Below are 72,089 nucleotides of genomic sequence, written 5' to 3'. Positions count from 1 at the left end.
TCTAACTTGAAAGTTTTGACTCAAACCATAGCTCTGATACCACTAAATGTAACCCCCACAGACCGATAAGGGTAACCAGATCCGATCCGGGGTGTCACATTTGGGCCACCGGAGTGACCCACTGTAAAAATAGCAGAAAATTTAAATTTTTTTATCAGAACATGTAAACTAATAAAATCAGTTGTCACTATTTAAAAATAAAACAGATTTCCAGACTCGTATATAAATCAAAATACAATTACATGCCCCCTAATCATATGTACCATACTCTACAACAACGCCAGAAGAACTCCCTTACTGAAGTCGATAGATGCATTTGTACAATTCTTTTAACCTGAAAATGTGAGTAATAGAGTGAGCTTTGGAAAGCTCAGTAATACAGAACTACCAGATGATGCTGATGAACGTGCAGATACATATAAACATATATTTCCTTATTATTTCCGAACATTTATAGATTTTTATACTGAGCAGAGATCCTACTGATATTTCAGGTGGTAACGGACAATGAGCTTTCAGTTTAGAGAAATATTTTGGATGACTGAGTTCAGGATATCAGAATAGGTTATCTAGTGTGTTCCCATAAAACCAGCAAAAAGATACAGATCTTTTAAAACATATATATATATATATATATATACCCCCATCCGTCACGTACAAAATATGTAGGTTCCCCAGAACCATACAAACCCGTCACGTCCAGTAAGGTCCTGAGCACACAGCCGAGGAACCGGTAAGTAAGGCCCTGAGCACACAGTCGAGGAGCCTCCAGGTATTCTTCCTCCAACATTACCCCCAAATAAAACATGTTCCGTCCGTAAACAGATATATCAAAAAATCAAATCATAATTCACGTCAAGTATCATATCAAACTCCAGGTCAAGTATCAGATTATAATCCATGTCAGATATCAAGTCAGAAACCATGTCAAGTATCAGATCAGAAATCAAATCGAAAATCAGGTAAAATATTCATATGAGTAGGGAACACACCAAAATTTACATATAGTATTCAAAGATATTGGATAATCTTAACAAGTAGAGGAACACGGATCTTCAGTATACCGATAGAATATCGGAATTCAGAATCACTATTGGAAGAGTTCAATAACTGACGGAATCATCAGTTATTCCGAATATGACTTAAGCTGGTAAGGAAGAAATGAAGATTCAAGACAATTTACAGTCTATGTCGATTATTCGGATTATCTAACAACTCCAGATAAATAGCCCCCAGAACTAATGCTTGTCAACTTGTCATTTCATTAACTTTCCACGGTATTTACTCTTTAATACCAAATATTATTATCTATAGATCATCTTCTGAGTTATCACTGAACAGATCTTAAGGAGACTAACAGATATTCCAATGCTCTTAATTTCATGTTCACGCTTTCACTATATCATGAACTGCTGACGTGTTTGATTTGTAGTTCATTACAAATAAGAACATTACGTCATATATGTTTATTAATGTTTCTCGACTCATCCACAAATCACTTTCTTAATCCTTAGTCCTTGTGGTTAATTAATTCAATTAGCAGTCAAGTCCATTCCAGTGATTTCGGGTTTTTCTAGGGTAATCCAGACGTTTCTAAAATTCGTATACATACTGTACTTCCGTTCAATTCAATTTGGTCTTCGTGGTTTATTTGTCTAATGAATATATATTTCTTAGTACCGCAGGCGATATAGAGTTGGGCTTAGTACTTCCAAAATTATCATCGAACCAAACTTGAGAAGGCGAACAAACATTCAAGTAATACTTATCTTATTCAGGAAATGATATAGCGCTAGCTTTGGTTGACCAACTTAACCTGCATTCCATAACTTTTAAGAGCAGTACGATATCTATGTTTATTTGGATTTCTTAATTAATCCAATACATTTACTTATTCTAGGCCATAAGGGTATTTTGGTCATTTTGATGCTCAGTTTTATTCCATTCATTTTAGAGCTCGAGGATATCCAATCATTTCTGAGCTTGGTGATATTCTTGGGTTATTTCCATTATAGGGGTATTATGGTCATTCTACAGATCCGATGTATTTCAATTATTTCCTTCTATCCTATCTTATTATTTAATTCCAATTTATCATCTATTTCAGTCCCTTTGAACAATTCTGATAAAAGAGCACCCTGATAAATTGTTCTTCAGGTATTTACTCGTAACTCAAATATTTTCGGGTTAAGTGCCTTCTCAGATTTTTACCAACGGAATATCAAGAATTTTCTGCTCTAAGTCAGGATCTTAAAAATCAAATTCGTACTTAATCGAGTTAAGTATAAATCCTCAAAGTATATTCTCATTCAGGGTCAACTTGGACTATTTTACATCTCAGGGGCATTTTCATAATTTCCTAGTCAGATAATTTTGATATTAGCTCTTAACGAAAATAATTATAATTTAAAGATCCTATGGTCAATTGCTTTGCCGAACATTCTCTGATCTTGAAATTAATCCTTAACAAACTTCTAGCATCTTACGTAAACCCTTTTTGGCATTAAAAACCAGTTATCCAAATTTTCCAAGCAAAACTAGCATTTCTTATGCACATCAGTAGTTTCATCATATCAATATATCTTTAAAAACCTCTTATCCAAATTACATAGTCAAATCTTATCTTTTTATAACATAAGGGTATTTTCGTAATTTTACCCTACCAGAATATTCTCATAATTTCTCATCCAAATACCTTTAACATTTAACCTTTGATGAAATAAACTATAAGTTACAGATCCAGATTGATTTCTTTATCACTAAGTACAAAACTTGTAATTTAATTCTAACAATCACTCAATTTCTTATAAAAGTCATCTGAACCATAATCAATTACTAAACCCTTTTACCGTATTCAGATCGAGTGTAGAAACTAATTAACTACACAAATGAGACCAACATTATCTTAATCATGCATTTACCAATATTCACATGTTCCATAAAGCATAAAGAAGTAGTAAAGTATTACCTTGATTTCAGTGCAATACTAATCGATCAATAAAATTCTATTCGAACGCCCTCGATCTTGAAATCATCTTCCAATATTTCCTCGGATCCATATCAACAGAAATTACATAAAAAACGAAGCTTAATTGAGATAAACGGATCGAATTGGATGATAAATCAGTGAAAAATAGCTTACCGGGTTCTAATTTGGTGAAATCGAATTTTGATTCGGATTCAGGACGTCGAAAGCATAAAATATGACTTTTCAGAAAATTGGAAATTTTGGTCAAAATCTAAGTCAATGGGTTTGACTGGAAATTTCGAGGCCTTCTGGTCTAAATTTCGAAAAACGGACTGCGGAATCAGACTTGAAACGTCGAAAAATGTCAGGATAGGTATACTCGATCAAAGTCAAATGTCGTTTAATGCCCGGTCAAATCCCGTCAAAGTTTTGGTCAACAATGGTCAATGCCGGTCAACGGTCAATGAGTCGGGTCAACAGGTCGGGTCGGGTTGTAACCGGTCAAGCCGGTCAAATATGCTCCAAAACTGGTCAAACCGGTCATTTGGACCATCCCCACTCGTAGTGGCAGCGCGTGGGGCCCCTTCCATCTGCCTAAAAATACGGAAAAATTCTTAAAAATTATTTTTGAGCGATTCCGAGATACTTACAAAGCTCGGTTCACAATTTTGAACGGCGGAGAGCACGATTTCAACAAATCGGAAACTTTGACCGCTTTACCTCCTTACGCGCCGCCGTCAACGGAGACCAAGGATGACACCTGCAGACTCGTAATGATGCAAGGAACACGATGGTGCGGGAGGTGTCGTAAACAGAACATCGGATCATCGTGAATAGACGAAAAACCAATTGAAATTGAGTTATTACCGACGATACTTCCGACTAAAATTAACGAAGAACGACGACGATTCACGACGAAAGGTTTGAGGGGTTTTGTTCCTCGTTCGACAACGAACACGATGGCGGTTTCAGCTCGTCGATCGGAGGTTGGACGACGAGTAGATCGGAGTTGAAAGTTGTTGATCGGGAGATGATTTATGAGTGTATTTTCTGCAGAAATACACGGGGAAATAGGGGTTTATATTAACTCCTAAAGAAAAATGGTAAAATCATGAGTTTAGCCACTGAACTTCCTGCACTTCTTAAAACGGTCTGCCAACTTTGAAATTTTACAATTTAATCCACTATTTCTTTCAAAATACCAATTAAATCCACCACTTTATAATTTCTTAAATTTAGCCCCTAAATTGGGCTGTTACAATTCTCTCCTCCTTAAAAGAATTTCGTCCTCGAAATTCATTCATGTCACATAATTGCAGAAATAAAACTTCCATCAGTTCTTTCATATCTTTCATGTAGCTCTTATAGAAATACAGATCCTCCACTAATCCTTAACCAGTTGAGTATACATTCTTAGCAGAACTCTCTCTCATTTTAATAAAAGAATCTGAACGAAAATTCCCTTGAGTAATCAATTCAGTCTTGGTCGTGAGAATAGGCTCATAAAGCAGCATATCCCAATTTCATTTCTGGAGTCGAGTTAGCATTTCTCGGATAATTAACTCTCAGATGGCTCGGGGGTACTTTACAACATTTAGACAGATGTTACTGGTATTTCTTTTTGTAATAGTATAGCCTTAACAGATAGAAACTTCGATTTACTCGTTACAGATAGGGACTCAGCACTGGAGTTCTGGCTCAGAAAGGTACGATTGCAGTCTAAGGGCATGTACTGATCAGACATATTTTGACATTCGACCGGCCGATCTAACTTGAAAATTTTGACTCAAACCATAGCTCTGATACCACTAAATGTAACCCCCACAGACCGATAAGGGTAACCAGATCCGATCCGGGGTATCACATTTGGGCCACCGGAGCCACCCACTGTAAAAATAGTAGAAAATTTAAATTTTTTTATCAGAACATGTAAACTAATAAAATCAGTTGTCACTATTTAAAAATAAAACAGATTTCAAGACTCGTATATAAATCAAAATACAATTACATGCCCCCTAATCACATGTACATACTCTGCAACAACGCCGGAAGAACTCCCTTACTGAAGTCGATAGATGCACTGGTACAATTCTTTTAACCTGAAAAGGTGAGTAATAGAGTGAGCTTTGAAAAGCTCAGTAATACAGAACTACCAGATGATGCTGATGAACGTGCAGATACAGATAAACATATATTTCCTTATTGTTTCCGAATATTTATAGATTTTTATGATGAGCAGAGATCCTACTGATATTTCAGGTGGTAACGGACAATGAGCTTTCAGTTTAGAGAAATATTTTGGATGACTGAGTTCAGGAGATCAGAATAGGTTATCTAGTGTGTTCCCATAAAACCAGCAAAAAGATACAGATCTTTTAAAACATATATATATATATATATATACCCCCATCCGTCACGTACAAAATATGTAGGTTCCCTAGAACCATACAAACCCGTCATTTCCAGTAAGGTCATGAGCACACAACCGAGGAACCGGTAAGTAAGGCCCTGAGCACACAGCCGAGAAGCCTCCGGGTATTTTTCCTCCAACATTACCCCCAAATAAAACATGTTCCGTCCGTAAACGGATATATCAAAAAATCAAACCATAATTCACGTCAAGTATCATATCAAAATCCAGGTCAAGTATCAGATTATAATCCATGTCAGATATCAAACCAGAATCCATGTCAAGTATCAGATCAGAAATCAAATCGAAAATCAGGTAAAATATTCATGTGAGTAGGGAACACACCAAAATTTACATATAGTATTCAAAGATATTGGATAATCTTAACAAGTAGAGGAACACGGATCTTCAGTATACCGATAGAATATCGGAATTCAGAATCACTATTGGAAGAGTTCAATAATTGACGGAATCATCAGTTATTCTGAATATGACTTAAGCTGGTAAGGAAGAAATGAAGATTCAAGACATTTACAGTCTATGTCGATTAATCGGATTATCTAACAACTCCAGATAAATAGCCCCCAGAACTAATACTTGTCAACTTGTCAATTCATTAACTTTCCAGGGTATTTACTATTTAATACCAAATATTATTATCCATAGATCATCTTCTGAGTTATCACTGAACAGATCTTAAGGAGACTAACAGATATTCCAATGCTCTTAATTTCATGTTCACGCTTTCACTATATCATGAACTGCTGACGTGTTTGATTTGTAGTTCATTACACATAAGAACATTACATCATGTATGTTCATTAACGTTTCTCAACTCATCCAAATCACTTACTTAATCCTTAGTCCTTGAGGTTACTTAATTCAATTAGCAGTCAAGTTCATTCCAGTGATTTTGGGGTTTTCTAGGGTAATCCAAACGTTTCTGAAATTCGTATACATACTGTACTTCCGTTCAATTCAATTTGGTCTTCGTGGTTTATTTGTCTAATGAATATATATTTCTTAGTATCGAATGCGATATAGAGTTGGGTTGGGTTGAGTATTTCAAAAATTATCATCGAACCAAACTTGAGAAGGCGAACAAACATTCAAGTAATACTTATCTTATTCAGGAAATGATATAGCGCTAGCTTTGGTTGACCAACTTAAGCTGCATTCCATAACTTTTAAGAGCAGTACGACATTCATGTTTATTTGGATTTCTTAATTAATCCAAGACATTTACTTATTCTAGGCCATAAGGGTATTTTGGTCATTTTGATGCTTAGTTTTATTCCATTCATTTTAGAGCTCGAGGATATCCAATCATTTCTGAGCTTGGTGATATTGTTGGGTTATTTCTATTACAGGGGTATTCTGGTCATTCTATAGATATGATGTATTTCAATCATTTCCTTCCATCCTATCTTATTATTTAATTCCAATTTATCATATATTTTAGTCCCTTTGAACAATTCTGATAAAAGAGCACCCTGATAAATTGTTCTTCAGGTATTTACTCGTAACTCATATATTTTCGGGTCAAGTGCATTCTTAGATTTTTACCAACGGAATATCAAGAATTTTTTGCACTAAGTCAGGATCTTAACAATCAAATTCGTACTTAATCGAGTTAAGTACAAATTCTCAAAGTATATTCTCGTTCAGGGTTAACTTGGACTATTTTACCTCTTAGGGGCATTTTCATAATTTCCTAGTCAGATAATTTCTATATTAGCTCTTAACAAAAATAATTATAATTTAAAGATCCTATGGTCAATTGCTTTTCCGAACATTATCTGATCTTGAAATTATTCCTTAACAAACTTCTAGCATCTTGCGTAAACCCTTTTTGGCATTAAAAACCAGTTATCCAAATTTTCCAAGCAAAACTAGGATTTCTTATGCACATCAGTAGTTTCATCATATCAATATGTCTTTAAAAACCTCTTATCCAACTTCCATAGTCAAATCTTGTTTTTTTATAACATAAGGGTATTTTCGTAATTTTACCCTACCGGAGTATTCTCATAATTTCTCATCCAAATACCTTTAACATTTAACCTTTGATGAAATAAACTATAAGTTACAGATCCAAGTTGATTTCTTTATCACTAAGTGTAGAACTTGTAATTTAATTCTAACAATCACTCAATTTTTTATAAAAGTCATCTGAACCATAATCAATTAATAAACCCTTTTACCGTATTCAGATCGAGTGTAGAAACTAATTAACTACACAAATGAGACCAACATTATCTTAATCATGCATTTACCAATAGTCACATGTTCCATAAAGCATAAAGAGGTAATAAAGTATTTCTTCGATTTCTGTGTAATACTGATCGACCATTAAAATTCTATTCGAACGCCCTCGATCTTGAAATCATCTTCCATTATTTCCTCGGATCCATACCAACAGAAATTACATAAAAAACGGAGTTTAATTGAGATAAACGGATCGAATCGGATGATAAATCAGTGAAAAACAGCTTACCGGGTTCGAATTTGGCGAAACGGAATTTGGATTCGGATTCAGGACGTCGAAAGCATAAAATATGACTTTTCGGAAATTTGGAATTTTCGGTCAAAATCTAAGTCAACGGGTTTGACTGGCAATTTCGAGGCCTTCGGGTCTGAATTTCGAAAAATGGATTTTGGAATCAGATTTGGAACGTCGAAAAATGTCAGGATAGGTATACTCGGTCAAAGTCAAAGGTCGTTTAATGCCCGATCAAAGCCCGTCAAAGTTTTTGTCAACAGTGGTCAACGCCGGTCAGCGGTACGAGTCGGGTCAACGGGTCGAGCACGATTGTAACCGGTCAAACCGGTCAAATCTGCTCCAAAACCGGTCAAACCGGTCATTTAGACCATCCCCAAGCGAAGTGGCTGCGCGTAAGGGCGCGTGGGGCCCCTTCCATCTGCCTAAAAATCACGAAAAAATTCTTAAAAATTATTTTGAGCAATTATGAGATACTTACAAAGATCGGTTCACAATTTTGAACGGCGGAGAGCTCGATTTCAACAAATCGGAAACTTTGACCGCTTCACCTCCTCAAGCGTCGCCGTCGACGGAGACCAATGATGACACCAGCAGACTCGGAACGATGCAAGGAACACGATGGTGCGGGAGGTGTCGTAAACAGATCATCGGATCGTCGTGAATCGACGAAAAACCAATTGAAATTGAGTTATTATCGACGATACTTCCGACTGAAATTAACGACGAACGACGATGATTCATGACGAAAGGTTTGAGGGTTTTTGTTCCTCGCTCGATAACGAACACGATGGTGGTTTCGGCTCGTCGATCAGAGGTCGGACGACGAGTAGATCGGAGTTGAAAGTTGTTGACCGGGAGAGGAATTATGAGTGTATTTCTACAGAAATACACAGAAAATGAGGTTTATATTAACTCCTATAAAAATGGTAAAATCATGAGTTTAGTCACTGAACTTCCTACACTTCTTAAAACAGTCTGTTAACTTTGAAATTTTACAATTTAATCCACTATTTCTTTCAAAATACCAATTAAATACACCACTTTATAATTTCTTAAATTTAGCCCATAAATTGGGGTGTTACAACAAGTCCTTTATTTTTAGTTACTTTATTAATTCGGATCCAAATTTAATTAAATGTTAATATGATCCCTAAATTTAATCCTCAGAATAAATTTTAAGAAAATTTTAGGCCCTAATTTAAGATGTGACACTCTTCTTTAGTAAATATAATAATAAAATTTCTTATATGTACAGATTTGTGTATGCATTGGAATATGTTAAAACTGAGAAGGAATATGCCAAGCATACTTTTGATGACTTCTCTTGTGCTATTACTACCAAAATTGTGGTCTATAGATAATTGTGTATAATCCAAGTACTGGATTTGGGCACCTGCTTTTACTCGCATACAATTCAAAATTACTTCCAACAAGTATACCATCTCATGTGAAATAAGTTCTAATCTTTGCATTTAACAACTTTTTTTTTAATTTGGTCATTATTTTTTTTCTATATTAATGTCAAAATTTTTACATTCCATTAGACATTTTAGTTTGTTATTAAAATGTGAAGACAACTCTGGGATAGTTCAAAGTTATTTCCTGAATTTAAATATATATATATATATTTAAAAATATTAAAAATCAATAAAAATTTAAAATATAAATAATAGAAGTTTTATATACATATTTTATAATTTGTAAGTAATATTATGACATAATACGTGTCACGTTACTCAAAATATTGATACGATATGTTTCATTTCATTCAAAGTGATAATATAACATATATCGCCTCATCTAAAATGATGATGTGATATGTGGAATGTCGCCAATTAGTTACACGTCAAAATATAATGTCATCAACATGCGTTAACAATTTTCATGAAAATGATTATTTTGATTAAAAAAAGTGAAAAATTAAAATGCTCCAAAAAAAATAAAATCATTTGAACAAATATTAGGGACTAATTTTATGGTTATGCCAAATGAATTTATACTGCTGATTTCCCTTTCAAAGTAAGGGTCAAGTCAAAGAGTACGGAGAAAAGAAGTCGCATGGTCCAGTGGGTGGAAAAAGAAAGCAACTGGGAAGGAGGCTGATGGGGGATGTATGAATCATAGTGGGGGAATTAAACCCGGTCCCATTGCGATCGACCCCGACAAAAAAACAGGTGAAGTGAGACACAGGACAAGCAACGATATTTTGAATGCTGCCAACAGCACCATTATTATTCGTTAACTTCACTTTAACTTGTTGTTAGTGCAATAATTATGTGTTTGGATCAACTATCAATCGACTAATGCTGGCAATAAAACCAAATCCTATATACCTAGCTGACACGTTAAAAAATTGACCCGTAAATCAACAGCATCCAATTGAATAAACCAAATGCGCCTTTGGATGTCATTTTCTAGGATTAACAAGTCCTTTTCCCATAACAATTTAGTCAAGGATTCCCCTCTTCACGCTTCAAAATCTTCAACAAATTGTATCAAACACTTGACAACTTGTTAAAGAATGTTCTACGTTTGAATCAATTGTGAACGTGTTATTCCACCCTTTTCTTTTTAATTACGTCGGCAGCATAAATTTGTTAGAGATATTTACTCAATAATTTATTTTAATATCCATATATTTTTGCGTCTATATTATCAGAAACGGATTTAAGATTAAAATACGAGAGTGATCGAATTATTTAATTTTAAGACTAGACGAGAATTAATAGATATTAAACTAATGAACAGGAACTAAAATTATCATATTTTAATCGTTTTTTTTAGAATTATGTGGCGTTTAAGAATGTGTGAAACCCACAGGGGGTGGGTTAGGTTGAAGTCCAATATGGGGGAAAAGGAGGACCATGAATGTGAAGCGTACAAGTGCGTGGTGGTTAGAGACATCTTCGCTTTCATGGAAGGAGATAGTGAAGTTTGGAGCTTTACAAATGTCCATATTCAATCATAACATGTATAATGCGTGCCCTATTACACTGAACCAATCTAATATTCCAAAGCTCCCCCCCCCCCCATTTTTGACTTCATTCTCCTCGCTCTTAAAGCTTGTTTGCCATATTGTTTCTTAATTTGTCCAAAATTGTTTTTATTTCTTTTGGGTGGTACACCCGGCAATTCATTTACCTATATGGTACAACTAAATCGGTATGAAAAATCATTACCATATCTGTCTTTATCAATATCTATACACAAAAGTGAAGTATTTTCTGCTTAGGGGATGACCTTCACAAGGGCAAAAGTGAGATCATCAGATTTTTTAAATGTCATTATTCTAAGGAGATTTGGAGGTCTATCATGAAATGTTGTTCATTAATGAGAGATCATGTTGTTTGAAAAGGCAAATATTTATTTTTTGTGCTGCTAATGCATTTGCATATTGAATATGGAGGGGGAGACAGAAACTGCGGGTAGTTTCTTGGTCAAGAAAGACTACTATCTCAAATATTGAATTTGGTATAAGAGTACGTATAGTTTAAACTTCCTACTTTTTTGCATAAGAAAACATGATGATGTAAATAAACAGATATGTTTTAAAAATATATGTTTCTCAAGACATTTTACAGTTGTTTATGTTTAAAATTTTAATAAATAAAAATATTAAATTATTACATTAAAAAAACATAAATCCTTTTTAAATTTTTTTTATAAAAAAGTAATCATGCCTAATATATTTGGATTAATCATTTATGAGGCGAATTTAAGAAAATTTTGGTATACGTATTTCGAATCAAATTAATCTTAATTAAGTATGTGTTTGTTATGTGTTCGATTGGAAAGAGAAGAATTCGGGGGCGTAAGAAGAGAAGAGAATTGAGATTTTAAAAAAGAAACTTCATTTAACCTTTTCTTACATTTGGTACCAGTTTTATTTGTTTACACAGTACAACAAATCTAATAAAATAGCCAGTTGGACGTCCTTAGCTAACTAATTTTATCTTCTGATGCACGTGGCTTGGGCTATTCTTCTTGGGCCTGTGCATTCTCCATATTTTGATGAATAAAGTATAGTAATGGTCACTGAGCTTTTTTAAGGCTTTCATTTAGGTCTCTCAACTTTTAAAACTTATAATATAGTCCTCTAACATTTAGTCTGTTTGCAATATGATCCCCGACTTAACCGACCGTTTGACGCCGTTACACTGTCGTTAGAAGAAGATGACTTGGCAGTCCTCCAACATTTAGTCTGTTTGCAATATGGTCACTGAACTTTTCAGGCACTTGCATTTAGGTCCTCCAATTTTTAAAACTTGTAACATAATCCTCAATTTCATTCTAAACTCCAGATTCTAAAATAATTCAATTACATTTTAAACCCTAAATTCTAAAATACTTTAAATTAAGGTTTAGAATGTAATTAAAGTATTTTGGAATTTGGGGTTTAGAGTGTAATTAAAGTGTTTTGGAATTTTGAACATGAATTTGCTATTTGACAGTGTTTACTCCAATATATATTTGAGGTTTATTGCATGTACATCCAACGGTTGCCGCACTTTGAACATGAAAAGTGCACCTATCACGTTTATTGCATAAACCGTTGAAGTAAAAGTAACAAGGTCAATTTGTGTTGTTCGTAGCTGTCGCACTTTGGTATGGCAATCCAATAGGTTTGGATGGAACTTGAGCATACACATCCAACGGGTGCGAAAATAGTCTAGAGTTTTAGTTCATAGGACTACAACATACAACCAAGCAATAACTAAATTTAACCAAGAATTTCAATTAATAACTCATTCAAAAGTATGATTTAATAAATAAAGGGAAAGAGGTTCGGTCATAGTCACTCCAAAAGCTAAGGCGTCAATGGTTGTTAAGATAGATATTAGATGCCAAATACAACATTAACAGTTGCAAATGCATTAATGGCCTACCCTTTTAACATATAAATGCTTCTAAAGCTCCATGTTTAATGTTCCTCAATAGCCAAACATGATGAAAATCTAAAACAAATAGCAAAACTAAAATCATAGGACCCCATAATTCTTGTAAATTCATGGCATGTCAGCAATAAAAAACATTGTGAAACATAGAGGACACTGCAACAAACATATATATGCCAGAAATGAAGGTGCAAATGTGCAATGACCGGGCAACATATCAAGTAGCTAATCCAAATATATTACCCTGTCATGATGCCTTTCGAGTTGCATGCATGCATAATTGTCTTCTAAAGCTATAATTCAATATATATTCAACTGTAAAAATTTCAAAACATGTAAAAAAATCCAATTCATTCACGATATATTAGTTCCATAATCAACATGAACTTATTAAAAATAATATGAGTTCACAGGACGCCGAAAACCACAAGTCAAATTAATACAATTCCTAGTAAACTAATACCAGCAGTCTCTCGGATTGAGCCTGACGATTTCACTATGTCGATACTCACAACCAATTCCCTAGTTTAAAGAAAAACCAAACAAGAAGATAAAAAAATTAGCCTATGACCCTCTTTCACTTCTATTCTGATGGACTGAATATTTTTCATAAGGAGTACAAAAAGTTTTGATTAATAAGAAAGAAAGAAAATTAGATGGTTTTGGTTCAAAACTAACACTGAATATTCAGATCCTTGACATGCAGTTCCAGAAACATAAAAATTTCAACATAAAATGCGAGCTAAAAATGGGAAAGTGTGAAAGAGGAAAAGCTTACTTCCGGATAACCCAAAAGAGAAAATAAATACCTTTTTGCAAGCAAGGGGACAAGCTAAGAAATAAACGCAATCGGTGTTGCTTCCAACAATTCTTCCTCTATTTTTTCTTTGTAAATAAAAAGCTGAAAGACAGAGCACTTGTTGGGTTTACAATTTTACATGGCGGAAAACTGAAGAACAAAAACCAAACGAGAGTGCATGTGAGCAAAAAAGACTGAGAGGTGAAAGTGTTGTTTGAGATTTCATTATATTTGATCATCTGTTGGAAAATCTTTAACCACAAGGATTAAATGAAGAAATTATTATATGACATTTATACAAAATAATTTCAGCTTTGTTGGTGACTTTCAACAATGATAATTAGTTCATCTTAGTAGTATTTGTCAACTCTGCACTTCTAACCCCATTTTTTCTCACAAGCATTTCATCAAACATATATGCTTCACCTTAGATGGCATGTATATAACATTACACCTTGAATCGTTGATGGTCCCGATAGTCCCTTGGTCGGGTCTTCTCTCAATGGACCCTTATTCAAGTCAACACCTCTATAGAATTCAAAGTTAGACTAGTATTTCCCATGCATCCCCGATTGAAAAGTTACGCTGGAAATGAGAAGAGAGAAATGAAAAAGAAAATTCGAGATCTAAAAGGAATTTGGGGTTTAGAATGAAATTGAAGACTATGTTGCAAGTTTTAAAAGTTAGGGGACCTAAATGTAAGTGCCTAAAAAGTTCAATAACCATATTGCAAACGTACTAACAACAGTGTAACAACGTCAACGGTCGGTTACATCGGGGACCATATTGCAAACAGACTAAATATTGGAGGACTGTATTACAAGTTTTAAAAGTTGGGTGACCTAAACGCAAGCTTCAAAAAAGTTCAGTGACCATTAGTATACTTTACCCTATTTTGATTTGAAGTGAATGATTTAACTCCCCGTGCTCTCCAAGTGACTGCAAATTAAAATTTATCAATTCCCTCGATTCAATCCCTAACCCTTGCTCTGGAATCTCCAATTTCCACTCGTCTAATCACCATTCCTCTTCTCAACCTTGATTAGGAACTGGTAAGAGTTGACGCAACCTTGATTTTGCCACATGTTCCACCTTAATCTATTAGCAAATATCACATTTCTAAACATAAGCAGTCACCAAAGCTTTAAGTTTTTAGCTAGTATAAATGAGACTTAATTTGGTGATAGGTAGCTTGAATTCCTGAATGTTCTTCTTGTGGTGAATTATAGAGGCTTTGTAATACCTGCAACCTAAGATTGCATGTTTTCCCAATATAAACTCTACCATTGTACCTCAGCATGCCCTTAGTGTATTTCCACTTATCATTAGTAGTAGGATTCATTGTCAGCATTAAAATCTAGTCAGATGCCAGTTCATCTTGTTTATTATTCCACTTATCATTAGTAGTAGAATTCATTGTCAGCATTAAAATCTAGTCAGATGCCAGTTCATCTTGTTTATTATTGTTCTTTACTTCTTAGACCCAATTAGGGATTAAAGTTGTAACCCCATTATTTAACCCTCTTCTTGATCCTCATACTATTTAGAAAGGGCATATGCAACCAAATTATTTTCTCATTATCTATACTAAATAGTGTAGTCCAATCCCAAAAGTTTGGTCAAACTCTTCTTTTGTATGATTGTTGTGAATTTATGTTATAGGAGAAATTTTAAAGGCTCATGGTTTGTTTTTGTGACAAAAGGTCCTCATTCTAAGTAGTGTCTTCATTTAGAGATTTTCATTAGAATAGTGAGATATTTTCTTTTATACATAGACAATTCATAATGCCTAGGTAATAAGGCTTTACTAAGGAATGCAATTGGTCTTTCTCCTTGTGATAGAACGACACCTACCCTTTTTGAGCTAGCATCTGTCTCCAAGTAGAAATTCTTAGAGAACTTTGGTAAGGCCAATACTAGTGCAACACACATAGCCCCCTTTAATGTTTCAAAAGCTACTAACCCTTCAAGAGACCATTTAAAAGAATCATTCTTCAATATATGTGTTAAGGGTCCACTGATGGTGCTATAATCCTTAATGAACCTTCTACAATATTCAGTGAATTCCAAAAATCCTCTAATAGATTTAAGACTCTTAGGTAAGGGCCAATTTTTCATAGCAATCACCTTGTCAGGATTAGTAGATACCCTTGCAGTAGAAATGATATGACCAAGATATTTCACATGCTTTTGTCCAAAGAAACATTTGGACAGCTTGGCAAATAATTGATTTTTCTCTAAAATCTCCAAAATCAAACTGTAAATGCTTAACATGATATTCCATAGTAACATTATAGATCAAAATATCATAAAATTTAGGACAAATTTTCTCAGATAAGACTGAAATAAATCATTCATAAGTGCTTGAAATGTAGCAGGGGCATTAGTAATGCCAAAAGGAATTATCTTAAATTCAGAATGGCCTTGATGTGTTCTGAAGACAGTATTATAGATGTCATCTCCATAAAGTTCATCCTACATATCCTTCACCACTGGTAGAGATAATTTGTTCTTCACTGTCATGTTGCTCAATTTTTTATAATCCACATAAAACCTCAAAGTTCCACCCTTCTTTTTAATAAGTAAGCATGGTGATGTAAATGGACTTTTACTAAGTTGAATGATTGATGAAGACTGCATAGTAGCAATCTGCCTTTCCACTTCAACTTACTGGCGGTAAGCAAATTTGTAGGATCTTAAATTGATTGGTGTAGATCCTGGTTTCAATGTGATGGAGTGGTCATGATTTCTACTGGAAGGTAGTCCTTTAGGCTCCTAAAATATGCCATTGTAAATGGTTAATAGTGGTTGAATCTTTAAGGTAATAGGTGAGTGAAGAGTTTATATGCTCATCATGAAATGTGACCAATTAAGTCAGGGTCTTGCATTGTCATCTTCTGTAAAGTAGCTCCTGAAACTTGCTGAAGTGCTTTAAAATTCTATTGACCGTGAACAACAATTTATTCTCCTTATCTTTGGAAAGTCACTGTCAAGTTGTTGAAGTTCAATAGAATATGATTGAAGAGCTTCATCCAATCCACACCTAGAACCATATCACTGCTTCTCAAATTAAGTACCCTAAAATCATGTACAAAAGAATGATACTGCAATTTCCACTGCACCTTATTGTATTTGGCTGATCTAAAGAGTTTTTTTAACTTTAGTCACATCAATAGCTAAAGGATAAGTGCTTACTAGGCTTGTTGCTTTTTCAACCCACTTAGGAGTTAGGAAACTATATGTACTACCACTATCAATCAAAATGCTTAATGGTTTGTTTTTAATGTTACCCTAAATTCTGAATGTATTATGGCCAACACAGCCTATAATGATATTAATAGATATCTCTAGATTTTCCTCCTTATTATCCTCTTCCTGAACTCTTAATTCTGATATAGGTGCTTCCAAAGGATCTCCACTGTCATTTTCCAATATCATGTGCTTGCAATGATGTCCTAGAACAAACTTATATCCACATTTAAAGCATAATTTGTTCTGTCTCATATAGTTCAGTATGTTTTGCTTTGTTTGATTGTTGAGTTGGGGCTTTGAAATGATTGAGTTGGTGTTTGGTTTTGGGAAGTTGTTAGGGTTACGTAGGGTGGGTTTTTGAAACTTATTCTATGCCCTTTAGCCTCGAATTAAACTGAAAGTTTTATATAATTTGATTTGTCTACTAGCTCCTGCTACATATTTAAGATCCATAACTTTAACTCTATATTTCAGTTCTTCCTTGAGTCCACTAATGAACATAGAGACAAAGAATTCTTCTCATAATGTAGGATTCTACATCAGCATATAGGGTTTTAGTTCTTCAAATCTATTCTAGTACTCATCCACTGTACTCTTTTGTATCTGTTTGATGAACTTCTCAATAATATAAGGGAATGACCTATCATTAAATCTGTGGCATAAATCTTCCCCGAACTCATGCCAATACACCTTTAGATTTTGCTTAATATACCCGTTAAACCAGGTTTCAGTTCAACCTATTAAGTACATTGTTGTGATTTCAACTCTCTACTTATCAGACACTCCACAAAAGTAAAAATGCTTGTGACACTTTTGGACCCAACCCCTCGGGTTGACCTCATTCAAAGAAAAGTAAATATAAAAATAAATTAGCTGACCCTTATTCCCATATGTAATGGGGTAAAGGGGAGGTAGGATAGTAGGCTGCCCCCAACGCCAGGTTGAGAGCAGCTTCCGTAGGAGACCTCCGAATTATGAATTGCCCTCCGTGGGACTCGATCCCATGACCCCAAGGTTAAGAACCTTGTGCTCTACCAACTGAGCTGGATGGTCAAAGAAAAGTAGCTCTGTTAATTATGTAACATAGAACCTGAGCTGTTAAAGGATCCTCCTAACCATTTTCTATTATCATCTGATCCTCATAGGTTCTAATTCAAACCACTATTCTCTCTCGTTTTGTTATCTACCCTCAAGTTTGATTGTGCGGTTTGATATTCATCATGTTTGGATTTTAGAATCTCAGGCTCATCAGTTTTATATGAAAAACATGACTTATCATTTATATAACTGTTACCATAGCAAGTTTCTTTCCCATTGCTTTCGAGTTTGAAGGGGTTTGTACCTGATCACCTTCAGAGGCATATTCCTCCCAGCTAGAATCCTTAATTTGTCTTTCACTTACCCTTGATTAGTGTTCATTCGATTTTTTAGACTAGTGATGCGATCATCTTGTGTTGCCCCCCACTTAGGAGAGTTTGAATCATTTTTGGCTTGTTTCACTAGTGTGGCCAAATCTTCGATTTGCTTTTGAATAGCAAACAAATCAGAAGACTCGGTCATTAGCAATTGTTATGTGCTCAATTGGAAAGAGAAGAATTTGAGGGCATAAGAAGAGAAGCGAATTGATATTTTAGAAAAGAAACTTCATTTACAATATGCATCCCTTTCCCTACATTTGGTACCGATTTTATTTGTTTACATAGTACATCAAATATGCTAAAATAACCAGCTGGCTGTCCCTGGCTAACCAACTTAATTTTCTGTTGCAGGTGATTGGGCTCTTCTTTTCGGGCATACACATTCTCCATATTTGATCTGAAGTGGATGATTTAACTCCCCCGTGTTCTCCACGTGACTATCAGGTAAAAATTTCCAATTCTCTCTATTCAATCCCTAACCCTTGCTCTGGAATCCCTAATTCCTTTCGTCTAATCGCCCTTCTTCTTCTCCTATCATAACAGAGTTGTGGTAATACTTTGTTTTAAGTTGATCAAACCTAGCTGACCCATTAATATCCCTAAATACATCTCAAATTAACCTCAAGGAAGGGACAACAAGCTTGATGCAATTGAGTAAAACTAAACAAAGAAATCGAAAAAAATAAAAAAAAAATGATTTAAATAATGATATTCGATTCAGTTTCAATTTAATTATTAGTTAACAGCATTTGATTGACAACTTTAGGAGATACAATTATCCGAATAAAGGCAACTTATATTATTTGTAATATTTTCTTATAATACAAAGAATAACATTTTATGTATCAAATTAGTAAAGTTACTTAAATTACAACAATGCGGGGTCTTTTACTTTATATTTCTTTTAATAATATTGGGTAGAATTTTGTAAATTACAACAATGACCAAGGCATAATTTTATGATCACCGTTCAATTCTAGCAAGCTGAAATATACTATATATATTACTGTAAATGACATGATTCTATATCATTCAAAGAGAACACTACTAAATTGAATTACGACATATTTGCGCGGCCAATTCTTGCTTCGAACATTCAATTGCAGAGCAGAAATCGGTAGCACTATACTATACACAACAAGATAGTGCATACCGGCTCTTTCACTTGTTTTGTGACTCCATGTGTTCGAAGCAAAAGAAATGAAAAACAGTCCGAATAGGAGATCATTAAGAAGCACACAGATCAGCCATGCCATCATTGCTTCAATGTCATCATTGTCCATGCAGGGGGCGACAATGGCGGAACAGCTGCTTCCTCATGAGCTGCACTAGCTTCAATTCCCAGCATCTTCCTAACAGATGGTTGATGCTGTCTGTTTCTCCCAATCTTTCTTGAAGTGTGAGAGGTCGGGGAAATGACTCTAGATGTGTTACTACTCTCAATGGACGCTAAAAACTTGTCCTTTGAAATAGTACTAGGGGCATTTGCAATAACGGAGCTGAATATGCCGGGGGCATTTGCAATAACGGAGCTGAATATGCCGGACTCTCTTAAACCTTGTATTATAGCCTGAGACAGCACAACAGCATTAACAGGAAGAGGTGATGAGAAGAGCTTGTAAAGAGAAATTTGAACACTTAATTGAAGCATAAAAACAAATCGAAAAATGTACATTCAAGTGTAAAGAGAATCTAAAGATCCAAAATGTTCATGTATTTCCTAATCTCACTGCATATATCTATCCAAAATTTTCATGTGCATTCTAGTTTCCACTAATGTCAAGTAACTGTCCTTACCGTTGGAGTGTATATGCGAGTTAAAATACCCTTTCTCAGGAGTTTAAGCCTTAGGTCTTTGTCACCCCACACAACATGTTCACGATACCTACAATAACCAGAACCAATATAGTTTAACATCAGCACATCCCCACAATACTAAAAGGAACAAATTATTAGAAAAAATATAAAAAAGGACCCTGCATTCAATCATGTACCAGTTAAGCATCTCTTCATCTTTTGCAGTTGAAGCAATTATAAATGCCTGCAAAAAGTAATCATTTACGTAGATAATCAAACAACAGTTGGAAGGAAATGATATCCATAACAAGCAATAATATGATGTGCAATTATACATAAGAGAGCAACCCAACTATATAACACATAAACCACAATTTAACCCCAAAAAATCTTGGTCCATGCGTAAAGAACAAGGGAAAATGGAACCAACTGGACAACTCAAGATTCCATTAAATCAAAATTCAAAATGTTCATTTGCGACGTAATACAAACTTGGCTGCCTGCTGACTACCTCAGAGGAATATTAATCATAAAGCAGATGCATCATAATATTGCTTTAGGAAATGCTTGGGACCCTATCAAACATCACTCCTAATATTGCTCCCAATCTTATGAGTGTCAATTATTGAAATGATCTTCAATGCTTCTAGAAACCTATTAACATGTCCTTAAGTTAATAGTCTTCCCTTTAATTTAGGCTCTCCAGATTTCTCAAGTATAGATAACATGAGTACACGACCCAAAGTCTTTATTTCACAGTGGTAAATAGCTAGTTCATATCTCTTAATGTTTAACTGTCTTTTCAGTTTTCCTTGATAGCTTGTTGTGTTTCCCATATTCAAATACTTACTACAACTCATAAGCAGTAAATATGTATATGAACCAAAAATAACACGAGGTGTTAAACTTACAGCTCTATCAAATTCCAACATGAAGCATCTTTTGACATCTTCCTTGGTAGGCTTGCAGCCACACCGGTCACGTCTAGATGTTAGATCTGATAATTTGGCATAAGTGTAGTGTAGAACAGCAGCCTCCTCCAATTTGATTTCACTTTAAAAAGAAAAGAAATGTAAATAAGTGTCACTTGTATGTACATAGAAAATGATATGAACATTAAGCAGCTCCATTCTCCAAAATCACATTTTCAATTAAGATGTGCTTATTCAAGATATGATGTCAACATAAAACATGCTCTCATTATCAATGATCAAGCTGCCCTCAACCCTTGAAGATATATGCAAGAATGCATGTCAAACCACATAAGGATTTATGATGTAGGAGCATTGGATTAGGTTATCTCATCATGATTTTCTATAAGTGCACAGAGTCACCATACTTTGGTGTTTTCATATAATTGTGCCATCTGTGAGCACCATTAGGACGAAGATGATCCTGAATACGGGCAGCTGCTTTTCCATTCCCATAAGTCAAGAAATAATTTGGATTACCACGAGTTGATTCTTTATACATTCCAAAGTAGGTCTCCTTTGGTAAATGATCATAGTTCTTCTTGAACATTGACACCTGTTTGTATGGATAGAAAGGTAAGCCACTTGAGAAATTCCAAATTGTAACTTCAGCCACTCCATTTACTTAACTAATGAAAAGCAAGGAAAAAGAAAGTGATGATTTACCTCGGTAAAAGGATCCTTGATATCATCCCGTTCAACACTGCTCTCCTAAACAAAAAGGAACAAAAATTCTACTATCAAACATCACAGGCCAGTCCAAATGAATTAAAAGATATCCAATCATAACCGCCAGTTCGAAGCTCCCTTTTGATAACTTTTCTCATTAATTTATATAATGTCACTCACATAGTTGGGAAATATGACCATATCGACGTTGTTAGGTACATCAAGTAGCAACTGCCTCAAAGAATATTCACGTGCACCAGCTGGGTGTATTAGCTCATCAGTATCAAGATGAAGTATCCAGTCCATTCCAGCATCCTTACATTTCAAATTCAAAAAGGAAAAAAAAATAAGCATAAGATTACTATGCTAACAATTACAAATAACAAGTATTTTAATTCATGAAAATATAGTCATTCATGGAGCGTACCCTTGCCATGACAATGGCCATTTCCATATTAAGAGATTGCTTTACAAATAGCTCATAATTGCAAGGTTTGTAAAAGAAACTTGACAACCATGTTTCATTCCAGATCCGGCTGAAACCCACATAAAAATATCACAAGTTACAAAACAGAATGCCATTTTGACCAAAAATAAAAAGGGACTTGTTTCTAGAGAACCAGAAAAGAAAATATAATGAAAGCAAGCAGAAAATAAATGCAAAATATAGACAGTTTCTCACCAGTATCCTCCACATTCTAGTTGAACAAAAAACCGGAAGAAATATAGAAAAACTAAGAGATGCATTTTAATCATAAAAGGGGAAAAGTTAATTGACCTTTTAGCCTGCCGCTCTTCAAGCTCTCTTGTTCTGTATATAACTTTCACTCCCTGAAGAGTAAAAACATAAAACTTATGCTATAAGCAATTCGAACAAACAACAATCACAGGTAAATCAGGTGGAACAATTCAACTTATAAATGAAAAACATAGAAAACTATATCAGAGGTATCTAAAGGCATTGGAAACTCACCGAAATAGATTCCAAAACTTTAGAAACGTTTGGAGATGCCGCGTGCCCTTCCACAAAGAGGAAAAAGGTAGCGACTCCAATAACCTTATGATAAAACATCCATGGTAAAATCTGTTCCAACCCAGCTGATGTACTTGTTGTAACCCAGCTGAGTGTTATAAACAACCTCTCTAATTGCCTCCACGCTCTAAAGGAAAACTCAACTACAAGAAACAAGGAAGCTATAAACTTGAATTAGAACTTCCACACATAATGAATGTACATACTAACTATAATATTGATTTGATGAGGAAGAAAATCAATTGACAAAAGAACTTTATACGCAAAATTTTGAAATAAATTCAAACAAGAGGTCAAGTGTGAGGAAGACAAACACTAGAAAGTTAGAATTCATAATAAGATTCTCGACCGAAAGTAAAGAAAATGGAAAGGATCTAAGCCAATGTTGGAGATTTTAAATAGGATCACAAGCTGAAACTACAACAGTTAAGTAATATCCACCAAATTACAGCCAGCAAAATAAATCACCCAAAAGCAAGTTTCAGATCACCCACCTTGGGCCTTAAATTAGCTTCAAAACCAAATTTCCAGTCTCCGTAGTAAGGGAGAGAAGGAGAAGAGCCACGACCAAGATTGATGCAATCAGAAGAAGAATGCGATTTGGTGGAGAGCGATGAGAAAGTCTCCATGCCAGGGAAGACCTCGTGGTGGGATCCCCGTGGTGCCCATCGGGAATAGGCGCCAGATGTGGCGATGGTGGGATCGGATTCACCCCCTCCGCGCCACTGTAGAACGAAGGCAAACGCAGCTAAAGACAGAGAGATGAGTGTTAGGAGAAGCAGAAGTTTAGAGAGGAATGACTGAGAGGAAGAGGAGGCGGCTGACGTGGCGGAGGATAGCAGCGGAGTTGAGCGATGGTGGTGGCTGGGCATTGTGATGGTTGGAGCAATAACAAACGAAAAGGAAATTCAAACCAATGCACTTCTCAATTGTTAAATTAAAATAGTAAAAGAAAAAAAAGCGCTTATTTATTATACTTAATTTTTGGTATGTAAAGAATTTTGTTTAGAAATAAGTCTATGATATTTTATCAGTCACATTTTTAAGTGTTTATTATTAAAATATTATTAAGTAATACGTGTTGTTTTTATTTTTTTTAAAAATATTTTTAAATAACATTTTATTTTTTAAATAAAAAATATAAACGTAAAATATGTCACTGAAGATTTTTTTAACAATAAACACAAAAAAATATAACGGAGAAAACGTTAATAATTTATATTTAACCAAAATCTTTTAGTCTTTAGATACCAAAAGTTACCTTTACGAATAATTTAAACACTTATTCTTATATTAAACTTTAAAAAATAAGTAAAATAAAATAATATTATGAATATTTGTTATCTATTATTATTAGAGTTTTACGTATCTGATATAATATTTTTATTTTTATTGAGAAATATAAAGTTTGAAGAAAATGAAATATATTTTATATTAAAAAATAGTGGAGAATTATTTTTATTTTTTATATGAATAAGAATTCTTTTTAGAGAATTTTTGTTAGAAATTAAATTTCATCCTTCATCTGATTTAAGATAACTCTAAATATATATTTATTAAACAAATATTTATATTATTGATATAATATATAATTATTTGAGATAAAAACCCTAATCAACAATCAAATAAAATAAAGACTCTCTAATTAAAGAAGCAAGAAATAGAGATGAAAATTCCATTTAAAAGTTTGGCAGCACTAGTGGTAATTCTTATCTACTGCGGGAGTTATTTAAAGAAGCACGGCAGTCTTGACAAAAGCTTCCCATGGTCATTTACCAACCCTAAGAAGGGTAGGGGAGGTCGAGGTAGAGTCATTAAAAATATTTTTAAGATAAACGTTTATATGTCCAAATAATATATAAAATTTTTATTCGAAATAATCACAAATAAAATTTTAAAAAACCATTCCAATTAATGATTCTTTAAAATCACATTAGGTTAAATTAGGCAATTAATTATACAATTATAAATAATTTTCATTTCAATCACTCAAATGACACGACTAACGGGATGTATCTTTGCATACATGGTAAAAGTTAGGTTAACTACAAGATTAATTATTTATGTTTATGTTTTGTCCACTATTTTTAATGATTTAAAAATCATAACATATGATTACTTTCATTTCTATTTAATTAATATGTGGTGATCATATGTTAATTGTTGTTAACAATTAACAAGTTAGGTGACGTGATATTTTAGTATAATCACATATTTGATCCTGTTATTTATATATTCTCTCAATTTAGTCATATTTTTAATAAACTAAAATAAATTCAATCATCCAATCGAATGATGTCATGTGTCACTGTGTCATGAGTCATGTCACGTGTTATCATTTGGTTGGAGGACTAACTTTATTTTAATTTATTTTAAATTTAGACCAAACATTGATGAAAAATAAATATATTAAATTAAAATTAACTAAAATAAAGTTAGTCCTCCAACCGAATGGTGGCATGTGACATCATTCGATGAGGATTAAATTTAGGGTAAAGTATAATAATGGTCACTGAACTTTTCTTAAGCTTTCAATTAGGTCTCCAACTTTTAAAACTTGCAATATAGTCCCTCAACATTTAGTCCGTTTGCAATATGGTTCCCCAACAGTTACGTCGGGGACCATATTTCAAACGGACTAAATGTTGAGAGACTATATTGCAAACGGACTAAATGTTTGGGGATTATATTGCAAGTTTTAAAAGTTGAGGGACCTAAATGGAAGCTTTAGAAAAGTTCAGTGACCATTACTATACTTTACCCTAATAATAATTTGGGGCAATTTACTTATGGAGTTAATGTGGCAATAGTATTAACAAAAACAAAAACTTACTCCAAGGTAAGTAAATATTTGTGTAACTCATTCAAGAAACAATAAAATTTTATAGGAAAAACAGTCCAGATCTCCGACAGATATTGTTTTAATGATCAAATTGAATAATTATTTTATGGGGAGGCAACCAGAAATCGTGAATACATTTACGGCCAAAGAAGAGAAAGTATGATCGTTTATCTCCCCCCTTTTGTTTTCTGTATGAACTAAAATCTCTTTAAATTCTCTCATTTCTCCTGCTTGAAGCAGTCATTTGATCTACCGTGAAAAAGCCCAGTCCTCATATAGCCGTTCATTGTTATATATTGACATGAATATTTGAAATTGTATTGGGAATTTCAAATCTGGTTTTTGATTCAGTGCAAGGTTTGGTTTACCTGAAAATTTTGTCAAAATTTATTGATTGATTTGTGCTAAAAAAAAGTGACGATTTTATCATAAGAATTGATAGGCTCATGAATTTTAACTGGATTTTAATGTTGGGGTTTTCTCTTTAGATTGAATAAAGCTGAAAAGAGAGAAGTTGAAGGAATTTTTCTAGTTTAAGTAGTGATGGGGAATCCATTGTTTTATGAGATATTGGAAAACCAGCAACAAGCTGTATAATAGGAATCTGTAGTGGAATATGGTATTACATCCAGAAGAAGAACATTGGTTCTCAGCATGTCGGTTTAAGTTACGAAACGCTGTTGGAAGGGCAATATTGGAGAGTAATTACTTCAGCTTTTTCACATATAAGTGCTCATCTTGTATTCAATATGAGTGCCCTTTGGAGTATTGGTGTTGTTGAGCAATTAGGCCATTTAAGCCTCGGAGTTAGGGCTGTTCATTCGGTTAATTTGGTGACCGACCGAACTGAATTATCATTAACCGAATTTTTTTTTTCTTTAACCGTTAATTGAACCAATTTTTTTTCAAAAATATTAACCGAACCGAATAAATTTTCGGTTAATTTTCGAATAAACAGAAAATTTTTAAAATTTTCTAATTTATATAAAAATTAAATATTTTTTTAATTCAAAAAAAAGTTTCTAATTAATTTAAATAATATATAATTATAAAATAAAAATTTTATATAATTTTTTAATTAATTAATATTGATTTAAGTTTAAAAGTTATTGGATCTTAAATTATTAATTGAGTTTTAAATGGTTTGGGCTGAGCCCATATATTATATATAATATATATAATATTTTTTAATTCAAAAAAATAGTTTACAATTAATTTAAATAATATATAATTATAAAATATAAATTTTATATAAATTTTTTAATTAATTAATATTGATTTAGGTTTAAAAATTATTGTATCTTAAATTATTAATTGAGTTTTAAATGGTTTGGACTGAGCTCATATGTTATATATAATATATTTAATATTTAAAATTAAATTTCAGTTAATTAATCGATTTCGAACCGAATTAACCGTTAACCGAATTCTAAAAAAATTTTTAACCGTTAACCGACCGAACTAATTCATTGGCCAAACCGAATGAATCGAACTAATTTGATTCGGTCGGTTAACCGAATTAGTTCGAAAATTTGAACACCCCTACTTGGAGTGGCTTATTACCTTCATTACACACTTGTTTTGGTTGTTGTGTCGGGGTTGCTCGTGTTGGGAATGTACCATTTGTTAATTCAGCGGTTTAAGATTGAGTATTTCCGGCGAGTGATTGCTGTCGGTTATTCTTGTGTCGTTTTTGGATGGATGACGGTTTTGTCTGTGAAGCAACCTTCATCAAAGTTGGATCTCTTTGGATTCCTTTCGCTTCCTATTAGTTTTGCGCCATTCGAGTCGTTGATTTTCACTTGGATAATTGTTCCGCAAGCAAGTTTTGTTGGACATTTATCTGGAATCATTGTGGGGTATGCTATAGCTTGGGGCTTGATTCATGGGATGACCAGTTATTGGGAAGCTTCCATGGTGGGATGGATTGCAGTAGTTTCCGCATTTAGTTTGAGACATTCTGGGGCATATGATTTCGATTTTCTTGAGATTGAATCCATTACAGATCCTTCATTGCCTTGTATCCGGTTTATCGGAGATGGTAGAACCTTGCAGATTAGTACAGTTCCGGTTGAAGGCATTCAAATTGTTTAGTTGGTTTGTGAAGAATGAAGGTGGTGGTTTTGCTTTGTTGATGCTATCACAGTTGAAGGCATTCATTGCTTTGATTTGATAATAAAAATCCCAGATTTGTTTGCAAAGCTTTATACAAATTTCTTCACTGACTTGGCTTGCAAGTCACTCATCACCAAGCATTCTATGTATATGCTTTTTAATAGACTTCAAAAACAAATGAAAAGAATTTAAATATTTTCTTTTCAACGAGTATTAATTGATCTGCAACCAAAAAAAAAAAGTTGAGAGGATATAACAAAACTTGCTCAAAAATATAATTTTAATATGGGTAAAGTATAGTAATGGTCACTAAACTTTTCTAAAACTTTCATTTAGGTCCCTCAACTTTTAAAACTTATAATATAATCCCCCAACATTTAGTCTGTTTGCAATATGGTCCCTGACGTAACTGTTGGAGACCATACTACAAACGAACTAAATGTTGGGGGACTGTATTATAAGTTTTAAAAATTGGAGGACCTAAATAAAAGCTTTAGAAAAGTTCAATGATCATTACTATATTTTACCCTTAAATTTATTTGGGTAAACTACATAAATGACCACCCAACTATGGGCTTGGTCTCGAAATAACCACCATTTTTAAATTTGCGTCGATATGATCACTGAACTATTTAAATGGTTTCAATATAACCATCTGTCGTTAACATTTAACAGAAGAGTTTATGTGGTAGTTAACCAAGTTGGTATAATTAGGACGCAAGTCCTTATAAAGTTACATATTTGAGGGGTTGGAACCCTACTTTATTTTCTTCCATTTTGGTCACTACTTGTATATGATTTGTTTCATTGGATTTTCATTTAATGCAATTTGATCTTGATTTTGTTTTTAATTTGTCTAATGCCTTAATTTGATCATATTATAGTCATGTATTAAATTTATAAACATGTGATCTTCCACTTTTGTTTGTTCATAATGAGAGACTGGTAATCATGTAGACATACCAGCCTTTTTCAAGGCATGCTCGCTCAAATGGATTCGTTTGCATCTCAACCTCTCTTCACCCTCTTCTTCTCAGTTTTCTTCATTACAATCAAAGGGGAGTTCTCGAGTGAATCCGTTACAACATCCACAAAACGAATGGAGAAAACGACCCGTCTCCGCTTCCACTTCTACGACATTGTAAGTGAAAAAAACCCAACAGTCGTTAATATTATCAGACCACATAACAAGTCAGCTGGTTCTTTTGGTTCCACTAACATGGAAGATGACCCTTTAACCGAGAAACCCAAGTTGAGTTCGAAACTGGTGGGGGAGAGATCAGGGAATTTATGCTTCCGCTTCCCAACATGATGTTGGATTGCTTACGGTCATGAATTTCGCTTTCTCCGAGGGAACTTACAATGGGAGTACACTTGGTATTCTTGGAAGGAATGAAATTTTTCATACCGTCAGGGAAGACAGTCCGGTATCATAAACAGAATGCTGTAGTTGAATATAACGTATCTGTTGTGCACTACTGAATAACTACCCTATTTATGCTTGCATGGAACTCAATTATCTATTTGTTTAAAGGCATGCTAGAGTTGCAGTACTACTATTATCTACTTTCTTAGGTCATTTTGCAACTTTTGTCAAAACGATCACTGTTGAATGAAGCAAGGTGTCATTTTCATTTCTAGATAAAAGAAATTAATAAATTCAGTACATAATATATATTTATAACTGAGTGAAGGAGAAATTAGCTAAAACTTTTCATAACAACACTGTGAGATTGCAGAGAAAGAAAGAGTTGATAATCTTTACAGAGGGACAAACAAGAAAAAGAAAGAAACAAGCGCACAAAAAAGGGTAAAAACTAAAAATCTTAAAATTTCAGGGTCTAAATCCCCAGGCTGATATTGAATACAGAGGTCTTTCTTGCCAGCAGATTACCACACGTCCATTATCTTCTTTGATTTTATAACCATCATAGTTATTGGTCTGCAACAATCGTCCTGCCTGCAACATGCCATGGTAGCTTAAAGGCACCTTCCCGAAGCCGGCCAACTCGAGTCTTAGAATCCATTTCTCAAGCTTCTCGTGTCTCTCCCTTCTCTCAACCCCTTCACAAGCTATAATATTCTTAATTTCCTCCCCGAATAGCATCTTCTCGACCTTTTGTCGCTCTACTGGTGCTCTTGATACGGTGGACTCCAAGCAATCGAAGAGTGCGGCATAGAAATTCAATGCTTCCATTACCCTCTCCATTAAAGTAGAGCCATTGTGGTTGGCCTCCTGCTCAGTTATAACTATCAGTTTCGGTGACAGTCCCCTAAGAGCCGATAGAAAGTTTGCCATTTTCGGTGCAGGAGCTAGGGAAAGCGGGGATAACGGTGATGGTGATGCCAAGTCCGGACTCGGGCTATATACATGGACTGGCTCTTTCTCAAGCCACTCTCCTAAAGTACGTTGGTTCATCTGCAAGACTCTCTGTGATAGATCGGTATTAAGGTTATTCTTAGACATGGATGGGGAATTGATCTTTCTAAGCATTCCATCATCCGTAACCAAGAGAGAATGAAGCTGAAGGACGGAACTGACTGCAAGAGCTTCTCCGGTCTTAACACGTAAACTTTTGAGATCTAGATTCTCCAACTTGCAAACTACCGGGTTAAACTGAAACGGAATGTCCCATTTTTCAGCTTCTTCGGTCAATCGAAGTGCCATATGATCCAACACCTCTTTTTGTTCATGTATGCCTGTAATTCTCAAATGAGGAGGCCCTTCTGGTCTAGCATTAAATGTTTGAAAAAGATTAATCCATTGTGCAGGCTCAAAGCAATTGAGATCTATAATATGAACCATTTTCTCCCCTTCCATAGCTTCTACAATGGCCTGATTCGTGATAATATATGCAAGTTTCAAGAAAGGGCATAAATCAAAGAACAGATTCTGAACATGAATTTTCTCTTGTACCGATGATAGTTTAGTCGCATTGAGGGCTTTGTGAAGACCACGCCATGCTTTAAGCACCCTATCAGCAAGCGCCTCAGTGAAGTAAGCAGCAATTCTTTGCATGGTATCTCCATCAGCCAAGGCAAGGTGGGATATATGTTCTAAGCCGATATTCGCATTCTCGAGACTACCGGCAGCCACATGGTTCGCGCATGCCACGAGAAGATGGATCAGATATAAACCCCTTTCCTCGGATTTGAGCTCCCCGAGCCACGGGAATGGGGATCCTAAACCAGGAGAAAGTGACATCCACGACATGAACTGAAGTGTTGGTGAAGTTATAAAGGATTGTCCCTCTTTAATCATTCCTGCCATTATCACTGAAAGTAAGCTTATGTCTAAATAATCTGATGGCACATCAATACACGTAGCGACAAATTATAAAACCTGGTTCTTTTTGTTCCTTCATGTTAAAATAATTTTGGATAAGAAACATTAGTTGAAACTTGAATTTGCAGAAAAAAAAATTTGGAGATTGAAGCAAACTGTAACAGAGAAACAGAGGAAAACTCCATATTTTAACTAAAAACATATTCTCTATTCCAAATTGAGCAGCAAAACAAATGAATCAGAGAGGAGGAATTCACCTGAACAAAATAAACTGATCAAATGGAGCAATCAATTAAAACCCTCAAAAGGGTTTTAAAATTCATCAAAATCCTTGAAGGAAATTGGAAAACTTTGCTGCCACTTAAATGTAGAGCAATTACAATAGTAAGAGAAAGGGGTTTGGTTAGTGGTCTAAGGTGTTAGTTGGAAGATGAGTCAGTTGGATTTAAAAAGCTCCAAGGACTTTTCCATCTCTTCTTTGGCTACACCACAAGAGGCTGTTTTTGTCTTCAGTGTTTTGTTTGTCCTTTTGGAATATGGAATTTATTGAACTTCATACAAAATCTTAACCATAGGCCCTCTCCCTCTCAATCTGCAACTAAACTAATAGTTTTTATTAGGAAGCTCACTATGCTATCAATGATAAAAAAAATAATATTAATTTTTCTAAAGGTTTTAAAGTTGAGCAAGTGAATCAATGACAAAAAAAAAGATTATTATTTTTTAAAGGTTCAAGGTTTAAGCATATATGTTTGTAGGGTATATGTCTATAGATTAAAATTCTTTTGAACATATAATATCTTATCATCATCCTAAATTCTACAATACTCGACGAGTATTGATAAGCATCACTAACAATGAGCACCGATAAATTAATTTATAAAATGTTAAATTATAAAGTACTCAACGTATAATTATAATTTAGTTGAAAATCTAAATGTAATTTATTAAAAATACAATATTAATTACATTAATTTTTATAATCTTATTTTTTATTATAATTAAATCAAATAATAAACCCAAATTAAAAAAATCCTAATTTGTTTTGAAGGTTTGAAGTTCCTGTCATCGGTGGTGTCGTCGTAGCTGGAATCATTTGTCGTCATCGATTGAATCTTTGTTGTTCATCTCTCCTAACGTGGACGACGTTCACCGTCGTTTGTTTAAACAACCCGTGAAGGTAAGTTTGATTTATTTTATTTTATTTCAAACTTGGTCGTCTGTCCAAGCCATCACCGACGGGTGGTGTCTCACCGGCTATCGGCGCCTTCACCAGAAACGTCCGTGGATGTCAGTGTGAGTCTGCCACTTCTAATAATCCTTCCCTAATCCCTTTATTCATAAACCATAACCCTAACCCTAATTTTTTAATTAGTCCAATTGTAGAACCTTAATTTCCAAATTGATTACCATAATTCTCAAATTAGAACGTTAATTAGAAGTATTGAACCTTAATTCATACGTTCGAAACATATTTTTGAAATTCAATTCTAAATTCCCAATTTGAATGAAGAAGGTCATATTGGTACCTTAGCTCAATACGCGGGCAAACCAATATTAGTACATATAGTGTATCGATACCATAATTGTACACTGCTTTTGTATGTGAAATACGTGTATCGATACACTATTAGAGTGTATCAGTACAATATGCTTGATTTGTACAATTGATTTTAAGTATGCATGCTTAGATTTTATTTTTTTAACGCAGATGATGGATTTAAACTTAACGCCTTCAAAATAAGTTAAGATAATGGAGTGTAAGTGTCATATCGACATGAATTCAGAGAAGACAAACAATGAGATTCATTCATTATAATTAACTGAAATTTCAATAATAGTGATGATTTTTTTGTCAGTGTATATTATTTAATATTATTGTTTTATTTTTATTTGTTTTATACATATAGGAAAAAAACCGAAGTTACACATGAGGAAAAGATAATAACTTCTTATTAGAGTGGTCACAAGTTCGAGACACATATTCATTCGGTGAAAAACATTGAAAAGGAATTTGCTATAATGAATGACCAATTCGAAAAATTAAATAGTCAATTTGAAAAATTAGTGATCATATTAACACCAAGTAATGTTAAAAGTTCAATATAAGATAGTGATTCAGTAAAAGGATAAGGTATACATAGTCGATCATTGAAGGAAGATGCTTTAAATAATAGATCTGAAGAAACTAATTTACATAGCTTTCCATTGAAAGATGAGAGTTTAAAAAATAAATCACACGTGGAAGAAGGATTAAGTGTCGCATCATTGAAGGAAGAAACCGAGAGTGGTATTAAAAAATCGAGTTTGTATCCTTTTATTAATTGTGATTGTAATTATCCTTCTCCTAATTAGAATGTAATGGCATAAGAAAACTTAAAGTTATTTCCGAAGACAATATCAAGACTGAGAGTGATGGTTTTCTAAAAATTTCAATCGAGGTTTTTAACTTTCAATTTAGTCCTCATCGATTTCCTAGTCAATTAGTTACGTTGAAGGAAACTCCAATGGTTAAAAAAATTGGGCTTAAAATGACTAACGGCCCTAAGGATTTGTCAAAGATTAAAGAGTCTCAACAGAAAAAGAGTGTGAGATGTTCAACCGCACGTTTAAATTTTACTGATGATCTGGAGTCGAAATGTATGACTTCGAAAAAAGAGCTAGAACATCTAAAGTGAATAACAAGGTATGTATAACTCATTCTTTATTGTTTTTTTTCTCATGTTAAACTTTGATATTGTTTTAATGCAGTAAAAATGTTTTTAAAAGTTATGTTTTTCATGTAGTATAAATATGAGGTTGGTGATTTTTTATCATAAAATTCTAAAGAAATTAGTATGATAAGTGATACTTACAAGTAATATTTGGAGTTTTTAACTCATGAAGAGAACATAATTTGTACGAATGTTGCTAATTGGAATGATATATCCATCACTCTTTACATGGCCAAGAATAATAATTTAGACGTTGCTAATGCTCCTATTTTTCTAGAAAAATGGTTATCTGATTGAGTATTATAGATTAAATTATTAAATATTTTACATGATCAATATTATTTTTTTGTTTGTTATTAATACAATTGGTTGTATTATTTTCAAATATTTAATAGTTTATAAATCTCTATGTGTACGATTTGCACTTGAGAGATATGCCTTTGGCCTTTCAAGTAAAAAATAATTTATGGGGTAGAGATCACATTATTTTAGTTTATGATTTCATGACATTTTTAAACTTAATGTTTGTCTCAGAGTATCCTTATCGAATATTTCACACATGCTCAGAAGGTGTGAAAAAATATTAGCATTTTCAAATTTCATACCCGATGGATAGAAAACTTTATACATATTGATAGTAGTAATGTTGAACAAGTATATTTATAATTTGTTCTTTGCTTGTATGTAGTGACAGTGATTTTTTACTCACATGATTTTAGAGGTATTTGTTCCTTTGCATGATGAAGTAGACAATAATTAGTTTTTATTAGTTGTTGATGTTGTGAAAGAACATAATTACGTTTTGGACTCTCTTAGCGCCAATGAAGTGCGTAAAAATATTGTATAAAATATTGTAAGTTCTTTATTTATTTTCGATAACTAATAAAATTAGTGTAGTTTTCAATATAAATTTCTTAATTTTGTTTTGACTTATTATAGCAGTTGAGTAAAACTCCACTTATGTATGAGAGTCATGCTAATTTGGGTAGATTATTTGAAGATGCTGCAAAAAATTCAATCAATTTTCTTGAATTACCAAAGCAGCCAAATTCGTATGTAATTTATATTTTAAAAAGTTACTATTTTATTTGTGTGTGAATTTCTTTTTAATAAATTATTTTATTTTATTTTGATTTCAGAAATAATTGTACCATGTACATATTGAAGTATATAAAAACCGATAACAAAAGTGTTTGGTCGAAGATAGTTTCATGGTAAAGTATACCATTTAGTTTTGTTTAAATATTGTGTGATATTGAATGACATTATATATTTGTTGTGTAAATGGGAGCTGAACAACTGAAAATTTTGGCAAAACTTGTCATAAGCAACCACGATGAATTTGATCTTTTCAATTGTCGTAAATTGCCTATACATTATTAAGAAGTTTAGGATTTTCAATGTAGCTTCTTCAATGATGAATAATGGAGAATAATGATGGTGTATTGGATTTTCATGACATATATTTGAGTATTATTATACGTGATATGATATGTTTTTTATGTGTTAATTATGAAATTATAGCATGCAATTTAGTATAATGTGTGTTGATTCCGAAAAATTGATTAAGAACCAAAACAATACTCAAACATTAAAATGTTTTATTAATTTGATTTTTAAAGCTCTTGTTGAGTTGATCGAATAATAGAAATTGAAGTTGATCGAACATATGAAACACAAATACTTGTTCCCAACCAGTATGATTTGTCCCTGTAGTATTGGTACCCATGCATTAACGTGGATGTACCTGTATACTCAATGTGGATGTATCGGTACACTCAATGTGGCTAAATCGGTACCTAACCTGTACTGATACATTTGAAACAATTTGAAATTTCATAAATTGTTAGCGTATTTGTACACTTGGAAGGTCGTACCAGTACACATAGACGAAAATTGGGTTCTAATTTACTCTTAACTTTGTAAATTGGAAATTATCTTTGAAATTTAATTCAAAATTATTTATCTAGATTAAATAGATAACATTATACTTTAAATTGATTTTATCCACACTATTTACGTTCCCTCAAGTGCTCATGTCTCAATATTTAATTAAACAATTGATCTCATTAAACTTAAACCATAATTATATACGATGTACAAAAAACACTTATCAAAATAATAACAACAAAATATCCAAAATAAAATTGAACAGTTATCAAATTATTCAAAAAGATCCAAAATCCATAAATATAAAGTGGTAAATAATCCAACAAATAAAAAATAATCCAAAGTGACATTGCCATAACAAAATAATCCAACATAATCCAAACTAATCCATAGAATAAAGCTAAGCCTCTTGTACATCGTCGTCGCCATCAACATCGTCGTTGCCATCATCCTGAAGAAGTTGAATCGAATACTCCAAGATGTCAAGACGTTTATCAACTAAATCAAAACGACACATAATGCGATCCTCCATTCGAGTGATCAACTTTGAAAGTGATGCCAAAGAGATCTCCTTGAGGTACTAGAGCAATTGGCTGACGATCCGCTCGAGCCGCTGTAAGTGTTGGAGCTGGCCGTGAAGCGTGAGGAATCCACTCACCATTGACGAGTTCGAAACGAGCCCTTAATTTTATTTCCTATAGGAAAATGAATATCTATGGAGCAATTTATGTTCTCTTTAATAAAGATATGACTTAGGACTCAACTATAGTAAAATGAGGTGACCATAGAGGTAAGACGATTATTAACAATGTAAACTAGGTTGACAAAAATTACCTGAGCAAGATTGATGCGTTGCCTAGTTTGGAAGTACTGAATCCACCACACATCGATAGCCCTAATGGTATAATACTTATCTTCAGATTGCCAAAACCACCAAATGATAATAAAATAGAGAAAGAAGTCATGGGCGTTTAGGGAAATAACAAAGCATGTGGCGGAGAACCAAGAATAAGTTGATTCTCATAATCAAGACTAATGTTTTCTAGACCTAGATAGTCGGCAAATATTTCGATGTCTAGGAGAAAGGTTTTTCCCATAAGATATGACTCTATGGGAAAACAATGTTACTAGGTTCATCAACAAGACAACGAGCTTTACAAAAAAATTCGGGTTAAAGTAGGAAAATATTGTTATTTAAGCTTAAGAAAGGTTAAAAATTTCCAACGCTTCATAAGATCAAGAAAGAAAATTTAAAATTGGGATTAGACATAAATTCAAAATCAACAACACACTCATCCCTAATAGTAAAATTTTTGAACATATCAAACATTGCCCTTTGGTTTATTACTTCGGGTTCATTAAAACATGTGTCAAAAGAACTTGCTAAAATGGGTTGAGGTTTGGTTTCAAGTTGACTCAAAGATGGTAAATCTAAATGACGACATTTAGTCATAAGTTTTGATTTTAGTGCTATATAAAAATCAACCTCATGTAAAAACAATAATCATATTGTATAAAAAAATCAATAATTTCAGTCCATTTTAGATATTCAATCTAGATGTAAAAACCTAAAGACAAATATTATATTATAATAAATTAAACCTATATATTCAACTTAGATGTAAAAACCTAAAAACCTAAGAAGGTTCAATCTAGATGTAAAATCCTAAAAAAAATATAAAATAATGGAGAAAATTAAAAAATCCAAATAATACCTAGAAAAATTGTCAATGATGTGATGGGTATGCACGATTCGTTGTTTGGAGATGAAATTCCTTGAAAACCTTTAAAAAAAATTGTTAAGGATTTTAGATTTTGAGTGATAAAAGAATGTTTTTTTTAGAGAAATGTGCATTTTTAGGGTTAGAGTTTGATAAAACTTAGGGAAAAATCGAATAAAAGGCTATTTATAGGTACTAAGCCTGTACGTACCGGTACAATTATTAATGTATATCAATATGTGCATTTGAACTGTATTAGTATACAATGCGTACCGATACCGTTGAAACATACTAGAATTTCACATAATTCCATCGTATTGTTACACTGCTTGTATTGATACTCGTATCCGTACGCACTATATATGTATTGCATTGAATTTGAATTTATTTTAAGAAACTCACTGTAAGGAACATGTATTATAAATAATATAAATAATTTGAACTTATTTAAAAAAACTTGAATATTCCAACATTGAATTTAAATTTGAATTTGTTTCAAATAAGTTTTATCTTTGTATTTGACACTGCGTTAAAGCAAGGGGAAGAAAATTACAAAACACCATAAACATCGTAATTGCAAATTAGATAAGTTAAGTAAGTAGAAAAACCAACTTTATACAATCTGAAAGATTAAAACTTAATAATATTTTATGCATATAAGTAGTATGTCCTGCATGTATATCTAGAATAACATAGCTAAACTAAATCTCTTGATGGATGCAAAAAGGACAACCACAACTATCATCTGACCTAGTACTGTTTATCATGAGAGTAAAAAAATTATAGAAAATTACATTAGTAATCGTAACAACAAAAAAACTAACACATTTTTTAAGTGCATCAGTATAAACATAACAACAAAGAGTAATTACTATTATATTTCATATTTAATTACTTCAGATATTTGGACGAGACCACAAACTATCAGTCCTTATTTGGTTGCCAATCCAAAATAGTTGGATCTTTTCCATATTTTTCAATTCATTAGTATCTGCAACATGCGAAAAAATAGTATCAACATACATAACAACAAAGAGTGATCACTGTTATATTTCATATTTAATTACCTTGGATATGTCGGTTTTTTTATATGTGTCGGCCATGTATATAACTAATTTAATAATTTTGATATTTCAAGTGCATAAGTATGTCTCGTATCCTAATGACAAAGCTTGTTCGGAAAAGGTTCAGAGGATTTATGCAAGTCCAACTTGAGATCTTCATCATATGAAACATGTGTTTTGTTGGATGATGAAGCTTGGCACTTTGTTCTCTTGTGTTTTCCTCTTCCTGTTTCAAGAACTATATGATCACTAATTCTAAGAGTCTATTCGCTTTTACCAATTTTGCAAATTGATCTTTAATCTCATTGAAAGTTTTGAATGTTTGTGATATACATTGACATATAGTCATACAATAAGAGGCTAGAGTGGAATACATGGCTTGAACTGCTGTTGGATTATTATCTTCAACATCTGCATCCTTATTTTGTAATCCAACATCTTTCTTCGTATAAGTAGTCTATCGTTTAATTATACATCCTTGAGTTGTCTCTTTTACCTTTTCATATTTCAACACGGTAAACATATGACGACATGGAAAACCAATAGACTCCAACTTCATACAACAACAATACATGGTATCATGTGTGGTATCTTTAAGTATAATATGCAACTTCTCCTTTTCAAAATACTCTAACCAATAACACATGCACTCATTTTGTACTTCTAATTTTTTTTACCAAACAATAATCCTCATATGACATTTCTTTGCGCAGTGTAACAAAAGCATTTCTCGTATATACTTGGATTGCATTACGTTTTAAACTTGCCAACACACCGTCACAATATGGTTGTTCATCATTTGTTTTGTAATCTTGATGACGTTCTTCCCATTTTAGAGATTGCAGTTATTTATGATAATTTACAACAAATCGATACAACATTGTCTTTCTGTTCAACCAAGTTTTCAATATTCTATTCATTAACTCGCACCATTAAGTAGTTTTCATTGTTGCACACCAAAATATATATTTTTAAATACAATAAATAAATATATTATTCAATACAAGTAAAGTTTATACAATGTTACCTACATAAAAAATATCCTTACAAATATGCTTGTGCCCATTTCTCTTTATCTTCATACAATTCTATAACTCATCTCATTCCTTCAACTTTATGTTTGTCTACTAATTCTTTCCAAACCCTTTCAAAATCTTATTTAGTTTTACACTTGTCAACGCATATTAAAAACTCGTCGATAAAAATGTGATAAGTATAAGACTGCATGTTCATTATGATATGCCATAAACACAATCTATGTTTTACCTTGGGTGGTACTTCAAAAATGGCATTTGCCATGGCCTTATCTATATCAGTAATAACAATAAGAGGTATGTGGTCATCTCTCGCTTCTATCAATTGTTGTAACACCCACACATATGTATCCCCTTTCTCATTCACAATCAACGCACATCCAAATGGCATTGTGTTTCGATGATGATTAACACCAGTCAAAATAATGAATGACTTGTTGCATGTGTTGCACTTGTAAGTCCTATCAAATGCAAGAACATGCTCAAATTCTTTATAGTCTACGCGTGATATACCATCGACCCATAATAACTTCTCTAAGTTTCTGAATTCATCCCTCGTGTGCCTTACAAAAAAGAAAGGATCATATTCTTACTTTTCATATAAATAGGCCATCACAGTTTCAGTATAACCATCTTGCACTTCTTCTCATTTGATTCTATATAGATAATTGTACAAATCCTTACGTAGAAATCCAAAATTCTCAATTGAACTAGCTTCATTCAAGAAATTTTGCATCATCTTACTTGGACTAATTCTAGAGTTGTGCATGCTCTTAATCTTAATTCGATCTAACCCACAAATTTTTCGAAATAACCAACAAAATAAGCCATTAAAGAACATTGTATATATATGTGTGTGTGTGTGTTAATATGTAACAATTTACTTTTGGATTAATTATATACCTAATGTAATCAACATGTGTTGCTAAACCATTTCATTATTATGTTCTGCGTGGAATTTAGCCACTGTCCAATATTGATAATGTTCATCAAATTGGAATCTAATAAATGCTCCACACCCAACTCGGATGTCTTTGTTCATGTTTTCTATTCCGCAGGTTAGTCTACCTATCCTCTCTATATCTCTCTTTATGGCACGTCATTTTCTTTGCAATTATATAAACACCATTTTGACTTTTCACTGTCTGGTTGACTCGAATTCCAAAGTCTTTCACCTTTGTATCGGTATGATAAAATTCAATGCAAATCATCTAAACTTCCACTTCAGTATATTCATAGCATTCTCATCATAATGTTTTAATTCCTTCCTAATCTTATCTCATATGTTTTCTTCAATGAAGTTGTCAATTGTCTTCTCATCATCTATATGCTTGTCATCATCAATAGGGTAATCAGTTTGTTCTTCTTTAGTATAAGTTTCATAATCTGATTCACTGTTGTATCCATCTTTATCCTAATTATGGCCATCTTCATCCTGAATATAAACATCTACCTCTGTAATTTGAATTTTGGTATCTTTATTATCACCCATTTAAAAAAATATGTATTTTCATAAACATAAACAAAAGCAACATTATTAAAATGGTTAATTGCTTTATAATTGTAGTAACAAAAAATTGTACAAATCAAGCATATTGTACCGATACACTTTAATAGTGTATTGATACACGCTTTCACATACAAAAACAATGTACAATTATGGTATCGATACACTATCTGTATAGATATTGGGATGCTCGTATACCAATACACATGAGTCAAGGTACGAGTATGTCCTTCTTGATTCAAATTGGGAATTCGAAATTAAGTTTCAAAAATATGGTTCGAATGTAAGAATTATGGTTCAAAACTCCTAATTGGGGTTCTAATTTGAGAATTATGGTAATCAATTTGGGAATTAGGGTTCTATAATTAGACTGATTTGAAAATTAGAGTTGGGGTTATTGTTAGGGTTTAGAAATAAGAAGATTAAGGAAGGATGATTAGAGGCGGCATTCTCACATCAGCATCCACGACCACTGCCAGTGAAAGCACCGACAACTGGTGAGACACCACTCGTCGGTGACAGCTTGGACAAGTTCAAAATAAAATAAAATAAATTAAGCTTTTGTGCAAATGCGATGAACGATGTCCACGTTGGGAGGGATGAAAGTCAAAGATTCAATAAACGATGACAGATGATACCAGCTGTGGCGACGACGATGACGACGACAGCAGCGGTGATGATAACTTCAAAGCTTTAAAAGAAATTAAAGTTTTTTTTAATTTAGGGGTTACTATTTGATTTAATTATAATAAAAAATAAGATTTAAAAAATTAATGAAATTAATATTGCATTTTAAATAAATTACATTTAGATTTTTAATTAAATTATAATAATATGTTGAGTAATTTATAATTTAACGTTTTATAAATTAATTTATCGATGCTTATCATTAGTAATACTTATCGGTACTCGTCGGTCGTGGAAGAATCATCCTCTTTTATATATATATATATAAGAAATTGTTTTTGGTAGGATATGCACTGGATGGGAATAAAAGGTGACCAAAATTGGAATCATTCTCAAACACAAGACAAAGCCAAACATGCCCTACCAAAGCAAAACAACAACCTTGCTTGTTGGCTAGTAGGTGATAGTGGGGATTACAATTTCCATGTGCCTCCAAATCAACTATTTGTTATCTTTTTTCAAACCCAAAAACAGAGCGATATCCACTTAGGGGACTCCTCCTAGCATTAGGAAAAAGAGACACGCAAGTTTTAAGAACAGCCAAAACTAAAGTAGAATTTAAACGACATCAACAATAATTTAAGGATAATGTGGTCTTTGGGGGTTGAGTTGGAGTATCTCTGCCCTCCTCCCTTGTTTTCCTCAAAAGAAAAAAAAAAGGGTTTTAAAATTGTTGGTTTTAGTGTGTAATGAAGACTCAGATTATGCACATAATCAAAGGCTTGGTAATTTACCACATAATGTTGTTGGATTGGCTTAATCTTGTTAGTGGCAAACTGTGATGCCCACTTGCTTCCATTTTTAATTTCTTATATGATTTTGTTGATGTTCCTTTTGTCCCGTTGTTTACTTTGGCCTTCGGCGTGGAGGCAGTGGTAGTGGCCAGCAATTTTAGGTCTTTGCTCTTCTGAATTTATATATGCTTGGGATATACTTTTGATACTTGATTCTATTGGTCTATGAACGCATTTATGATTGTATTTTTTTATTGATTTAATCAATTTTTTAAAGTAACATTATACTTAAATGATCTCATGTCACTTTAATTAGATAATTTAGGCGGTAAAATTATGTCATTAGCTCTTGTACTATACATTAATATTTAATTGTACATTTTTATTTTAATTTGATTGGTTTTAGGCAGTGAACTTTTTAAGTTTTTAAAACTTCAATTCTGACCTAAATAGTACAAAGAAAATATAATTAAATTATATGGAATTAAACTGATTAAATTGAAGAATATATAAAATAAACCTACAACTTAAATATAATACATTTTGTAGAATATACATATTTTCATATTATTTATTTATTTATTTATATGTATTCTCCATCTTCCTCGTATCTATTTAGTTTTGTGATCTTATGGGAGTGGTTAGAATCAAACAAAATCCAAAGTAGAAGGAAACATGAAAGGATGGGTGTTTTCAAGGTGTTGAAAGAGAAAGCCTGTGCTACACTCTTTGATTTTTACAAAAGGCAAAAATGAAATTTGGACATTAAAACACAGCTTCTTGTCTTAAAATGGGCATCGATGCTTTCGATGTTTAAGGTGGGATGGGATGGATGTTTTCAAGACTCCACATTTTGTAGTGTAGCGGCCAACCGCTGTTTTCTTCCTTAAGATGAAGCTAAGAATATTACAACATTTTCCTCTAAATTCCACCCTATTTTATTGGCTTTAGGTCGATCCAAGTACTATGATTAATTACTACCATCATGTTTATTAGTCTAATAACGTGGGAATTGTCGAAAATTAGACATTTTTGTCTTCAATTTAATTTGGCATCAACTAAGTTTATATTAGAACATTGTGTCACGTGACTATGTGAATGAAAAAAGTTATGCTAACTTCTTATAATATATATATTATTATATTAAAAATTTGAAGGATATTTTATCAACCCAACCATTAAGTTAGTACTACTGAACTCGTAATTAGATGCGTTCTTGTTTACATTTAGTTAAGTTTGAGTTGATTTTGTATATTATATTAATATATTTTATATTTGTTTAAATGTAATCTGATCTAAAATATAATTTTTTATAAAAAAAATTAAAAATAATATTTTAGAACTTTACATTTTCTCGAATACTTTCAAAATTTATTAGAAATTCAGGCATAAAAAGAGAAGCCGACCTTTGATAAAGTATACTCGTAATACCAAATTTATTATGAATTTTATAATATAGATATAGATAAAAGAATGGGTTAACAAGATGCGAAGAAATGCATTTTAGGGCTCATTGGAACATTTTGGATCCGAGCTTGTTTTAGTATATAATATGGTTTGTTTTGGGCCAACCCTTTAACTCACCCTCAACCCTTATAATTGTAATGGACTCTAAGGGTATGTTTGTTTGGAGTATTTAGTTTTACAGAAAGTGTTTTACTTTTACTTTTCCGTGTTTGGTAAAATAAAATAAACTTGGTCAAAATAATTTGCTTTACAAGTCAACGGAAAACTTAAGCTTTTCATGTAAAATGACTTCTCCTTTTATTTTCGGTAAATCATTTTATACATTTCGTCACCGTTTTTTTAAGTGTTTATATTGTCTTCTTTCTTTCAATGAAAAAGGCGATATCATCACTCTCTCATCGACGATGATAACAACCGTAAGGTACTTTATCTTTTATATTTCTCTATCTTTTTCCCATGATAAGCAACACTTTGCACCTACATCGTTTTCTTTTCCAAACCTTTATCTTAAAATATTCAATTTTTTAAACCCATTAAAAATGAGGGTTTTACTTTAAATTCCTCCTTCGAGTTCATTAAAATTCCTAATTTTACAATCCACAATCTCTATGAAACTTCAAAATCTAACCTTTTAAGTCATACCTATTTCACACGTTTCTCTTAAATTTTTTGGAGTCTCGACCTTTATTTTTTTCAATGTTTATATTAGTGAAACAATATTAGAGTAATAAACTTTAAGTTAGATCTTTTTTTTATTCTTTCAGTTCTTTGATCGTTCGATTACTTGTTAATGCATTTATGATTATTCTCAATTCTCAATTTTTCTATTCTCTTAAATTTTGTTACATGAAATCATATTTTTCAAAAAGTTCGATAACGTACTATAAATTTTTTTAAGAAAAGCATCGTAATTAATAAAAATAATGTATTTATAACACAATTAACTGAAATTATTCATATTATCTACAATTATAAAAAATTTTGACTGACATTTAATTCTAATAATAATAAAATTAACTTGGTAAAAATAAAAGATAAAAAAATCAATAAAATTTATAATGTGTATATTTTACTAAAATACTAAAAATTTTAAAAAAATATTTTAGTAAAATTTAGCAAATAGTGGAAAAATAAATTACACAACATCATCCAAACATTAGAAAATACTTTCTAGACAATAAAAATAATCTGATTAAAATAAAAGATAATAAATTATAATATGTGTTTATGTCAAATAAATTCCAGAAAATATTTTTCGTAAAGATTACCAAATAGAAGAAAATGAATTAAAGAACATCATCCAAACACTAAAAAATACTTTCTAGAATTTATTTTTCAGAAAATATAATTCATTTTTCAGAATTCATTGTCCAGAAAATCAATTAAAGGTAAACAACAATCCCTAAAACAACTTTTTAAATAATAATTATAATAGACTCAAAAACAAAACAAACTAGGAAAAATATAATATACTTTTAATAAATTATATTTGATGAATTGATTGAATTTAGTTTATCATAAAATAATATGAGATATTATTAAATAAATAAAAATAAACTAAATGTGTTTACTTATAATTATATGTTTAATTTTTTATTATCAATCTACGGGTGATTATAGATATGTTTACCTATAACGATATGTTTAATTTTTTTTAATAAATTGTTTCGTACATATATGTTTAATTTTAATAAGTTAATACTGTATAAAAATATATGGAATTAGATATATTCAATACATCAAATGAAAATTATTTTTAATATATATTTTTATATACACATCAACTTATAGTAATTTACATAAAATGGTCAATTATAATTTAAAATATTGATATAATAAAAATATTTGTGTATATCTATATTATTATTTAAGAGGTTAATTGAGTCGATGTCAATTTTACATTTATCCATTCAAGTAAAAAAAATATTAAAAATCATTCAATAAATATTGTTAGATAACTTTTAAAATGTACATAAAATTATTTCTGTCCCATATAATAAGAAGGCGATAAAACCTAATATAGACGGATGAGTCTGCCACGTTCGACAAGGACTGTTGAATATCATTAACGATGAACACTGCTAAGCAATAATAATTTAATTAAAAATAAATTAAAAATCTAAAAGACTCAACGTATAATTATAAATTATTTAAAATATAATATTAATTACATTATTTTCACAATTTTTTAACAGTAATTAGATCAAATACCAACCCTAAATCAAAAAACTCTGAATATTTTTCTTTGTTTATAATTATACGTTAAATTTTTTAAAATTTTATAAATTAAATTAATAATACTCATCTTAATAATATTCAACGGCGTCTATGGTCGTAGAATTTTCTAGCATACACATGCGCATTGCTTTGAAAACTTCCTACTATCTTAACTCTTGTACCAAATAGCAGCAGGCGTTGATGTTAATTCCTTTTAAACAAAAAGTTACGTATTTACTTCTTAAAACCTACCCATTTTTCTACTCACTTTTATAGAAGCTATTGATTTTTAAAAAATACACATCTTTACATTTATTTATTTTATTTCAATAATGGAATGTCTCAACACTTTTGATATTTCATCCTCTTCTTCCTCCTGGTACGTAATGCAAAAAATCAATGGGTTGAAATCTATAAGATTTCGAGAAAATTAATGAAAATAAGTCAACGCATCTTTATTTTCGAACAAGGCAAGTAAATGGTAATAAAGAATTTCCAGGTTTGGGACAAAACATGACAGTTAATATAATCCTCTTTAGTATCAATGTAACAACGTTTTCATCAATTAGAAACCTAATTGTCCCCTCGGAGATTCCCAATATTGGCCTATAAATATAATCGTTTTGATCTTTTCATCCAATTTTCCAATCTTCAAAATGACAAAAATAATGCTAGAAAACTAAATCAACAGCAAAGAAAACCCAAAGTCACCAAAATTACATGATTTCTTCCCAGATGGAGCAACGTTTAAAACATCATGCATGCAAATTATCCTTCATTCTATTGATACTTTTCCTTGCTATTCCATCTTCTTCTTCGTTTGAATTGCAGCCTCCCGTGGCCGACTCGACGTACCTTCACCTCAACTACACCGCAATATCTGATTTTCGAGTGCTCAACCGAAGAACTTTAATTCAATGCCCAGATCCTAATCCGTATCTCCGAATAAACGTCACCGACGATGCTGACCTCTCCGATGATCAGTTCGTGACAGTGAATGTTGGTGGAGTTTTGGTTCCATCAGAAAGTGATTGGATTGCCATGATCTCTCCTTCCTATTCTAAGTACTTACACTTTTCATGCTCTTCCTAATTTCAACTTGTTTTTTTTTTCTTCATGTTTTACTTTGATTTTTTACCTTGTTTTCCCATCTTATGTACATGCATACATACAGTGTGACTACTTGTCTTGAAAGTGAGGCTTACTATATTCAGACCGGCGATACTAGTGCACTTCCTCTCCTCTGCCATTATCCTGTTAAGGTATCTTTAGTTTGTATATGTGTTTAACCAGGAATCGAGATCCGGCGAATTCAATCCTTTTTTTCGATGTATTTGTGCAGGCAAAGTATGTGAGCAGTGATCCAGACTATCTAAGTTGCAAGAACAAAGAATGCCAGAAATATGGCAACAACGGCGACTGCGAGGTCACCACTTGTATTGGTTCCGTATCTTTTCATGTCGTTAACATCAGAACCGACATCGAATTCGTGTTCTTTGCCGGCGGGTTCAGCACACCTTGCGTTTTGATGAGGACCGACGCCCCTTTGAAATTTTCTAATCCCACTTCTCCATTGTATGGACATCTCTCCAGCATAGATTCCACTGCCACATCGGTATGAAAATATTTAATTCCTACGCATGAATTCTTATAGTAGACTATATTTTTTTTTAAAATTTAAATATAAATATACTATATCCGATGCAGAAGAGTATCGAATTTAGATATTTATTTGAAATATGTATATCATATTTTTTTTAAATGTATATAAGATACATCAAACACGTATACTTAAAAAAAATAATTCTTAATAATTAGACTTGTCAATTGTTGGTTTTAAGTCAAATCAATTTAGATCAGGTTATTCTTTAAGTTCAAGTAATCAGAAGTTATTTTCAGTTTTGAAGATCATCTTCGGTTTGGTTGTTTTGGGTTTTGAATTAGATAAATTTAAAATATTAATCTTTTATGATAGAATCGAATCAAGTCAAATATATAGATTTGCTTATTAATTGATTAAGAATTTCGACTTCAAATCAAAATTTGATAGGTCTGCCAATAACATAGAGATTGGACAAGTCTGAAATGATAATTTTTTTATGATAAAATTAGATCAAATCAGATATAAATTCAAACTTATCAATAAATTAGATTCTCGAATTCATATGCCTACCGGAGTACCAGTAACATAACTAGTTGATGCTCGATTATTGATTTTTCTTATGTTACTCCATCTGTTCATTTTGATTGAAATATCTGTATTTGGCACATTGATGTGGAATATGATCTTTGAGGATCATTATATTTTTGACCTCATCTTTCAACACTCACACCTGAATATCTAGTTGTCTAAAATAATGGATCGACTCGATTGTTAAGTACTTTGTTATCATTTGGGGTGTAGATGAGATTAACATGGGTTAGTGGAGATAAGGAACCTCAACAAGTAGAGTACGGAGATGGAAAATCACAAACGTCACAAGTTGCAACATTTTCAGCAGATGATATGTGCAGTGAGTTCCCTTCTTAATACCCTCAATTCGTTTTTCAATAACCCCCTTTTTTCACTTGCATTTTCGTTTCCCATTCTGGAATGTTTAGGTTCCGTTGTACCTAGCCCAGCAAAGGACTTTGGATGGCATGACCCGGGTTACATTCACACCGCAGTCATGACAGGATTGCAGCCTTCAACTTCCTTTAAGTACAAATATGGAAGGTAAGTGTATATATATATTATTGCAGCAAATTCATCTTCTGTTTTATATTCTGTTTGATTCAGTGATGCAGTTGGATGGAGTGGTGAAACCGGGTTCCGGACACCACCGGCCGGAGGATCAGATGAACTCAAATTTCTCGTATTTGGCGATATGGGAAAGGCTCCGCTGGATGATTCTGCAGAGCATTACATTCAGGTAGAGGCGTGAGTTTGGAATACAATGTGATTACTACTAAAACCATTAGTATGACGAATCTGAAATGAGGGGGTTTTTTTTAATGTTTTTCTGGCACATTCAGCCAGGATCAATTTCAGTAATAAAAGCAATGACCGAAGAAGTTGAAAGCGGCAATGTAGACTCCATTTTCCACATCGGAGACATAAGCTATGCAACTGGCTTCTTAGTTGAATGGGATTTCTTCCTTCACCTTATAACCCCTCTAGCTTCTCAAGTCACTTACATGACTGCAACTGGGAATCACGAGAGGTAACTTTCTTGTAGAAAGTACATGATCTGGACCTAAAATGACCCAACTTGAAATTGATTCGAACTTAAAATGACTCGAATATGAAAGGTATATATCAGCCATTATCACTGATTTTAGCCCGCACTTTTCAGGGACTATGTGGATTCAGGGTCTTGGTACCCAGGTCCAGACTCGGGAGGGGAATGTGGAGTCCCTTATGAGGCCTATTTCCCAATGCCAACACCAGAGAAAGATAAGCCATGGTATTCCATAGAGCAAGGCAGTGTTCATTTCACTGTCATTTCAACAGAACATGACTGGACTGAACAGTCTGAGCAGGTAAAATAATATCTGAATTATTAATCTCTCCAATCTGATCTTATTTTGATTTTTGAACCAATTTCTGAAACTAATAAACACTTGAAAATTCAACAGTATAACTGGATGAAGAAGGATATGGCTTCAGTTGATCGATCAAAAACACCTTGGTTGATTTTTACAGGGTAAGTTAAAGGCTGCAAAATTAGTCTTACTGCAAAAACAGCTCTTCATGGATGTTCGGTGCTGAATATTGAAATCATTGACTCTTTTGGTTTAAACGAACAACCTGATCCTTGAACAAGTCTATCCATAAAATAAATATCGACAGAATCCGTTGATTCTTTGTTTGGAAAATGCAGACACAGGCCAATGTATAGTTCTCTAGGTGCTGATGTTCGATTCCTTCAAGTCGTAGAACCCCTTCTCCTGGATAACAAGGTAACTAGAAACCAATGGCTTCATTATTCATCAAGCTGGTTTAAATTTCCCTCTCTCTTTTTTTTTATTTTTATATTTTTGAAAAAGATGATGGTAAGAGAATATGAATTAGGTGGATTTGGTCCTTTTCGGACATGTACACAATTATGAGAGAACATGTTCTGTCTACAATTCTGAATGTCTGGCAATGCCAACGAAAGATGGAAACGGCATCGACACATACGATAACAGCAACTACACTGCACCTGTGCAAGCTATCGTTGGAATGGCTGGTTTCAGTCTGGACAAATTTTCCGATGACGTAAGTTCAGAATTGAACATATGATTATCAGTTAATTAACCCAAAAGTGATTAATATTTGTTGATTAAACAGGCGCCTAGTTGGAGTTTGAAAAGGATTTCTGAATTTGGGTATGTTAGAGCACATGCCTCAAAGGATGAGCTGAGCTTAGAGGTTGATACGAAACACCCTCCATTTCAAGTTTAAAACGTCCGAATTTTGACAATCTCTCACGTCCTTCAGTTCTTCATGTTTTGCAGTTTGTGAATTCCAATACCAAAGACGTCGAGGATAGTTTCATCGTTACCAAAAAGTAAAACCCAAATTGGAAATCTACAGCTTTTATTATCTCTCAAAATTCCTGTACCACGTTGTGTTGGTGTATTTTCTTGTGGTGTAAGTCTAAGTTTGGTAAAAATAAAAATTTATGTTATATAAAATTTATAATATCAAGCTGGTTTAATGGATTCGACATGGTTAAAGAGTATTTTTTCTTCTTCTGTTAAATGTGTAATATGCACAGGTTTTATTTTTATTAGTTTGACTGCGTTTTTACCAAGAAGTCTAAACATACGGTATTCATTCAATTTAAATTAATTCATAATTGAGTGTTATTTCATATAAATATTTAAAAGTTGAAACAAAAGCTTACATTATGGGTATTCTTTTAACATATAATTCCTGAAAAGGAGACGCAAACAATGAAATTTGGATCCTACGGGTCTTGTCTATTTCTAGAAGGAAGAAAGTGTAGATAATTGTTAAGTTTGTACATGGGGACAGCTGAAAAACCTAATGAAGATCACCTTCATTTCTACTTTCTTCTGATCTTACTATGTTTCTTAAGCTCTTATCACAGGCATACAATCAGTGAAGCATGCATATTAAAAAGGGTCAGCGAAGCAAGAAACTGGAACTGTAAAAAAGTTTACCTTTGGCTGGGAAATGATGAATTTGCCTTCTCTTTCCTCACGTTGGTTTCTTCATCAATGACTGCTGATTTAGCGGCAAATGAAGGGAAAAAAAGAGGATATTTTAGTTGGAGATGGATATTATGAGATGATAGGCTATCCCATTTTGCATGGGTGGAAAATGAGAAATTAAGCAGAAACTCCCAAGGGAAACGTTATCAATAACTTGGTTTCTTTTAGCGTATTTGCATCGTGGCCTTGGCCCATGCATTAAGGCGTGCTGTACCAGAATTGACATTGTACTGACATTTCCACCGCGACGAGTGGATAGACACGTACATAGCATTTCCAAATGGAACCACCAGTCCTTTTCTTATCCCTAATTAATCCATAAACACTTTCTCAACTTGTATGTCAATAATGGAGTTCAAATCTGTTCGGATTTTAAGAAATAGATAACGAAAAAAATAACAATTATATGACTAATTTTAAAAAAAAGTTCACTCATTTATAAATAATAGATATATATAGAACGATAAATCTCCACGTGTCAAGAGCGAACCCTCCTTATGATCCCTTACTCTCTTAGCACTAGTATCAAGGCAACTATTTGACTACCATGTCATGTAATATGCGTGTATGGGTAGAGATCATGATTTTCAGAACCGGATCGGTTAACGAACCGATCATGCTATCGGTTTATTGGTTTAACCGGTCGAATCGGTTCGACCGGTCGGAAGAACCGGACGACGTCATAATTATTTAAAAAATTAAATAAAAATACCAAAAATATTTAATAAAAAATAATTTTTTATATCACAAGTTATATTCAAAGTAAGTCATAACATATATAAATTAAAAACCATAAAATCAAGTGAAACAAAATGATTCAAATTAACTACAAATAATATTTAAGGTAAAACATATTAAATAATAAATATAATTATATAACTATAATTAAAAAATAAATTTGGGGCTAAAAAAAGCATAACAAAATGATATTGTTTGGTTTATTTTTTTTTTTAAAAACAATCCCACATGGCTAAGAAACATAGAAGAGCATCCCAAAAGTCTAAAGAGTAAAAATATGATAACAAAACAATCTCACATTGCTAAGAAACATAGAAGAGCATCACAACTAACTTCTATAAATAATAGAGGTAATTTGGCATTCAAAATCATGGAGCCTTTTGGTGAGCATTGAGTGAACTATTTTTTTCACTTCAATTAAGCTCGAATTTTAGGCTTCAATTGAGCTTCTAAATTTTTTTTAGTTTAAGCCTTTTTGAGTTCAAGTTTCAATATTATATTTCGAGTTCGAGTTGAACTTGATAATTTTTAACTTGTGAGTTTGAGTGGAGTTGAGCTTACTTTTAAAGTTTTCAAGTTCGAGTCGAGCTCAGCAATACTCAAGTTCGACTTGGTTCGTTTAACAAACGACGTTTGGTTTATTTAAAAAAAAAACAAAATTTCCAGTTTTTTCCGGTTTTCAGCCGGTCCGGTTCGAACGGTTCAGCGGTTCTGACCGGTTCACTAGTAACGGTTCAACCGGTTTAGATTGAACCGGACTAAACAATGATTTTTGATTAAACCGATTGAACCGGCCGGTCCGGTCCGGTTTTCAAAACAATGGTAGAGATTAAGGTTATTTTGTTTTTTTAGAAATGGAAGCAAAAATGAAAACTTTTGAGAGAGTAAGATGAATTTTTGTTATTGTGTTTGTCGTAACCGGTTTTCGTCCGGGCACGAAATATTAAATTTGGCGGGGAAATTGATGTGAATAAATAATTTTGAAAATAATTTGAGAGTCGCCATCGACCTTTTGGATCAGGTAGGTCGAATACCTAAAAATTATTATTATTATTTTTTTTAAAGAGTTTTAAGAAAACATCAAATAAAAATAAAAAAAAATGAACTGATCTGCGTTTTATAACCAAAAATTCGTTCTTTTTAGTAAAAAGGGATTCGTGGTCGGTTACGTTTAGGGAAGGATTAGCACCCCTACAACGCCCAAAATTGGTACTTTTTAATTATAAATTGTCTCTATTATTTAAAAAAATATATTTAATTTTTAATTTTTATTATTTCAAAATTATATAAAAATATTTATTTATTTAAAAATATCTGAAAAGAACTTCTAGGTACCTTAAGACAGCTCTTTTCTTTGACATTGATAAATATTAATTTAAATAATATTGTTTACTTTTTAATTTTAAAATATCAGAATAGGACATCCAGTTGTATTAAGACTGTCCTTTTCTTCGATATTAAAAATAAATATTTAAAAAATTACTATTTATTATATGTATATTTATGAATATATAAAAATATTTAACAATATAATAAAATAAAAATATCACTAAAACAATATATTTTAAGCAGTAAAATGAAAACATATAAAATAAATAATTAAATTATAATAAAAATAAAACTAAATCTAATTCCTAATTAATTGAAATTATAGGGATTAAATATGTTATTTTCTGATTTAATAATTTAGTGACCAAAATAAAATTATCTAAAATTCGGATTTTATAATAAAATAAATTAAAAATATAAACTAGGGATTAAAAAATTATTTATTAAAATTAAGGGATTAATTCTGTTATTTATCCTAAATATATTATTTTAATAAAAAGGACTAAAATAAATAAAATTAAAATTTCGAGATCAAATTAAAAGTATTATAAACTCGATTTAGTGACTAAAATGTAAAATTTACAAGTTGGGAGGACTACGGACGGGGTTTAACTATTTCGTAATTACGCGCATAGTCCTTCCCGAAACGACGTCGTTCGGGAAGGACTATAAGAGTCCAAACCGGCTGGCCCGAAGGGCCAGCCATTTCATTTCATCTTTTTTTTTTTCTTTCTCAAGCAGAGAGAGAGAGAGCCAGAATTCTCTCTGGCCTCTCTCTAGATTCCCTCACTGGAGGGAATCCGGCAGCCGTCTGCCGCCGCAAGTTCTGCCGCCGACCACCGCCTCCGGTGGTCAGAAATTCCCCAAATTCACCTAAAACATAGATCTAGACACCCTAAGACCGAATCCAACTTTTGTTTCCCCAAAAAGACTCCTAATCGGAGTAAATCTATGAAAATACCTTCGGTATTTTCGGTTCTCCGGCGATGTTTAATGCTTCCGGTGGTGGTCAAGGCTTCCTTGGTAAGCGTCTCTCCTCTCTTTTTCCTTCTATTTTTGCTCTGTTGTTGTGGACTGGGATCGTTGGTAGTTGTTGTTGTTGTTTTTTTTTTCTTTCTCTGTTTTTTCCTTTCTCTCCGGTTCTGTCTCTGTTTTTGTCTCTCTGGTTTATGTCTTCTTCTCTTCTTTTTTTTCGCAGATGGGTGGTGGCTTTTATAGCCACCACCGGTGTTCGTCTCAGACCGGTCCGAAAGAGGTTCTTCGGTGAGTCACCGGACTTCCAGTGGTGACTCACCATTTTGGGCAAGACGTGTGCGGCTGGAGTGGGTGTGGCGGTGAAAGCTTCTGGAACCAATAGCGGCGGCGCTGGGACGTGTCCCTAGGGTATAGATACCCTAGGGTTTCTTCTGGCAAATGGTGGACCGTTGGATCAAACCAGATCCAACGGCTGGAATTGAAGATGGCGGCTGAGGATGATACAAACCCTAAATTGGGTTTAGGGTTTACTGTAGGATTTTGGGTCTGGGCCACTGTTTGTAATTGGGCTTCCATTCGGGCTTGTAATATTTATTTATATATGTATTTAATATATTTAATAATAATAATAATAATAATAATAATAATAATAATAATAAAATATTAGTATCTTCAGCTGCCCCTCTTTGCTCATTCTTGTGTTAACAAGAATAGGGCAAAGATGAAAAGATAATAAAATTTTTTATCCATTTGACTTTACTTTGATCATAATGGAGATATCGAATAAATTCTTCTCTTTCTCCAGATAAGTTCTTCTTATTATGAACTTTCTGCTGGGGATGATGATGACCTCCTTTCTGTGATAGAGTCATTCAAAAGGTTTGAATAAGCTCTTGATGAGTTCTTCTCATTATGAACTTTCTCTAGAAAGGCTGATGCTAATCTATCTCCTTCTGTGATAAAATTATGCAAAAAGTTGAACAAGTTCTTCTTATTATGAACTTCTTCTTTCTTCAGATGAGTTCTTCTCATTATGAACTTCTCATTTCTTCTTCAGATGAGTTCTTCTCATTATGAACTTTTTCTTTATTCTTCAGATGAGTTCTTCTCATTATGAACTTCTCTGGAAAAGATAATCCATCAATTGATGACTTCAGGTAAAAGGTTGAACAAATTCTTCTCATTATGAACTTCTTCTTCCTTCTTCAGATGAGTTCTTCTCATTATGAACTTTCTCTGGAAAGGCTGATCCATCAAATGATGGATTCAGGTAAAAGGTTGAACAAATTCTTCTCATTATGAACTTCTTCTTCCTTCTTCAGATGACGAGTTCTTCTCATTATGAACTCTACCTGGCAATGTTGATCCATCAAATGATGAATTTAAGCAAAAGGTTGAACAAATTCTTCTCATTATGAATTTCTTCTTCCTTCTTCAGATGATAAGTTCTTCTCATTATGAACCTCCTCTGGCAACAATAATCCATCAAGTGATGAATTCAAACAAAAAGGTTGAACAAATTCTTCTCATTATGAACTCTACCTTCTTCAGATGACGAGTTCTTCTCATTATGAACTCTACCTGGCAATGTTGATCCATCAAATGATGAATTTAAGCAAAAGGTTGAACAAATTCTTCTCATTATGAACTTCTTCTTCCTTCTTCAGATGAGTTCTTCTCATTATGAACTTTCTCTGAAAAAAATAATCCATCAAGTGATAGATTTGAATCTTTGCTAAAATCTTTGAAATTCCTGTTAAAAATTCAACATAGATGAAAATGAATGAAAATGCACCTATTTTGCAAACACCTAAATATGATGCATGAATATTAAGTTGTTTGATTTCAAACTGGTGAATTGAGTATTTCTTCAATTGTAAAAACCCAATATATCTGTCTTTTTCAATATCAAAAAAATCTATCATCTTTGACAAATATAGATGTAGATAGAATGTAACAAAACCTCTTGTGAATAAAACTCAATAGTATAAGCTCTTGCAAAGCTTGCCTTTATGTGACATGTTGATTCTGATAACAACTCATCTGTTTACGAAGTGACCTTTCAAGATGATTTCACAGATATCGATAGTTCTTCTAATACTGAGGAAATCCTGAATTCTGATTCTGATGAGGAGAGTAAACTATTATACTTGACAAAAATGAGATTCTCAAGTGCTGAAGTTTCAATAGCCATGTAGAAACATGGTCCAGATTCATTAATTGTAAAATTGGCAAATTTTATATGTGCTGCTCAAATGGCTAATGTTACTGACACATTTCTTCCGGTAAAAGATGGGAAGCCATTTATGTGATGATCCCAGTTACAAGCAAAGGCGAAACTTGTGCTATGATTTTTGGGAAAGGAATAAACAGAAGAAGCTTGAAAAGAAGCTTCTTAATGAAGACGATCATGCAGTTTATCTTTTGATTCGAATGATTGTTTCTGTACTTCCAGATCAGATAACTCAAAGAACACTTCCAGAAGATGCTATTGAGCACATTCATCTTCTAATTTCAATGATTAGTTCTGTCCAACCAGATCAGATAACTCAAAGAACACTTCCAGAAGATGCTATTGAGCACATTCATCTTCTAAATTCAATGATGGGTTCTGTCCAACCAGATCATATAACTCAAAGAACACTTCCAGAAGATGCTATTGAGCACATTCATCTTCTAAATTCAATGATGGGTTCTGTCCAACCAGATCATATAACTCAAAGAACACTTCCAGAAGATGCTATTGAGCACATTCATCTTCTAAATTCAATGATGGGTTCTGTCCAACCAGATCATATAACTCAAAGAACACTTCCAGAAGATGCTATTGAGCACATTCATCTTCTAAATTCAATGATTGGTCTAAGATATCACAACACTTATTTGATGTAGAGCCAGAATTTGTAGATTCGAAGTATTTCCATGCTACTACACTGAAAAGGGCTATATTCATAATTCTGCCAATTAAAAACAGATTTTCTCTTACTCTGCTTCCTCCATATGCTGATGCTTTTCCATTGACAAAGAAATGATGGCCTTCCTTCGAGTGTCCATAAGTATGTTCTTGATGATTACAAAGAAAATGGAATCTAGTATGGGTTGGAAGGAATAAAGTTACTACACTTGAACCTGATGAAGTGGAAATGCTTCTAGGTTTCCTTAAAAACCATATACAAGGATCTGTATAGAGACATGTTTCCCAGTAATATCAATGTCTTGTTTCTTTTTGCTGGAATCAGTGCTGCAAAGATCTCCTTCTACTGTCTTAGTATATCTTTGAAAACAGATGTGCAAGAACTGAATGGTGATCGGTTGGAGCAATTGATGAGTAGATTTGGCGGATTCGACCTTGTTGTCGGTAGCACCACTTGTAACAATCTTGATGTTCATGGCTTTAAGCTAGTGATGATTTGCCTACTTTGTATTCCATGTATTTAAAAGTATTAACATAAAGTGATATTCAGAAATCTTTAAATTATTTCAAAATTATGTTAATTCAATAGAAAAGAATAAATTGAATTTCCAAAAATAAATTGACTTTCAAATAAATTGAACTTGAAATAGATAGAATTGTATTCAAAGTTATGGCAAACATAAGAATGATAAAAATTCAAATGTCTCAACAAATTATAAGCATAAGTATTTCTAAATTAATCATGTTGACACAATTTAGAGTAATGATGTAAGCTTTTGTCTGGAAGATCTCAAACGTTGTCAAAATGCTTGTAGATGTGAAGTTTCTCCCAAACTGTCAAAATCTTAAGAAAGTTCAATTGCCAGATGCCTAATATCAACCTGCATTTGAGCCGCCTTTTCAGGTTTTCAACTCAAATCCTTCATTTGGTTACAAGATGCCCTTTGCGGGTTTTCACCTTGACCCCCCTTTTTTCTTTTTTCTTTTTTTTTTCTTTTTTTTTCTTTCTTTTTTTTTCTTCAAGCATAATACTTCTTGACAGAATCCGAGTTTATTGGATTTTTCAGAATTTTTCCATCCATTTCTGCCAAGATCAATGCTCCTCCGGAAAAGGCCTTTTTCACAACGTATGGCCCTTCCCAATTAGGCATCCATTTCCCACGGAAATCTTTATGTATAGGCAAGATCTTTTTTAGTACTAGATCACCCTCTTGGAATTCTCTTGGATGTACTTTTTTATCATGAGACTTCATCATCCGTTTTTGATACATCTGTCCATGGCAAACAGCTTTCAATCTTTTCTCTTCAATAAGGTTCAATTGATCAAATCTAGCTTGGATCCATTCAGATTCATCCAATTTTATTTCTCTCAATATTCGAAGCGATGGAATTTCAACTTCAATTGGTAATACTGCTTCCATCCCATAGACTAAAGAAAAAGGTGTTGCCCCAGTAGATGTTCGAACAGTAGTTCGGTATGCATATAGAGCAAAAGGTAACTTTTCGTGCCAATCTTTGTAAGTTTCAGTGGTCTTTGTAATGATTCTCTTGATGTTCTTGTTTGCTGCTTCAACTGCCCCATTCATCTTTGGATGATATGCCACTGAATTTGCATGTTTGATCTTAAACTGTGCACAAAGTTCGGTCATCATTTTGTTGTTCAGGTTCAGAGCATTATCTGTAATGATCCTTTCTGGTAGGCCGTACCGGCAAACTATCTCTTTCTTTATGAATTTGCATACTGTGGACCTCTTAATATTAGTGTATGAAGCAGCTTCAACCCATTTGGTAAAATAATCAATTGCCACAAGGATGAAACAATGTCCATTCGATGCTTTTGGTGTGATTGCTCCAATGACATCTATTCCCCACATAGAAAATGGCCAGGGTGCTGTCATTACATGTAAAGGAGATGGGGGTACATGAATTTTGTCTGCATATATCTGGCATTTATGACATTTCCTTGCATAATCAATGCAATCTGTGTACATGGTAGCCCAATAGTATCCATATCTCATTATTTTTCTGGCCATAGAAAGACCATTTGCATGTGTTCCACATATTCCACTGTGTACTTCTTCAATGACATTTCGAGCTTCACTGGTATTTAAACATCTCAATAGCATTTGATCACTGCTTCTTCTATACATAATCTCTCCATCAAGCAAATATCCAGCAGCCATTCTTCTCAAGGTTCTTTTATCAATTTCTGATGCATTTGGTGGATAACTTTGATTTTTGATATATTGCAGGATATCATGATACCATGGTTTACCATCTACCTCTTCTTCCACACTATAACAATGTGCAGGAATTTCATACACTTGCATTTTGATTGGCATCATATCAACTTTCTTATTTGCCTGAAACATAGCAGCTAATGTAGCCAAAGCATCTGCCATTTGATTTTCTTCTCGAGGGAGATAATTGAAGGTAATTTTCTCAAATTCTTTCACTAATTCGAGGGTAAAATTTCGATATTCCAACAATTTGGGATATTTTGTTTCCCATTCTCCTCGCAATTGATACACCACTAACGATGAATCTCCATATATATCTTGAGAAATTTGATTTTTCTTTCTATAGCTGCTTTCAATCCCATGACACAAGCTTCATATTCCGCCATGTTATTGGTGCAAAAGAACTCCAGTCTACTTGTAAAGGGATAATAAACATTTTCTGGAGAAATTAACACTGCCCCAATTCCTCGTCCCAAAGCATTAGATGCTCCGTCAAAATAAAGCTTCCAAGTTGCAAATTCATCATTTGTTCTGACTTCTTCATTCATGGATATGCACAACAGATCTTCATCGGGAAAATTGAAGTTCAAAGGCTGATAATCATTTGATACACGACTGGCCAGAAAATCAGCTATGACACTTCCTTTTATTGCTTTTTTGGTTGACATATACAATATCAAACTCAGATAATAACATCTGCCATCTAGCCATTCTGCCTGTCAAAGCTGGTGATTCCATTAAGAACTTTAAAGGATCAAGTTTGGATATCAACCAAGTAGTATGGTATAACATATATTGTCTGAGTCTTCGAGTAGTCCACACCAAAGCACAACATAATTTTTGTATTGGTGGATATCTAACTTCACAATCGGTAAATTTCTTGCTCAGATAATAAATAGCTTTTTCTTTCCTTCCTGATTCATCATGCTGTCCTAGTACACATCCCATCAAATTTTCGAAGACCGTCAAGTAGAGAATTAATGGTTTATCAGGTATTGGTGACACTAAAATGGGGGCATTGGATAAATATTTCTTAATAATATCCAAAGTTTCTTGACATTCTTCATTCCAGACTTCAGGGTTATTCTTTCGAAGTAATTTGAACACTGGATCACATTTGTCAGTTAATTGAGAAATGAACCGAGATATATAATTTAATCTCCCCAAAAAGCCTCGAACTTCTTTTTTTGTATTGGGTGGTGGAAGATCTTGAATTGCTTTTACTTTATCTGGATCAATCTCGATTCCTTTTTTGCTGACCACAAATCCCAAGAGTTTTCCAGAAGTTACCCCAAAAGTGCATTTAGCAGGGTTGAGCTTTAATTGATATTTCCTCAATCTCTGGAAAAGCTTTCTCAGATTTTGAATATGTTCTTCTTCCGTTCTGGATTTGGCAATCATGTCATCTATATATACTTCAATCTCTTTGTGCATCATGTCATGAAACAAAGTTACCATGGCTCTTTGATATGTTGCCCCTGCATTTTTCAATCCAAATGGCATCACTTTATAACAGAATGTGCCCCACATGGTTATGAATGTTGTTTTTTCCATGTCTTCAGGATTCATTTTTATCTGATTATATCCTGAAAAGCCATCCATAAATGAAAACCATGCATGCCCTGCAGTATTGTCCACCAATGTGTCTATGTGGGGTAAGGGAAAGCTATCTTTCGGACTAGCTTTGTTGAGATCTCTGTAATCCACACACATTCGAACTTTTCCATTTTTCTTTGGTACGGGATTAATGTTGGCTACCCATTCTGGGTATTTAGATGCCTGTAGGAAACCTGCATTGATTTGTTTCATCACTTCTTCTTTGATTTGCAACAACATTTCTGGCCTCATTCTTCTGAGCTTTTGTTGTACCGGTTTATATTCTGGGTTGATAGGAAGCTTGTGTATTACTATATCTGTGCTCAAACCAGGCATATCTTGATAAGACCAGGCAAAGATATCTTTGAACTCTTGAAGGAGATTTATCAATTCTTGTTTTATCTGGATGGTCAGAGTAGTACCCATTTTTACCTCTTTTATTTCTTCATCTGTTCCCAAATTCACAGTCTCAACCCTTTCTTTGTGGGGTAGAATTTGTTTGTCTTCTTTTTCTACCAATCTTAATAGTTCAGTAGGAATATCACATTCCAGTTCATCCTCACAACCATTGATTTCTTCCAGACATATAGGCTGTTCTAAATTTATCATTGGATTAAATTTAGGAATACACATGCTATTAACACGGTGACACCTGAAAATTTAAGTCGGACATATTTCCGAAAGAATATAGTAAATTTATGAAATAAATAAATGTAAAAATGTAAGAAAATGTAAAGAATGATTGCCATCTGAAAATGTTAAAGAAAATTTCTTATATTTAACATAATTTCTTTTACAATATAACAAAAAAGTTTTCATATTTTTGAGCTAAACATAAAGATTAGTTCTGAATATTACTCTGTATTAATATTAAAAACTATAGGAAGATCTTCAGTGGTCCAATTGGTGAGTGTTTCTCCAGGAAGACATGAGCGAATCCTATTCAAGTACTTGCCAGTCTTGTTGTCATTTGTGATCATGTTGATAAACAATCCATTCATAGCTTCTTCAACTATGTCTTGATCTTTCGTCAACTTTTCTTCTTTAAAGGCTTCAACAAGCTGCTGTTCCACATTAATTGTTCCCCCTGATCTGAATGTTGTCTTCAACTGTGGGAAAGACATGTGTTTCCAAAGGATTTCTCCTCCTTTCAATTTTGCCTTTCTGTCTTCACATCTTCTTTTCATCTCTTTGTTCTTTTGCTGAAGATTGGGCTTAAACCCTAGCCCAAAACGGTCTTTTTTCATCTTTATACTGATAGGAACTGAAATCCCTTGAAGATTCTTTCCTAGACCTCTCCCAGTTTTAGCTCCGATGCCTAAAGTTTGTTGTACCGTCATCTTGGTGCAATCAGACAATCTGGGATATGGAATTTTGCTTCTTTCTGTAATAAAGGTCGCATTTACAAATTCAAGAGCTCGAAAAGAGCATTCAAGAGCATCATCATTGGTGTCGATATATGGAACATCGCTTGTTACAGACGCAATGATTTCTTCTTCAGCACTGACGCATATTAGTTGTCCATCAACAACAAATTTCAATTTCTGCTGTAATGAAGAAGGAACGGCTCCTGCTGAATGAATCCATGGCCTTCCTAATAGACAATTATATGTAGGGTGGATGTCCATCACTACAAAGTCAATATTGTACATAACTGGGCCAATTAACAACGGTATTTCCATTTTCCCAAGCACTTCTTTTTTAGTACCATCAAATGCTCGTACTACATTCTGATAACTCTTCATGTGTGATTGATCCAGAGGCATTCTTTGAAGTGTAACTAGGGGCATCAAGTTGAGAGCGGATCCATTGTCAATCAATACTCCTGGCAACACATGACCATGACAATGTGTCGTGATGTTCAAAGCTTTTACTGACCCCATTCCGCCTTCCGGTATTTCATCGTCTGTGAATGTTATGTAATTGTCAGCGGCTATATGTCCCACAATTCTGTCAAGTTTATTGAGGGATATATCTTCGGGGATAAATGTTTGATTGAGAATTTTCATCAAAGCATTCCTATGCGCTTCTGAATTCATCAAGAGATCAATAATAGAAATTCTCGCTTGTTGTTTGTGTAGTTGTTCAACCACACTATACTCACTATGTTTCAAGAATTTCAAAAATTCTTGGGCTTGTTTTTCTGTCACAGGCTCATTGAATGCTGGAAGGGATTCATCCTCAAATACCTTCTGAGGTAGTGCCATGGCTTTTCCTTTTGCTTTCACTTGTTCTGAAGCATTGGATGTTTCGGGAGAGTAACATCTCCCACTTCTTGTAAAGAAACCGACCTCGCTCACTGCTTCAGACGTTGATGTTGTACTCAGACTTTGTATTTTCTCTTCTGTTTTATCTAGAGAAACAGATCCTCCTACCATTGAAACATTGGTAGTATAATTCCAAGGTACCCTGTGGGTATCTTTGTATGGAAATGGTAGAGGAGTGGTGATAACTACTTTTGGCTTTATTGATGCAGGAATCACCGTAGATGATTTCACATTAATGATCACAGGATCATTTATTCTTTGACTCGGTTTAGAATCCTCTGATGAGCAAACATCATCTTCTTTTTTCACTGGTTCTTCTTCAAAGAATTCTATTTCTCTGTTGTTCATCAACTCTTGCACCAAATCCCTAAACTCAGGACATAGTTGAATTTTATGCCCTTTCTCCTGATGATATTCACAATAATTCTTGCCTTCATTCTGCTTTGGCCTGAATTGTTGTGGAATTATACCGGCTAAAGAAAGTTGTTGGAATATCCAAACAAACGGAGATTTAATTTCAGAAATGTCAGTCTTTGCTTTCTTTCTGTTCTCTTCCTGAATTGCATTCACGTTTTTATCTCCATGATTTGGCAATGGATGACTTGATGCGGATGGTGTATTGAATTCCAACTTCCCAGTGTTGATCAAATTTTGAACCACCCTTTTGAATGCTAGACAGTTTTCAATAGAATGTCCTGTAATTCCTTCATGGTAAACACAGTGTGCCTTTGTATCATACCAAGGAGGGAATGGTGGTTGCATGGGAACCAAAGGATAGGGCCGTATAACATCTGCTTTTAACAGCGAATCATAGATCTCTGCATATGGTACTGGTAAAGGTGTAAAAGACAACCTTTCATTTTCCTTTCGAGATCCTCTGGACTCTGCTCGATTAGTGTTTGTTTCTTCTTTCTTAACCCTTGGCTGGGTTATTGTAACACTTTTCGATGAATCCTTGCTGTAAGAATTTGCATTGTTGACTTCATTCTCCTTTTTCCGGTACGTAGGTCTTTTGGAACTAGACCCATCATTTGATTCAATCTTGCCACTTTTCAAGACATTTTCAATTAATTCTCCAGAAATGACCAAATCTGCAAAATTTCTGGTTGCATTCCCCATTAGATGATTTAAATAAGGGGCCTTCAATGTATGGACAAACATTACTGTGGCCTCTTTTTCCGACAAAGGTGGTTGAACTTGGGCCGCAGTGTCACGCCATCTCTGGGCATACTGTCTGAATGTTTCGTTATTCTTTTTCTCCAAATTCTGGAGAGTCCATCTGTCAGGAACCATGTCTGTTACATGGCGATACTGCTCTAAAAATGCTTTAGCCAAATCTTTCCAGGATCTAATGTTGGCTTTGGTCAATTGAGTATACCATTTTAAAGCCGGTCCTGTCAAACTATCCTGAAAGCAGTGAATTAACAATTTCTCGTCCTTCACATATCCTGCCATTCTTCGACAAAACATAGTAATGTGGGATGAAGGGCATGTAGTACCGTCATATTTATCAAATTCGGGAGCTTTGAACTTGATAGGGAGGATTAGGTCTGGAACCAAACTCAACTCACTAGCATCAAACCCATAGAATGATTCAGTTATTTCCACAGATTTCATTCGTTCTTCTAAGTTCTTGATCTGTCTGGTCAGTTCTTCATTTACTTTTTGTTTCTCATTCAGCTCATTCAAATCTGGGATCAAATGATCAGTATTAAGATCCCCTATTTTCACATCGGATATAAGTGGATTTTTGCTTGAAGATGCAGGATCCACTTGTTGATCTTCATGTGGTTTGACTTCTTGTAATGCAGATGTACGAGCATTGATTTGTATAGGGGTAGTACCAGAATGATAAATTGGTTCTGGCGGAAAACCTAAAGGATACATAGGATCTTGATCAAAAGATACAGGATTTTCATGCATTTTTCCACTGATAGCCTGCCTTTTAAACATGTCCTCTATCTTCTTCATCATGCTGTCTTGTGAATTTGCAATACTGGCTTCAATTTTTTCCAACTTCATTCTCATTTCTTCTTGTTCTTTATGATGTTGTTCCTCAATACGCTGTATTTTATCATCCATAATTCTCTTAGTAGCTTGTCTAGTACCGTAGTGATGTAGTATTTCTCTTTTGGCCAGAGTAACTGCGATTGAAAAAATCTTTTAATATTATTTTTTCAAATTTTAATTAATGAATTTTAACTTAATAAATAAAATAATTCATAGTGAAAATTATGAAATGAATGATGAATGTATGCAAAATGCATGTATGAAAAAAAACATTGATCCCAAAAAGTTAACTGTCATAGAACAACTTTCATTGGCATACAAAAGTTTCTTTATAATAGTTCAGAACTACAGATAAGGCATAGCTTTCTTATTAAGCTCTATAACTTCTTTCATTAACCATGAAACCTTCTTTCCATACTTAAAAACTGGATCAACTTGATGCTCAATTATTTTGGCTTCAACAGCTAGTTCCCCAACATATCTAGCAACTTCGCTCATTTGTACCATGGCCTCGAACACCATATTACTTCTTTCTTCACTTCTTTCAACATAGAACTCAGTTGACTTTTGCCATTGTTCAGTTGTTCCTTCAAGAGTTTGCTCTAACTCAGTGATTCTGACTTGACAATTGTGCAGAATTTTTTCAAGATCTCTAATGCGTCTTCGCAGTGAAGCATTTTCCTCATTACTTTCTTTGAGATCATTAGGTCCTAGACGAACCTTTTCTTGAAACAATGATTCTTCAAGTTGCAAAATGTAAGCATTAAACTCTGAGTTTTTGTTTCTAGACTGATCCAGATCTTCTTCAAGTTTTGTTCGTGCTTCTTGTGTTCTTCGATTAAGCTTTTGGATTTGAACATCTTTGTTTCTGCATCTTTGCATCCAATTGCTAGCCACTTCCTGCTCTACCTCAAGTCTGGTGTTGAAATTTTTTCTTTCTAGCTCCCATTTTTCTTTTTCAACATTGGATTCTTCCATCTTTTGGTCTTTGACTTCAAGTTCAGCAATCAACTGGTTCATTTCAGATTCAAATCCCTTGAACATGATATTTTTCTCGCCTTCAAATTTAACAAAGATGTCATTCTTCATCTCTTCTAAATCTTTGGCTCGATCCCTTTCTCTTTGCATTTCATTCATGATCTCACGATGTTCAGCCTTGTGTTTTATAATTCGCTCTCTTCTGTCAACCTCAAAATCTTCCATTTTTTGCTTTCCTTTCTCAAGGCTTTTGAGTAGACGGCTATTCTTTCCTTTCAGATCTTCAACTCGTCTTTTCTCAATGTTCAATTCTCTGGTCATCTGTACCGTCGATTGGCTGGGTCCTGATGCTTTTCGGGATTTGTATAACTCCTGGTAATTTTTCTGTAAGGCTCTGTACTCATCCTCACCTTTTTCTTTATCTTTTCTCAACATTGCACATTGTGACGAATGAAAGTCAATGTCAACCCCCAACATAGCTTTATCTTGTCTCATTTGTTCTAACTCTTTCGACCAGCCATCTCTTTCTGCTTCAAACTCAGCTTTCAAGATTTCAATCTCTGATGGAACCACCTTAATGCGATCTTCCATAGAAATATCCTCATTTTGATCTGGTAGAGGAATATTTTCGTTTTTCCTGACAGATCTCCATTCTTCATAATCAGGAGTTAACATTTCTTTTGCTGCTTTAGCTCGGATGCAAAAAATTGTTTTCCAAGCTGTAACGGCTTCCATGATATTTCTTTTATAATTTTTGCTGTGGAATGCGAACTCAGATGACTGTAGTCCAGCAGTAACAGGTACAAATTGACGACCTTCATACTGTCTTATAACCAGAAGTGGTGCATATCCAATTCCTCCCCATAACCCGAGCAGCATTATCCAATTGTAATCACCACACCTGTAAAAGAATTCCCTTTGTATTTGCCACGGGGCTCGCCAAACAACGTCATTGCTTTGCATATTTCGAAAGGCATTAATCCACCTATCTTTCTTAATTTCTTTCGGCCATTCCTGCTCCAGAAATTCTTTTAATGGTGAATAATCCGTATTAAAGCGTCGGTATGAAACCTTTTCTGTTCTCCAAAAATGACTACGGATCCAAATATATAACAACTGAGTACACCCTGAGAATCGTCCACCTCCTAACCTTCTGCAAGCATTTAACGATCTGAAGGTCTCTGCTAGGATGGCAGAAACAGGATTAATCTTCTTCGGTAGCTGTTCAAACAAGTCTACCACTGCAGCTTCAATATATCCCAATACTTTTGGGAAGATGACCATACCATATATACCCAGAGCAAATAGATCGAATCGTACTTTAATATCCGGATGGCTCTGAATAAGTTCTCTGATGTTGGTCCAAGCAATGCCTTCGCTTTCGCCTTTTTGTTTTGTACGGGATGCTACCCATTCTTCTCGTACCCCGGTAATTTTTGCTAATTTAACTCGAAAGGGTCGAGTTTTAATTGACTTTGAATAGATTCGATTCTCCAAAGCCCCTTCGATATGTAGCAAAGTTGTGTATTCTTCAATAGTAGGGACCAAGTCTTCCTTATTGAGAGTGAAGCAATTGTACCCTGGATTCCAGAATTGAACTAAGGCTCTGAGTAATTCATCATCAACTTCAACATAGAGCAAATATGGGATGTCTCCGTAAGTCTGATAAAACTGCAATTTTTTGTTTGAATCCCAACTTTCCCAAATGCTTTGCAAATCTTGCATATCATTTCTTTTTAGTGAAACTGAAGCATAACTGGACAAGTCAGATACATAATCATCCTGCAGACTGTCTCTTTCTTGTCTTTGTAAATCCTCAGCCCACTGTCTTACTTCTGAGTTTAGAATTACTTGACTTGAACACTTTTTATCCATATATGAAGGCTTTCCAATGAGACAATTAACACAAGGATCAATGTCTTTTATCCTGTATGATGCAATGCAAACAGAAAAATAAAGAACACACAAAAAGAAAATAAATTAGTTTACATAATAAAGAAACGTAAATATTCTTTATTTAAACATGCTTTTCTGAATTTAAATAATTTAAATAAACATGTAATTTAAACAATAAATAAATTAACAGAAAAGACAGAATTCATTTCTCCTGTGTGTACACCTATTTTGGATAAAATTTCGGCATGACTTCGGATTGGAAGAATTTCTAAGGTTTTTTATATGCAGGGTTTCAGATCTAGGAGTAAAGGTACTCGAATTGTCCATGTTAGTGCCCCCTTAGGCTGCTAACCCTCAATCCTAGTCCATTACAGACTAAAGTGGATCGAGTTCAATTCGAGGGGATACATTTCTCTATGCCTGACACGGAGAATAAATTCTCACGAAGACATAGAGCATATGAACCCCGGAAGTTACTTGCTAGGTCTGACACGGAGAATAAATTCTCACGAAGACGTCGCTTTCACTCCCACTTAAAAGGGACAACTCAATTATAGAGTTTTATGTTATGCAATGCAAGTGTTGTGTGTGAGGAGAAATATTCATACCTATGAAAAATAAATACTGAAATAAAATACTTGCAAATAAAACATATAAATATTATAATAATAAATAAATAAAAATTTGAAAAGAAAGAATTAAATATATAAATTTTTAATTTTTAATTAATAGAGACAATTTATAATTGATTTTTAAAAGTTTGACCAGCAGTCCCCAGCAGAGTCGCCAAGCTGTCGTAACCGGTTTTCGTCCGGGCACGAAATATTAAATTTGGCGGGGAAATTGATGTGAATAAATAATTTTGAAAATAATTTGAGAGTCGCCATCGACCTTTTGGATCAGGTAGGTCGAATACCTAAAAATTATTTTTTTTAAAGAGTTTTAAGAAAACATCAAATAAAAATAAAAATAAATGAACTGATCTGCGTTTTATAACCAAAAATTCGTTCTTTTTAGTAAAAAGGGATTCGTGGTCGGTTACGTTTAGGGAAGGATTAGCACCCCTACAACGCCCAAAATTGGTACTTTTTAATTATAAATTGTCTCTATTATTTAAAAAAATATATTTAATTTTTAATTTTTATTATTTCAAAATTATATAAAGATATTTATTTATTTAAAAATATCTGAAAAGAACTTCTAGGTACCTTAAGACAGCTCTTTTCTTTGACATTGATAAATATTAATTTAAATAATATTGTTTACTTTTTAATTTTAAAATATCAGAATAGGACATCCAGTTGTATTAAGACTGTCCTTTTCTTCGATATTAAAAATAAATATTTAAAAAATTACTATTTATTATATGTATATTTATGAATATATAAAAATATTTAACAATATAATAAAATAAAAATATCACTAAAACAATATATTTTAAGCAGTAAAATGAAAACATATAAAATAAATAATTAAATTATAATAAAATAAAACTAAATCTAATTCCTAATTAATTGAAATTATAGGGATTAAATATGTTATTTTCTGATTTAATAATTTAGTGACCAAAATAAAATTATCTAAAATTCGGATTTTATAATAAAAAATTAAAAATATAAACTAGGGATTAAAAAATTATTTATTAAAATTAAGGGATTAATTCTGTTATTTATCCTAAATATATTATTTTAATAAAAAGGACTAAAATAAATAAAATTAAAATTTCGAGATCAAATTAAAAGTATTATAAACTCGATTTAGTGACTAAAATGTAAAATTTACAAGTTGGGAGGACTACGGACGGGGTTTAACTATTTCGTAATTACGCGCATAGTCCTTCCCGAAACGACGTCGTTCGGGAAGGACTATAAGAGTCCAAACCGGCTGGCCCAAAGGGCCAGCCATTTCATTTCTTCTTTTTTTTTCTTTCTCAAGCAGAGAGAGAGAGAGCCAGAATTCTCTCTGGCCTCTCTCTAGATTCCCTCACCGGAGGGAATCCGGCAGCCGTCTGCCGCCGCAAGTTCTGCCGCCGACCACCGCCTCCGGTGGTCGGAAATTCCCCAAATTCACCTAAAACATAGATCTAGACACCCTAAGACCGAATCCAACTTTTGTTTCCCCAAAAAGACTCCTAATCGGAGTAAATCTATGAAAATACCTTCGGTATTTTTGGTTCTCCGGCGATGTTTAATGCTTCCGGTGGTGGTCAAGGCTTCCTTGGTAAGCTTCTCTCCTCTCTTTTTCCTTCTATTTTTGCTCTGTTGTTGTGGACTGGGATCGTTGGTAGTTGTTGTTGTTTTTTTTTCTTTCTCTGTTTTTTCCTTTCTCTCCGGTTCTGTCTCTGTTTTTGTCTCTCTGGTTTCTGTCTTCTTCTCTTCTTTTTTTTCGCAGATGGGTGGTGGCTTTTATAGCCACCACCGGTGTTCGTCTCAGACCGGTCCGAAAGAGGTTCTTCGGTGAGTCACCGGACTTCCAGTGGTGACTCACCATTTTGGGCAAGACGTGTGCGGCTGGAGTGGGTGTGGCGGTGAAAGCTTCTGGAACCAACAGCGGCGGCGCTGGGACGTGTCCCTAGGGTATAGATACCCTAGGGTTTCTTCTGGCAAATGGTGGACCGTTGGATCAAACCATATCCAACGGCTGGAATTGAAGATGGCGGCTGAGGATGATACAAACCCTAAATTGGGTTTAGGGTTTACTGTAGGATTTTGGGTCTGGGCCACTGTTTGTAATTGGGCTTCCATTCGGGCTTGTAATATTTATTTATATATGTATTTAATATATTTAATAATAATAATAATAATAATAATAATAATAATAATAAAATATTAGTATCTTCAGTGTTAATTTAATAAAATAATTTTTAAAAGTTCAATTTTAAATTTATATTAAACTAAAATAATTTTATTATATATTGAATGAAAATTTTCAAAATTTAAAAGGGATTTAAATAGAATTTGAATATCTGAAGGGTTGTGATATGCCGTTGAAAACGTATTTCTCTTAATTCCACGTATGAGACAACTAAGGACAAATCTCTACAATTTGATAGGAGTACCCAAACAAATCATCGGACAAAGTGATGAGAATGAGGGAGTCTTACGTGGCAGTTTTAATATACGATTAAAAAAATATAATTTTGTTATTATTTTTTTAATATTTTTAACAAAAAATTATTAAAAATATTTTTATTTCTATCGATTTTATTATTATTGAGCACTTTATTGATTTTGTTAACATATCTCGTAAAACGTTACCTAAATTTTTTTTCATCGATTTTGTTATTATTGGACACTTTACCGAAAATGTTAAAAACATTAATGTTTTAAGTAAAAAAAATAATTTTTTCAATAATTTTTTACAAAAAATATTAAAAAAAATAATAATAAAATCGATAACGTTTTTTGTTTACTGTATATTAAAATTGAGACATGGTAAAATTTTATGATGAGATACAATAATATCTAAAACCAAAATCTAACAAGTTAAGACTAAATTACACAAGAGGTCACTTAATTATGAGTTTAATAATAAATATGTAATTTTCCGTTTTAAAATTTACAAATATATCAATCAGTTAAAATATGACTTGATAAAATAATGATTTTTGTCCTTGAAGTTTATCGATCCATTAATTTAGTCCTATTCAAAATAATTTAATAAATCTAACTATCTATATCTAAATTTTTATTGTTTTAATTTTTTTCTTATTCTAAATTACATGTTCTTCTCTCATAAACATTATATTAATTTCTGTTACTTTCTTGATATAACAATAACTCAACCATAGTTTATTAAAAATTAATGTTAGAATGTAATTATGTAACTACTAATTTGTTGAATTATTTTAAATTAAAACAAATTGATAAAATGTATAAATTTGGAGGACTAACAACAACAACAACAAAACCCTATTCCCATATGTAATGGGGTAAGGAGGAGGTAGGG

General features: G+C 33.2%; 3 protein-coding genes and 2 pseudogenes across 4 annotated transcripts; 3 read left to right on the top strand and 2 right to left on the bottom strand.

Annotated features, from left to right (window-relative positions):
• Positions 1–19,392: 19,392 nt before the first annotated feature.
• Positions 19,393–23,653, bottom strand: LOC120129052 (glycosyltransferase-like KOBITO 1). Its single transcript, XM_039146661.1, has 11 exons — positions 23,210–23,653; positions 22,656–22,823; positions 22,461–22,513; positions 22,110–22,218; positions 21,863–21,997; positions 21,680–21,724; positions 21,382–21,569; positions 20,954–21,095; positions 20,240–20,286; positions 20,043–20,130; positions 19,393–19,815 (listed from the first exon to the last, which is right to left on the bottom strand). Exons 1-11 carry the CDS (start codon positions 23,585–23,587, stop codon positions 19,501–19,503), a joined length of 1,668 nt encoding a protein of 555 aa, XP_039002592.1. The 5' UTR covers positions 23,588–23,653; the 3' UTR covers positions 19,393–19,500.
• A 2,067-nt stretch (positions 23,654–25,720) lies between these two features.
• On the top strand, positions 25,721–27,685 carry LOC120128752 (annotated as a pseudogene).
• Positions 27,686–28,663: 978 nt separating this feature from the next.
• LOC120128753 lies at positions 28,664–29,176 on the top strand (annotated as a pseudogene).
• A 181-nt stretch (positions 29,177–29,357) lies between these two features.
• Positions 29,358–31,407, bottom strand: LOC120128721 (scarecrow-like protein 3). 2 transcript variants are annotated; one of them, XM_039146352.1, is made up of 2 exons: positions 31,216–31,407; positions 29,358–30,936 (listed from the first exon to the last, which is right to left on the bottom strand). In XM_039146352.1, exon 2 carries the CDS (start codon positions 30,932–30,934, stop codon positions 29,507–29,509), a length of 1,428 nt encoding a protein of 475 aa, XP_039002283.1. In that variant the 5' UTR covers positions 30,935–30,936; positions 31,216–31,407; the 3' UTR covers positions 29,358–29,506. The 2 variants fall into 2 exon arrangements, with proteins under 2 accessions (XP_039002283.1, XP_039002282.1); XM_039146351.1 differs by lacking the exon at positions 31,216–31,407 and having other exon boundaries at positions 29,358–30,943.
• A 15,321-nt stretch (positions 31,408–46,728) lies between these two features.
• LOC120128663 (probable inactive purple acid phosphatase 1) lies at positions 46,729–50,543 on the top strand. Its single transcript, XM_039146304.1, has 13 exons — positions 46,729–47,057; positions 47,168–47,255; positions 47,336–47,608; positions 48,398–48,506; positions 48,595–48,709; positions 48,773–48,905; positions 49,009–49,196; positions 49,329–49,515; positions 49,612–49,679; positions 49,857–49,935; positions 50,048–50,236; positions 50,309–50,389; positions 50,476–50,543. Exons 1-13 carry the CDS (start codon positions 46,729–46,731, stop codon positions 50,530–50,532), a joined length of 1,896 nt encoding a protein of 631 aa, XP_039002235.1. The 3' UTR covers positions 50,533–50,543.
• The last annotated feature ends 21,546 nt before the right edge of the window (positions 50,544–72,089 follow it).

Source organism: Hibiscus syriacus, unplaced genomic scaffold (genome assembly GCF_006381635.1).
Source record: "Hibiscus syriacus cultivar Baekdansim isolate YM2019G1 unplaced genomic scaffold, ASM638163v2 tig00110482_pilon, whole genome shotgun sequence".
Taxonomy (NCBI): domain Eukaryota; kingdom Viridiplantae; phylum Streptophyta; class Magnoliopsida; order Malvales; family Malvaceae; genus Hibiscus; species Hibiscus syriacus.
This window is presented reverse-complemented; position numbering and strand designations above follow the sequence as displayed.

Excerpts from the sequence above, each read along its gene's own strand:
- LOC120129052 (XM_039146661.1), bottom strand. The coding sequence starts at position 23,587 with ATGCCCAGCCACCACCATCGCTCAACTCCGCTGCTATCCTCCGCCACG. Across the intron at positions 21,998-22,109 it reads TGGCCATTGTCATGGCAAGG|GATGCTGGAATGGACTGGAT; the intron begins GTACGCTCCATG and ends TTGAAATGTAAG. Across the intron at positions 21,096-21,381 it reads AATTATATGAAAACACCAAA|TGAAATCAAATTGGAGGAGG; the intron begins GTATGGTGACTC and ends TTCTTTTTAAAG.
- LOC120128721 (XM_039146351.1), bottom strand. The coding sequence starts at position 30,943 with ATGGCAGGAATGATTAAAGAGGGACAATCCTTTATAACTTCACCAACA.
- LOC120128663 (XM_039146304.1), top strand. The coding sequence starts at position 46,729 with ATGGAGCAACGTTTAAAACATCATGCATGCAAATTATCCTTCATTCTA. Across the intron at positions 47,609-48,397 it reads TAGATTCCACTGCCACATCG|ATGAGATTAACATGGGTTAG; the intron begins GTATGAAAATAT and ends TTTGGGGTGTAG. Across the intron at positions 49,516-49,611 it reads GGACTGAACAGTCTGAGCAG|TATAACTGGATGAAGAAGGA; the intron begins GTAAAATAATAT and ends AAAATTCAACAG.